The sequence below is a fragment of the Manis pentadactyla genome, chromosome X, assembly GCF_030020395.1.
Source record: "Manis pentadactyla isolate mManPen7 chromosome X, mManPen7.hap1, whole genome shotgun sequence".
NCBI classification, from domain to species: Eukaryota; Metazoa; Chordata; class Mammalia; order Pholidota; family Manidae; genus Manis; species Manis pentadactyla.
In genome coordinates this window covers 57,720,357-57,792,445 of record NC_080038.1, presented here as the reverse complement: position 1 = coordinate 57,792,445, position 72,089 = coordinate 57,720,357, and the positions used below count along the sequence as shown (strand labels likewise).

The window sequence follows — 72,089 nt, the reverse complement described above, 5'->3', positions numbered from 1 at the left end:
TACTCATTTTTGCTGTTGTTTTCCTTGCCCGGGGAGATATGTTCAAGAAGAGGTCACTCATATTTATGTCTAAGAGGTTTTTGCCTATGTTTTCTTCCAAGAGTTTAATGGTTTCATGGCTTACATTCAGGTCTTTGATCCATTTTGAGTTTACTTTTGTATATGGAGTTAGACAATGGTCCAGTTTCATTCTCCTACATGTAGCTGTCCAATTTTGCCAGCACCACCTGTTGAAGAGACTGTCATTTCGCCATTGTATGTCCATGGCTCCTTTATCAAATATTAATTGACCATATATGTCTGGGTTAATGTCTGGATTCTCTAGTCTGTTCCATTGGTCTGTGGCTCTGCTCTTGTGCCAGTACCAAATTGTCTTGATTACTATGGCTTTATAGTAGAGCTTGAAGTTGGGGAGTGAGATCCCCCCTACTTTATTCTTCTTTCTCAGGATTGCTTTGGCTATTCGGGGTCTTTTGTGTTTCCAAATGAATTTTTGAATTATTTGTTCCAGTTCATTGAAGAATATTGCTGGTAGTTTCATAGGGATTGCATCAAATCTGTATATTGCTTTGGGCAGGATGGCCATTTTGACGATATTAATTCTTCCTAGCCACGAGCATGGGATGAGTTTCCATCTGTTAGTGTCCCCTTTAATTTCTCTTAAGAGTGACTTGTAGTTTTCAGAGTATAAGTCTTTCACTTCTTTGTTTAGGTTTATTCCTAGGTATTTTATTTTTTTTTGATGCAATTGTGAATGGAGTTGTTTTCCTGATTTCTCTTTCTGTTGATTCATTGTTAGTATACAGGAAAGCCACAGATTTCTGTGTGTTGATTTTGTATCCTGCAACTTTGCTGTATTCTGATATCAGTTCTAGGAATTTTGGGGTGGAGTCTTTAGGGTTTTTTATGTACAGTATCATGTCATCTGCAAATAGTGACAGTTTAACTTCTTCTTTACCAATCTGGATTCCTTGTATTTCTTTGTTTTGTCTGATCGCCGTGGCTAGGACCTCCAGTACTATGTTAAATAACAGTGGAGAGAGTGGGCAACCCTGTCTAGTTCCCGATCTCAGAGGAAATGCTTTCAGCTTCTCGCTGTTCAATATAATGTTGGCTGTGGGTTTATCATAGATGGCCTTTATTATGTTGAGGTACTTGCCCTCTATTCCCATTTTGCTGAGAGTTTTTAACATGAATGGATGTTGAACTTTGTCAAATGCTTTTTCAGCATCTATGGAGATGATCATGTGGTTTTTGTCTTTCTTTTTGTTGATGTGGTGGATGATGTTGATGGACTTTCGAATGTTGTACCATCCTTGCATCCCTGGGATGAATCCCACTTGGTCATGGTGTATGATCCTTTTGATGTATTTTTGAATTCGGTTTGCTAATATTTTGTTGAGTATTTTTGCATCTACGTTCATCAGGGATATTGGTCTGTAGTTTTCTTTTTTGGTGGGGTCTTTGCCTGGTTTTGGTATTAGGGTGATGTTAGCTTCATAGAATGAGTTTGGGAGTATCCCCTCCTCCTCTATTTTTTGGAAAACTCTAAGGAGAATGGGTATTATGTCTTCCCTGTATGTCTGATAAAATTCCGAGGTAAATCCATCTGGCCCGGGGGTTTTGTTCTTTGGTAGTTTTTTGATTATCGCTTCAATTTCGTTGCTGGTAATTGGTCTGTTTAGATTTTCTGTTTCTTCCTGGGTCAATCTTGGAAGGTTATATTTTTCTAGGAAGTTGTCCATTTCTCCTAGGTTTCCCAGCTTGTTAGCATATAGGTTTTCATAGTATTCTCCAATAATTCTTTGCATTTCCGTGGGGTCCGTCGTGATTTTTCCTTTCTCGTTTCTGATACTGTTGATTTGTGTTGACTCTCTTTTCTTCTTAATAAGTCTGGCTAGAGGCTTATCTATTTTGTTTATTTTCTCAAAGAACCAGCTCTTGGTTTCATTGATTTTTGCTATTGTTTTATTCTTCTCAATTTTATTTATTTCTTCTCTGATCTTTATTATGTCCCTCCTTCTGCTGACTTTAGGCCTCATCTGTTCTTCTTTTTCCAATTTCGATAATTGTGACATTAGACCATTCATTTGGGATTGCTCTTCCTTTTTTAAATATGCTTGGATTGCTATATACTTTCCTCTTAAGACTGCTTTTGCTGCGTCCCACAGAACTTGGGGCTTAGTGTTGTTCTTGTCATTTGTTTCCATATATTGCTGGATCTCCATTTTGATTTGGTCATTGATCCATTGATTATTTAGGAGCGTGTTGTTAAGCCTCCATGTGTTTGTGAGCCTCTTTGCTTTCTTTGTACAGTTTATTTCTAGTTTTATGCCTTTATGGTCTGAAAAGTTGGTTGGTAGGATTTCAATCTTTTGGAATTTTCTGAGGCTCTTTTTGTGGCCTAGTATGTGGTCTATTCTGGAGAATGTTCCATGTGCACTTGAGAAAAATGTATATCCCGCTGCTTTTGGATGTAGAGTTCTATAGATATCTATTAGGTCCATCTGCTCTACTGTGTTGTTCAGTGCTTCCGTGTCCTTACTTATTTTCTGCCCAGTGGATCTATCCTTTGGGGTGAGTGGTGTGTTGAAGTCTCCTAGAATGAATGCATTGCAGTCTATATCCCCCTTTAGTTCTGTTAGTATTTGTTTCACATATGCTGGTGCTCCTGTGTTGGGTGCATATATATTTAGAATGGTTATATCCTCTTGTTTGACTGAGCCCTTTATTATGTAGTGTCCTTCTTTATCTCTTGTTACTTTCTTTGTTTTGAAGTCTATTTTGTCTGATATTAGTACTGCAACCCCTGCTTTCTTCTCACTGTTGTTTGCTTGAAGTATGTTTTTCCATCCCTTGACTTTTAGTCTGTACATGTCTTTGGGTTTGAGGTGAGTTTCTTGTAAGCAGCGTATAGATGGGTCTTGCTTTTTTATCCATTCTGTTACTCTGTGTCTTTTGATTGGTGCATTCAACCCATTAACATTTAGGGTGACTATTGAAAGATATGTACTTATTGCCATTGCAGGCTTTAAATTCGTGGTTACCAAAGGTTCAAGGTTAGCCTCTTTAGTATCTTACTGCCTAACTTAGCTCGCTTATTGAGCTGTTATATACACTGTCTGGAGATTCTTTTCTTCTCTCCCTTCTTGTTCCTCCTCCTCGATTCTTCATATGTTGGGTGTTTTGTGCTGTGCTCTTTCTAGGAGTGCTCCCATCTAGAGCAGTCCCTGTAAGATGTTCTGTAGAGGTGGTTTGTGGAAAGCAAATTCCCTCAGCTTTTGTTTGTCTGGGAATTGTTTAATCCCACCGTCATATTTGAATGATAGTCGTGCTGGATACAGTATCCTTGGTTCAAGGCCCTTCTGTTTCATGGTATTAAATATATCATGCCATTCTCTTCTGGCCTGTAGGGTTTCTGTTGAGAAATCTGACGTTAGCCTGATGGGTTTCCCTTTATAGGTGACCTTTTTCTCTCTAGCTGCCTTTAACACTCTTTCCTTGTCCTTGATCTTTGCCATTTTAATTATTATGTGTCTTGGTGTTGCCCTTCTTGGATCCTTTCTGTTGGGGGTTTTGTGTATTTCCGTGGTCTGTTCGATTACTTCCTCCCCCAGTGTGGGGAAGTTTTCAGCAATTATTTCTTCTAAGATACTTTCCATCTCTTTTCCTCTCTCTTCTTCTTCTGGGACCCCTATAATACGGATATTTTTCCTTTTGGATTGGTCACACAGTTCTCTTAATATTGTTTCATTCCTGGAGATCCTTTTGTCTCTCTCTATGTCAGCTTCTATGCGTTCCTGTTCTCTGATTTCAATTCCATCAATGGCCTCTTGCATTCTATCCATTCTGCTTATAAACCCTTCCAGAGTTTGTTTCATTTCTGCGATCTCCTTTCTGGCATCTGTGATCTCCTTCCGGACTTCATCCCATCTCTCTTGCATATTTCTCTGCATCTCTGTCAGCATGTTTATGATTCTTATTTTGAATTCTTTTTCAGGAAGACTGGTTAGGTCTGTCTCCTTCTCTGGTGTTGTCTCTGTGATCTTTGTCTGCCTGTAGCTTTGCCTTTTCATGGTGATAGGAATAGTCTGCAGAACTGGGACGAGTGACGGCTGGAAGGACTTCCTTTCTTGTTGGTTTGTGGCCCTCCTCTCCTGGGAGAACAGCGACGTCTAGTGGCTTGTGCTGCGCAGCTGCGCGCAGACAGGGTTTCTGCTTCCTGCCCGGCTGGTATGGAGTTAATCTCAGCTATTGCTGTGGGCGTGGCCTGGCTCGGGCAGCTACTCCAAAATGGTGGAGTCGCGTTGGAGCAGGAGCTGCTGGGAGGCTATTTATCTCTGTAAGGGGCCTCCCTGCTCCCTGCAGCCCAGGGGTTAGGGTGCCCAGAGATCCCGGATTCCCTACCTCTGGATTAAGTGACCCGCCCTGCCCCTTTAAGACTTCCAAAAAGCACCCGCCAAAACAAAACAACGCCCACCAAAAAAAAAAAAAAAAGAAAAAAAAGATTTTTTTTAATTAAAAAAAAAAAAAAAGTTTTTAATTAAAAAACAAAGGTGGTCGTTCGTTTTTCTTTATTCTCCGGTGCCAGCCTCAGGCCTCTGCTCACCGGTCTTTCTGCCCTTTTTCCCTAGTATTGGGGGCACTATCCCTTTAAGACTTCCAAAAAGCGCTCGCCAAAACAAAAGAGCAAAAAAGCAAAAAAAAAAAAAAAAAAATGGTCGCGCGCTTTTCTTATGTCCTCTGTCGCCCAGCCTCCAGTGCCTGCTCACTGTTCTTGCTGCCCTGTTTTCCTAGTATCCAAGGCCCTGCACTCTGGCCCGGATGGCTGGGGTTGGGTGCTCGGCAGTCCTGGGCTCCGTCTCCCTCCCGCTCTGCCTGCTCTTCTCCTGCCGGGAGCTGGGGGGAGGGGCGCTCGGCTCCCGCGGGGCTGGGGCTTGTATCTTACCCCCTTCGGGAGGCGCTGGGTTCTCTCAGGTGCGGATGTGGTCTGGATATTGTCCTGTGTCCTCTGGTCTTTATTCTAGGAAGGGTTGTCTTTGTTATATTTTCATAGATATATGTGGTTTTGGGAGGAGATTTCCGCTGCTCTACTCACGCCGCCATCTTCCTAACCTATTTTTTAAATCAACACATATTCTCTTTTAAAATGTGCTTTCTTTAATTATGAATTATCTGTGAGCATCTTTTTGTATCTGTACATGTACATTTACCCCATTTTTAATAGCTTCATAGCATTCTTTATTGTATTGATGAACTCTAATTTATTTAAACAATTCTAAATTATAGTTCTTATTGACTATTCACTTCCATATTGACGGACATTCAAGTTGCTTCTAGTTTTTCCCTATTATAATCAATGGGAAAATAAGCATCCTAATTTGTATTTCATTGTACACTTGTCTAAATATTTCTGTAGAATAACATCTACAGAATGAGATGTGAGGTTTAGTATATTCCCATGTGTTTACCAGAAAAATGCATTCCTTCTTGTGTAAGTTGTCTCCTAACAATTGCTCATTTTTTCATTTGTTTATTTAAATTATTTTTATTATTTATGTGAAGATGCCCTAATATACAATGGATATTTTATAATATTTTCAAATGCTTTAGTTGCTTCTGATCATTAAAATTATGCATTTTAATTGTAGAAAAATTGAAAAAATTTTTTTAATTTGTAGGCCTAAAAAATTTTATTTTAGGCCCACAAATTAAAAACAAGTATTAATATTTGATGCTTACTGTGTATATATATATATATGTATATATATATATATATAATTATAAAAATAAATTATTAAATAAAATAAACGGTCATTGGGAAAAATTGAAAAATACAGAAAACTTAAGAGAAATAAAATACTATATGAATGCCCATCATATTTTTAACCAACTTGGGATTGTGGCTTATGTACAATTTCATATTCTGCTTTATTGCTTAACATTGTATTGTAAACTTTCTCTAGGCCATTAAAAATTCTTCCAAAACTCTAATGAAATTTTAATAGCTTTACTGATAATTTGCAGACCACAATGTTCACTTATGTAAAGTGTACAACTCAATGCTTTTTAGTAAATTCACAGAATAATGCAGCCACCACCACAATCAACTTTAGAATATTTCATAACCTCCCAAAGAAACCCTGAACCCATTAACAGTCATTCCTTATTCCCTCCATCACCCAGCCACAGGCAACAACTAATCTGTTTTCTAACTCTATAAATCTGCCTATTTTTTAATGAAACTTTGATGCTGGATTATTTGTTTCTACTTACTAGTATGGAAACAGATACTTTCTTGAAATCTTCCAGATGGTATGTGCTGAAGAAATGTAAGCTTATGTAACCAGAAATTTTATTATATGGTGTGCAATTGCACAGCTTTGGGCATACCCTAAGTCAAATCCTGTCCTGAGGCAAAACAGATGTGCACATCTAGCAGCTGAAGTCTAGCATAATCGCCAAGGCTAAAGATGCTGAAGAGGAAGTCACCTACCCACTCAAAAATTATTCTGCTTTGTCCGGAACCCTGGGCTTTAAGTAACCCCATCATTCATCCCATTTTTTCCTACAGAAGACATATCACATATTCAAAGCCCATTTCAAATGCCGCCACTTCCTCTTCAAAGCTTTCCCCTACCTTTGGGGATTTAAACCTTCATTCCTCTATGGTCTTATAGTACTTTAAACTAGTTATAGCACCTTTCACATTCAATTTGGTTAAATTTAACAGGCACTAAGTACCTGGCACATATCAGGCCCTTAGCTGGACCCAGAATTGCAGAGATGAAACTCGTAGTGCAAGACTCTGTATTAGATAGTGGTCATCAGAACGTGGACTCTAGCTACAGACTGCACAGGTTCAATTCACAGCTCAGCTTCAAATTAGCCATGGACCTTCAGGAAGTTATCTACATTCCTGGATCCTTACCCTTGTGATCTGTAAAATGTGAATAAAATTAATACCTTCCTTATAGCCTTGTTATAAGGGTTAAATAAAGAAAATCCTTGTAAAGAACCTAACACATGCCTGACACAGTCTCTAGTCGAACCTTTTGGTGAAATGAAATGGAATTAAATTGAAAGTCCATTCAAGAAGGATCTAAATGAAAGATTGGCAGGCACAGCTTACCAGGGACCTTCCCAGGTGTTGGGATGTCATTGTCACTTGCTCAGCTCTCCAAGTCAGTGAGTAGACTAGGTGATAGTAGGAAACTCATAAAGTTTGGACAAGGTGTATATATCACATCTACCCACTCAGTTACAACTGTCTCACTTCCCTTTATTCTGTCACCTTAAGCTCAAGAAATTTTTATTTTTATTTTTCAGTCAAAAAGTGATCTAGTGGCATAAACTTGTTTCATTTTTTTGTTCATTTCCCATTTTTTGTGTGCATGAATGTAACCAATGGATCCAGTCTTGATTTTCAAGTACATTCCTGGTTGTTCCAGTAGACTGATCAATTATATTCGTTTTGTAATTTGGAAGAACTGAGGCACAATAAGGACAAAAGCGTTTCACTCTGCCAAATCTAAAAGGAGCCTCTCCCAAATATATTTCTGAGGGTGATTGAGCAGAACCTTCATAAATAGCATAAGTGGCAGTGTGATGTAGCTGAAAGTAGTGTGAGTTCTAGTCTGCTTCTGACACTGACATTCACTGTGCAACCTTGAACAAATTCCTTTTTCTCCCTAAGCTTCAGGTTTTTTCCCATCTGTACAATTGAGGCAAAATAGCACCCATGATTATTTCAAAGGATTCTCTAAGCTGTGACTTTCTGTAATTCTAAGTATGGGTCTGGAATTATAGGTAAAGGAGGGAGTCAAATGTCCTATAGGAACTCTTGGTTCTCCATTTTTGACTTGCTGCTTTTTTCTTTATTTTCCCCTCTTTAGGGATATGACCGGCTCCCATAGCTTCACCTTCAGTTATCTCTGAATGATTGTCAAAGATCTCCCACTAGCCATAACCTATTTCCTGAGCTCCAGTCCATCCATATTCTCTCTAGGAGGACATCTCTGTGCAGGAGTCCCATCACTTCTATTTCCATGTGTCTGGTCCCAAATTATCCTCTGCCAAAGATGGCCTCTCCCTTCAGCCTTTCTTGAGTTCTATTTGTGGCCTTATTGTTGCCCAGCACATCCACATCTACCACATGAGCTATATCTGTGCTTTCCATTTAGCCATGATTCACTCTGACACATAGCCAAGTCCTAGCCACTCTTCTTTCCCCAATCTCTACATATCCCTCTAGTCCAATTTTACTGTCACCATTTTACATGTGCTGATTAGTTTCAAAAACATCCAGACTGATCATACTGCTTCTACCCTTACCCCTATACAGTCTACCACAGGGAAGCCAGGTAAATCTTTTTAAAACATAAATCAGATCATGCTATCCCCATGTTCATATCCCTCCAGTCATTCCTTATATCAGAGTAAAAGCTAAAATCCCTTAAATGACCTACAAGATTCTACATGATATACTTCCCATTCCCATCATATCCTCTACCAATTCTCCCCTTCATTCACTCTGCTCCAATTATATCTACTTGAACATGCCAGGTATGCTCCCTCCTCAAAGTCTTTCCACTTGCAGCCCTCCATTCTTAGAATGATCTTTCCCTAGATATCTGCAAGTCTGCTCCCTCATTTAATTAGTCACTTCAAATGACATTTCTTCAGAGAGTACATACCACTTATTACTCTCTGTGTTATTTTCATGTCAGTTCCATAACAAATTATCACAGATTAAGTGGCTTAAAACAAAATAAGTTTATTATCTCACAATTCTAGAAGTCAGATGCCTGCCACTGGTCTTATTGAACTAATATGATGATATCAGCAGGACTGCATTCCCTTCTGAAGGCTCTGTTTCCTTGCCATTACCAGCTTCTAGAGGCTACCCATGTTCCTTGGCTCAGAGCTCTCTTCCTCCATCTTCAAAGCCAACTAGGTTGCACCTCTCCGTGTCTTTTTTTCTGTAGTTACATTTTCCTCTAACTATGACTCTTCTGCCACCTTCTTCCTCTTCTAGGGACCCCTGTGATTAAACTGACACTGCCTGGATAATATAAAATAATTTCTCTGTCAAGGTCAGTTGATTAGTAACCTAAATTCCATCTACAAATTTGATTCTCCATTGCCATGTAAACTAACTCATTCCCAGGTTCTGGAAATTAGCATGTGGAACTTTTTGGGGTTCAGGATTCTACCTACCACACTCCCTGTCCCATAGTGCTGCCTTATTTTAACTTTATGTACTCATCACCACCTGACATATTATACACAATACATGTATTTTCCAGTTAATCATACGTATAATCAAAGCAATCAAATAGTTCTATGATGCTTAACTTCTATGATGATTTCCCCTCCCTCAGACATAATGATTTTCAGTGTTTTTAAATGACACTTTTGGGTTTTGACTCCATAACTCCAATAACATGCTTATATTGCTACTCCTTCTTCTATCTTCCATAGAAGATAGTTATCTAGCTTTTATTTGCTCCCCTACTTCCACTCACTCTAATCCTGCACATACACACTCATGCATATTTCTTGTTTTCCAACTCTCCCAATAAATTCATAGATTACTTTTGGTGTTGAGAGCAAGATTCAGTGTTTATGTTGGTATTCTTCATAGATGAACCATATCATGTGTAATTTTACTTTGTCTTTCCATACCGTTTGCTTGGCTGTTTGTTTAATATCTATTGTCACTATACAGCAAGATTCATGTCTGTTTAGTTCACTACTATATCCCCAGTATCCAGAAGAGTGTCAGAAACATTGAAGGCACATAATATTCATTTGTTCAGTACCTATTATGTGCCCAGTCTCATGCTTGGGCTCTTGTACCAGATCCTTGTAAATCCAGACATAACAGGGCCTTTAACAATAAGCTAGGCCTGTGATTTTCAAACTATTTAAATCATATATCTCTTTCAGGTAATTGACATGTTAGAATCTGGATAGATCTAGCAGATAATACCATAGTTGTTCTGATTAACATGGGTTTACAATGTTGAAGTGAGTAGCATATGGGTAAATGCTTAAAAACCATCTCTCTGAAGGGAAAAATAGGCCATGGCATATGGCATTTGCTGACTTTTGTGGTGAGAATATTCCCACCATGACTGATTTTGAGTTATCAACATGATATCACTGAACAAGGATTTGGGAATAAATGTACACAATCAGCTCTTGGGACTTAAGTTGGCTCTCTAGCAGCCCACTGGAGAAATAGCCCCCTAGACCTCCATCTCCTCATTGTCTCCTGATTCCCCCTACAATCACACCCCTACAGGACCCTCAGGGATCCCCAGGACATAGTTTAAAAATACATGGCTTATTCAGCCATAAGAAGAAAACAAATCCTACCATTTGCAACAACATGGGTGGATCTAGAGGGTATTATGCTCAGTGAAATAAGCCAAGTGGAGAAAGACAAATACCAAATGATTTCACTCATCTGTGGAGTATAAGAACAAAGGAAAAACTGAAGGAACAAAACAGCAGCAGAATCACAGAACCCAAGAATGAACTAACAGTTACCAAAGGGAAATAGACTGGGGAGAATGGGAGGGTAGGGAGGGATAAGGGCAGGGAGGAAGAAAGGGGGTATTATGATTATCATGTATAATGTGGGGGGTGGGGGAAAGGGGAGGGCTGTGCAACACAGAGAAGACAAGTAGTGATTCTACAACATCTTACTATGCTGATGGACAGTGACTGTAATGGGGTTTGGGGTGGGGGGACTTGTGGTAGGGGAGAGACTAGTAAACATAATGTTCTTCATGTAATTGTAGATTAATGATAACAAAATAAAAAAATACATGGCTGACTATCACATCTTTAAGGTACAGATAGGAGGCCTGAGAGCCAGAGAATGGAATAGACCAAATACTTCTAATGTCCATTCCAAAGCTCTTTCCACTGTGTTATGCTGCCAATGGTTTTATTAGCCTCCCATTCCTCTGCCTCCAATTTTCCTACCCTAGTCCACTGGTATTCTACCAACATATTTGGCCCTAAAATACTTTTCAACAGCAACAGCAGGCCTCAGTTCTACTGTAAAACCTTCTGTGGATCCCATAAAAGCCTATAATGTCAAATTTAAGCATCTTTGCTTGATTTTCAAAACCCTTCACATACTGGCAAAGCTTTTTCTCTCCATGCCTTTCTACATATACACAAAGCTGAAATCTAATGATTTTCTCCCTCTTTACCAGAATTCTTGCCCTTGCTGTTTCTGGGCTTTTGCTCTCTCTCCCTACATCATACCTGGAATTCCTTCCCTATCGTATCCTCTTTGCCTAGGCAATATTAATCAAATCTCAGGTCCCAGCCCACACTCCAGCTGCTCTGGGAATCTTTTAAACCAATGAAGTACATGGTGTTTGTTACACTCTCTGCACTTCCATTGTACAAATGAGTTTCTGTCATTCCCCTGTCCCTTAGTATGTGACGCCTGTTATTGTTAGTTTGCTTTTAAACACATCTGCCTATGTTTTCATGTGTCTTTGGGCTATTGTTTATGTGTGTGAATCTGTGTGTTTGTAAGAGTGTTTATATGCTTATATGCAGCTATTGTCTGCTCATGTTCTGCTTGAGTGTATGGATCTGTGTTTCAATGTTTATGTGTCCTTGTACATGTCTGTGTATATTTTTGTGTCTGTGTGAATCATTTGTGTATCTACGTGCTGTTTCTCTGCATGTATATTGTGTGTGATGTGTGCCAATGTGCTAATATTTTATGCCTCTGGCCATTTTTTACACATTTGTATATTTCCATGTGTGTTTTTGAGTGTCCATATGTATCTGTGCATCTACATTTCTATGTAGTATTTGTGGGTTTGTGGGTTTGTATATATGCATGTTCTCAAGCAGGACCTTGTGGATTTCATCTTTGTACCACTGTTTCCCTCCAGCTCAGCCAAGCCTATATGCACACATGCATATAACGGTCTCAACAAATGTTTGCTCACTGATAAATTATTCTAATCTGCCCTTTCAACCTTTTTCTAAGAAAGTGGACTACAAAGGTGGAAGTAGGCACAGAGTCACAGTGACCTCTGGATATTGGGCTTCAAAGGATGTGGGCTGTTTTCTCTGCTGTTCATTCACAATCTCTGTGCTCTTACCACAGGCATAATACCATACTAGGAACCATTAGGTTTGAAGATAAGGAAAAAGTGATCTCCTTCGATTAAAGCAACTATGCATCCCCCTCTCGTCTCCTCTTAAATCACCTCATCTTTATTGGATGAGCTCAAGTACAGCCCTATAGAATGGAGGAGACATTCACGGTCTTTGGAAACAGACCAAACTTAGTTGGAAATCTCCTTTGACGCTTACCAGCTATGTGACCATGGGCCAGTCCCTTGGTGTTTCTAAAATTCAATTTCTTTAGCCAGAAAAAGAGATTCATAATGTATTCACTGCAAGATGAGGCCTAGGTATAATGTGCCCAGTCCAGAGCAAGAGTTCTATAAATGGTAGTTTTCATATCACTTCTTCTAGGAAGTCTTTCCACACTAGTTACTAGATGTTTTCCAAACCATAAGGTTTAAAGCGCATTTAATAATCTACCTTGTATCAGTGTGTACATGTATGTGTGCCCATTGGTATGTCTATACACATGTATCCTGTCTCCATCTGTATAAAATCTCACTAAGCCATAGATAATGTCTAGCATTTATTCTCTATTCCTGACAACACCCAGAAGTCTGGAAATAAGTGGTCACTAAAGGTATGAAGGAAGCAGAATAGTGCAGTGCCTAACAGTATCATTTTTGGAGGCACACAGATATGGGTTTGGATCTTGTCCAGGAACCTTCTATACAGGTAAGAGATTTCACTATTCTGAAACTCAGTCTCATTTATAAAATGGTGATTTATTCAATTCACTCATTTAAAAAAGTGTTTGAGTGTCTATTATATGTCAGACACTTTTCTAGGCACTAGGGATATAGCAATGAACATGAAATACAAAAATCCCTGCCTTTATAGGGCTTACATTCTAGAGTGGGAGACAGACAACAAACAAGTAAACCAGTAACTATACAATATGCCAAGTAGTGGTGAGTTCCACAAAGAAAAAGAGAAGCAGTGTAAAAGAGTAAAGATTGACAGAAGAGGCACAAGAGTAAGAGTCCACTTGCAGGGTTGTAAGTACCAAATGAAATAATCCTTGTGTAGTGTCTAGTAGAGTGTCTGGGGAAGTAAAAGATTAAGAAATAGTAGTTATCAATGCTATAGTTGGTATTGTATGTATAGAGGGGTCTTATTTTTTATTAATCTGAAAAGACATCAAGTCTAATGATGCTCATGTAACAGTTGGGGAAGCTGATATTCAGAGATACTTAACTTGCCCACAGTCTCAAAACAACGTAGTTGCAGAGCCCAGAACCTTTTCTGGGATTTCTGACTTCCCCTTTAATGCCCTTCTTGTTCAACAGGGCTACTGAGCCCACTGCAGAAATAAAAGTCTTCCCCAGAGAAATGCTGTGCATGTTTCCAGGAATTACCTTATCTTCAGATCTAGGAGGTCCTAACAAGAGGCAAGAGGCAGTTCAAAAAATTCAGTCACTAGGACAGACAGAAAATGACACCAGTCCTATAAGGCATGGGCTTCTAGCTCTTTATCAGGAAAGACTGTATAAGGGAAGGTGTGTGTGTGTAGGTGTTTGTAAACATATGGTAGTAGTGATGGCAGGATGTTTGTTGAAAATACAAAAGGAGGATTCCTCAAAGCACAGAATTCCCTGAGTGAGGAACCAATAGGAAAGAATGACTAGAAGTTCCAGTGAGTGGACAAAATGAACTAGCTAGAAACAAAGGACAACGAGGCAAGGGGAATTGAATCTTGGAATCAGAGGGGCTTGATAGAACTCCATGTGATAACAGCAGGGCCTGAAATACTGGAGTCTCCTCAGCCCTTGCACACCCCCAAATCATCTGTATGTAACTTCTCCTTGGAAAGAATGTCATTGGAGGAGATAATTTCTCTCTTTGGAGTCCTACACCCTCTCTCTGCAAAGCTCACCCCTCCTCCAACCAAGGCCTCTCTTGTCTCTCCAATCAAAAAGAAAGCTAAGTTTAGACGTTGCTTGCAGTGTTCAGTTTGAATTTGTTGGATGCATTTCTCCTTTTGGAGCTGTTTATATTTTCAAGGCTTAGTAGACTGTGAGCAGTGTCAAAACTACAAATAAGACTGCTGGTAGAATTACAGTCACCCTGAGGCTTGCAAAGAGAAGCAATTAAGCTTTCTAGGAGGCTTAATGTTATTCCCTTTTAAGTCATGGTTATGTACCAATTGAAAGTTGTTGAAAAGTTTAACCTGGTAGAGTACACCACTATCAGGTCAATAAGCAAATATACTGAATACTAGACTTTGCCTTAAAAGAAATAAATGATAAAGCCTTTATGAACACTAATAGGAATTCTTACCATGAAGGAGGTGGAGCTATTGGAGAAAGTGATTCAAAGAGCATTCCCAATATGAGATAAAGGGACATATTCCCCATAGCAGCCTTATCCATGGGCTTGCCAATTTAAGCTTTGTTGTATAGAAAGCTGTTTCATACATTTAATCTCTTGTACTGTGAACTCCACAGGCACCCACCCTCCGACACTGTTCATGTGCAGAGGATGAGCAGGCAGGGGTTAACAGTATGATTGCTGGATATTGCATAGGCCAGTGAAGTTGATCTCTTCTCCCTAGCCCCACCAGACAGGAAAACACCCCCATGAGGGAGAGAGCAGACTCATCCCAAAGGTAGCTCCCAAACCTCTGAGTCTTATGGAGGAAACCCAAAACAAACAGCCTAAGAGATCAAAGACCAGAGAGCCCTACTGGCTCAAGGGAAAGTCAAGTCAATACCCTAGCAAGGGGAAGAATTGCTTCACTCACCCTCAAACCACCAACTCCAAGAAGGGGAGGGAAGAGGGTGCTCACGTGATTTGTGCTGAAATAGGGAAGGAAGAGGAATGTGAGATGGCACTGGCAGTCTGAGAAAGATATAGGGAAGAAAGGGAAGGAAGCAGGCACAGACACTGGCAGCCATCAGGAGTTCAAGCCTCTTTGACAACAGAAGGCTGGAAGAAAGGACAGAAGTGGCTCTGGCTGTGATGGGGCTCTTACTTGGCCTGCTGCTCCTGGGCCACCTAACAGTGGTCACCTATGGTAAGGCAGCAAATGGGGGCCTAGTTGCCACTTCTGGCACAAGCAAAAGGCTGGGGGATTGGGACTGAATTCCTACTGAGGAAAACTGATTACTGCTGAGTAGATGAGTGTTCTCAGCCAATGCTGCAGTCCCTCTCAGTTTTGGGCAGAAGGAAGGGAGGAAGTAGAAGGCTGCTGAAGAAACGAGGGGTAAATTTGGGTAGACATTGAAAAGGATTCTCTCTCAGAAAACATCCACATGCTTTTCTAGTACTTGTCATATCTCAGGGACATTAAAAAGCTGCCTAATGTCACCCAAATCCCTCTTTTATTTTCTGTCTTTCACCTAAAATTCTACCATTATACCTTAACTCTTCTGCTTCCAAGCTTTGATATCCATTAAAATATGCATCCCTCAAAGAAGGAATGTTGTCTAAGAGCTAGACAGGACTTTAGAAGTAATCTAGACCCACCCTTCACTGTTATGAACAAGTGCTCAGAGTATCTGTTCACATACTTCCAGTGACTGAGAGATCATTACCTCCCCAGACCATCTAATCTATCTAGGAGCAACTTCAACTGCTGGAATGTTCTTCCTTGTGTTAAATTAAATCCACTTCCCTATGGCTTCCTTCCAAAGGCCCCAGCTCTATTTCTTAGAGACACACAGAACATATCTGCTCCCTATATGCTCTAACAACCGTTTAGAGTTCTGAGGATAGGCACCCTTGACTCCTATTCTCAAAACTAAACAGCCCCAACTCCTTCGATTGGTCTTCACAGGAACTGGTGGGGAGGGGTTTGGTTTTTTTTGTTGTTTTACCACCTTCTGGGGTAACTCACTTCCCTATGGTCATGGCACAGATTTCCTGGGCTATTCCTGAAGGTATAATGCTAGACACATATCCCAAAAGAGGTCAGAGTATCCCATAATACCATTATTTCCTTGGGTCTTCCTCCATCCTCACTTATACCCCTGAGAACTGAAACAGATTTTTAGGAAACTAAGCCTGAATAATAGCTAATTAAAATTAAAAATAGGGCAAGGGAGTTCTTGCTGCACCTCTGTTTGTTCCATATACTTAGAAATTGGATGGGAGTTCATGGTGTCTCTTGTGTAGTCAGAAAGAACCGAGCTTTCCATAGATAACTCAGATTAGGCTACCCTATCCTGGAACTCTGTGACCCATACACTGCTAGAACCTCAAAGCTAGTAGAGATACTAAATTAAGTCATCTCAGAGGGAAAAGAATTTGCTCAAAGCCACAGAGCATTAATGGCAGTTAATGCTCCTTAAAAATAGTGTTCTTTCTACAGCTACAATATTTTCATTATCTAGCATGTTTTAGAGTATACTTCTCTATCTTCTCCAAATATGATGTTTGAGCTGGGACTTGTTGAGGCAGGACTGGGGCTCAAGGGAACATTTTGCAAACATTAAATTTAAATCATGTATATGTATGCATGTGTACTCTCACACGTTCCTTCCCAGCCTGTGAGGTCCTCTAGACGTGAAAGCAGGTCTTCCATTTGTGTGGAGGGTCTTACAATATAGACCTGAAGGTAGGGATATACTGAATGGCCAATAGCACCGTCCCTCTCCCTGGATCTGTGTCTCCAGCCCAGAAGTACAGTGAAGAGATCAGCCTGGTTAGCCTCAAAAGGCCCTGACAGCTGGACAGCTCTGTAGGACTGTAGCTTCACTTCTAAAAACCCTCTAGGGGCCAGAATCAGCTGTTAGGTCTAAAACACATGTTGTAATAATCATAATAAAAATAAACCCTAGTATTTGCATTTTATAAACATAAACATTTTATAAACATCTTTATCTAAGCTAAACCTTTATGCAGGAAGTAGTTCAAGAGAGGGAGAAAGGCCAGACATAGGGGTGTGGAGTAGTGGAAAGATCTTACCCTCTCTGTGATGGTGGGAGGAGGAAGATTAAAAAACAGGCCCAGAATGGGTCCTATAAAGGGCCCTATACCCAGAAAACTAGGCTTTTCTTTTAGGGCAATTATTTAGGCCTGAGACTTTTGCTTTTCTAAGTCTAATCCTAGGACTAGAGTGGCACATAGTACTGTGTTCTTTTCCAAATCAAACCCTTTTCCACAAAGCCCCTTGAGTTAATGCACAGCTCTGGTTTTTTTCCCTAAGGGGAGACAGTATTTGAAGGAAATTCAGTCCTTCCCTGATAGGGAAGAGCAAGGCTCTGAAGTACTGGGAAAGGCTTCTCCGGAAGCAGCTGGCAAATGGAAGAATTCTTTTTCAGGCAGTCAGGGGCTATTATCTAACCTTAGGATAACATCTCTTAAACCATATCAAGTATGCCTAGGTAAGATGTTGATAGTTTCATTGGCAACTGATGGTTTAATAAGGCAAGAAGGCAGTATAGCATCTAAAAGCCTTCATTCCAGGCCTCCAGGCCCAGCTCGAACTCTGCTATGTAACTTTGGATAAGCATCTTTTTCTCTCTGGGCCTCAGCTTGCCCATGTGTACTATGAGGAAATGTGACTAAGTAGTTTCTAAAAACCCTTCTAGCTATGCGATTCTAGAAGTCTCCAAATTCTATCCTGCCTGATACCTCAAGTCCTCTTGTACCAAGTACCTCACCATTTGGTGGTGTTCATGGATACATGATGGGCAGAGTATCCCCACAAGAGGTGGGACTTTCCTATAATGGAGTTCCCCTACCCAATCTTCCAGGGAAGTCAGGTGTATTGTTTACTTTGGTCAACATTTCACAGTGGCTGCCAAGCCAGACCTGTTGCTGGAAGTACAGGCTACTGTGTCCTCCTTGACTCTCCTACAACCTAGGAATGGCCTATTACCTACCCATAATTTGATAAGTTCTGTCAGACTGGAAAGGGTAGCTCCTTACTTTCTCTTGTACTACCTTCTCCTTCAGTTCATTATTAAATGACAATGATCCAGTCTAATGACTCTGTCCACCCTGGAAAGGACATACTGAAAACTTCTATAGAATAAGAAGCATCAAGACAAATATGAGAAGTTTCTCTTAAGACATGGGATAGGACTGGCATTTATCAAGCACCTACTGAATATCAGCCATTTATGCTAGGTGCTTTAACACCTTATGAACTCATTTGTACTTCACAATAACCTTCCATGGAAGGTTTACTACTGCCTCAGTTTTGCTGATAATGACTGTAGCTCTGAGAATTTAGCAATTTACCCAAGGTCCACAGATATGGTAAGGCAAAACTTGAAGTTGGATTGATGTTATTCTTCTTACTACCTCATGCAGTCTTTCACTACTCTCCTGATCCTACTAGATGTCCTACTCAATGTTCCTCTAGGCTATCTGAGCACCACAGGGATCGTTGGAAGGTATAAGTCAAGGCTATTGAGGTTACCTTCACTTTGGAAATCAGAGTAGATGAGGAATAGTACAATGCCCTCTTTCTTGCGATTCCCTGTGCCTACCATATGCTCTGTATTCATGCTACTAATAAAACATTTCTCCTACTTCCAAAAGTGACTCTTGAGATTGAGAAATTGGGTCTGGCTGTCCAGGCAGGCCAGAGTAGGCTGTGAGAATTCCCAGAAAGTTCCCAGGAAGGGTAATGCAATCCAGGCCTTGCAGCTCCCCCAAGGTCAGAGTGAAGAGACACATACACATTGATAAAGGCTTTTGTTGCCTCACAGCAGAATGCTTCTTTCTAGTCCAGGACGAGGGTGTGAGAATGCTTTTTAGGGAAATAGAAAGAGATTTGGGAGAGCTGGAGAGAGATTAGCAGGAAAGATTACATTAAACTGAAAGGCTCAGGTGATTTTCAGGGGGTTTAAGGCTGGTATGTTTGTGCTTTCAAGTGTATGGGCCATCCACATGAAGGGATGAAGTATCAGTAGCTTAGAGAACCCCACCACTTGATAAAAGTTCACAACCAGCTGGGATATGTAATTACTGAACTTTTGTTTCCATTAGAGTCTGTTAGCACTGAACCATCTAGAATGGGAAGGGAATGTAAAGGGTAATGCTGTCCAATACCTAAATAAATCTCAGAACTTGCCCTAGACAGGTTACTGTATCAATAGACAGCTGATTAAAGTTCAATTTTAGGGCAAACCAAAATCTATCCTTATTGTGCTCCCATTCAAGGGTCTGAGTTCTGCTTCCTGCCCCATCTGAAACTCCCCAGAGAGTATGTGGTGACTCTAGCAACATGGATTCATATTTATTATTTTCTACTCAAGGCTTTTATCTTAACCACAATATTATGGTGATGTCCTAAGAGACCCTGGTGAGGGCATAGGGCAAAGGCTTGAATTTAGTCTCCCCATTAATAGAAGCCCTGATAGCTGTCAATACATTCTGAGAGCTAGAAAGCATGCCCCTACCCTATCTTCCATCTTCTTGACTGAAGCCTGGGAATCCTGGGCTACATGAAATGCTTGTATTCAGTAATAGCTCATACTTTGAGCCCTCCCACACACTTCTAGGAGAAACATCATAAAGACATCATCTAAAATACAGTCCATCACTCCTGGTCCCAGTTAAATAAAACACAAAATCCTTAAAATGTGAGATTATGGAGGCAATTTCTAATGGAATGGCTCTGTCAACACTTACATCTTTTCTCCCTGGTTTTCCTTCCCCACAACACCAAAGTAGCAATCTTGGTCCCATCATCTGTACCATAGCCAACCCTAGGATTTAATTCAGACCCTTTTCCTCTCCAGACTTTTTCCTCTCCATTCCTCCTCAGGATGGAATTTTCCAATGTACTTTTGCTGAGAATTAAGAAAAACCAAATAAATAAATAAATAAACAAACAAACAAAGGAGAGAAATCAGAAAAAAAAAACAGGCTTACAAAGTGTGGTTGTCCAACTTAACAACTAATGATATTGCTAAACAGGAATGCATCTCGCACAAGATTTCACCCTTAATATTGCCCTTTGCCTGCCTCCTTTCTCCCTTACAGAGTAAAACTTAGGGCTGGGGACATTGAGCCCTTCTAAGTGAAAAATGGGGAATAAGCAGGGCAGATGTCCCTTTCTGAGCCCTGTAGAACCCACATTTCTCCAGGTACATAATTACAATCGAATAGCCCAAAGCCAACTGCTCAACATTTGCTACAACACCTCTTTTGGAAAGTGTTGAAAGAAGTATTTTTATTGACTTACAGAATTTGTATTGATTTACAAACTCACAGTTTACAAAATCATTAGAAATCACCATATCTGCACTCTGCATTGTAGATGAAGAAAATAGGTCCTCCATTGTGAAAGGAAAACTTACCCTGTGTCGCCTCACAGCAAGACAGTGAAAGGAAAAGAACTCTCGAAAGCTAAACAATGTTAAGGGCTCTCCTTCTGAGAATTGGTTGTGATTGATGAGAAGGCTGACAGAGAACAAAAGGGCACAGGGAATCTAAAAGCATGATGGAAAGAAAACTGAGGGGTGTTTTTCAGAAGCCTTTTGAGACCTGCCACTACCACCCTAGCTCCCAGTTGGGTGTGCCATCTATGTCTGCTTCCTTCCTCTGTTCCCTCTCTTCAGGCCATCCCATCCTGGAAGCACCTGAAAGTGTGACAGGGCCTTGGAAAGGGAATGTGAATATTCCCTGCACCTATGGTCCTCTGCAAGGCTACACCCAAGTCTTGGTAAAGTGGCTGGTACAACGTGGCTCAGAACCAGTCACCACTATCTTCCTACGTGACTCCTCTGGAGACCATATACAGCAAGCAAAGTACCGGGGCCGCCTACATGTGAACCACAAAGCTCCAGGAGATGTGTCCCTCCAACTGAATACCCTGGAGATGGATGACCGCAGCCTCTACATGTGTGAAGTCATGTGGCAGACCCCTGATGGCAACCAAGTAGTGAGAGAGAAGATCATTGAGCTCCTTGTCCAGAAACGTAAGTCACTGTGGGGATACACATCAGTGATAGGCAAAGACCTGATAGAAGACTGTAATCCTAGATCACCCAAGAAACACAGAGAAGTTTGTTCAACTGTAAATAATTTCTATTTAGTTATATTTGCTAATCAGAGGAAGTGGACAGGTAGATGATCCTCAAGGTCATCACTTTCAAGGAAGAATTTAAGAAGTATTAGAAAGGTTCCTGGCCTTCAAATTTCTACCCCTTCACATGTCCCAGAAATTTCAATATTCATAGCCTGCTTGCCCTTCTTGGACTGTGTCTTAAAACTCATAGAAAATGAGTATATCTGATCAGGATATTGGAGAGTAGATAGATGCTGACAGAGAAGCTCTGGGGAAAAGGATGCAGAGGTCCAAGATAAGCTTTGCAATTTTACAATGATTTAGCCCCAGTAATCTGAAACTGCATATATTCCCAAAACTATTTAAGCCTTTGAAATTATATTATTTTTGAAAGTCAGTTGATTTTTAACTCCCAGTAAGCCAGAACTCCAGATAATACAAAACAGTACCCAATCTTCCAAAGGATGCTACTTTTATTTATATTGCCCTATTCTTCTCTTCCCTCACAAGTCCGAAGTCCCTTTAGTTTCCTCTGAAGATATATACATACCCCTATATGCAGCAGGGATGACTAGGCCTTGTGTTCCCATATCCTTATAACTTCTCAGAGCTTCTTCTCTTGTCTTCCCTTTGCAGTCTCTGTTTCCAAACCCACAGTGACGACTGGCAGTGGCTATGGTTTCACAGTGCCTCAGGGAATGAGGATTAGCCTTCAATGCCAAGCTCAGGGTTCTCCTCCCATCAGTTACATCTGGTACAAGGAACAGACTAACAATCAAGAACCGATAAAAGTAGCAGCCTTGAGTACCTTACTCTTCAAGCATGCAGTGGTAGCTGACTCAGGCTTCTATTTCTGTACTGCCAAGGGCCGGGTAGGCTCTGAGCAGCACAGCAACACTGTGAAGTTTTTGGTTAAAGGTGAGCAACTTCTCTCCTGGTGAGCATCTCAACAGACCACCTTGCACCAGATATACCTTGGTATAGTGCCCTTATTCCAGAGAAGAGAGGTTGGTGGAGGTTGGAAGTGGGGGTGGTACAATCACAAAGAAATATTCTGTAGTGGGGATAATAGGGCTAGAGGCAATACCTGTCCTGTTATAGATTAAGTAGATAAAGATGGTAAAGGGAAAAGTGGCATTTACTACATACCTCATATTTGCCAGATATAGTGCACAACAGCTTGACACACATTTTCTCATTGAATCACAACTATCTCATGAAATAGTTATCATTACCGCCATTTAGCAGAAGAAGAAACTGAGTGTCAAAAAGGGGAATCTACTTGCCCAGGGACTCAGTTAGGAAGTTCAAGTCAAGATTTGCACTCAGATTTTGTGCCTTCTCCTCAAGTCTAATTGTCTCTTGTGGTTGAATCTATATTAGCTTCTGGACACCTTTTGGAATCCTTTTTATTTATTTTTTCTGTTTGTTTTTTGTTTTGTGGGGTGGGGTTCCATTATTGTTGTTTTGTTGTTTGATTATGTTTGCTCTTTCTTTATGAAATAAAGCCCAGATCTCTACATAGTTTCTTTAAAATTTTCCCCCTTCTTCATAAAACCAAATGCATTTCTGGTTGAGGTCTTAATGAAAATCAACCCTGGTTAATCAAAGTCTGGCTAATTCTTACAGCATTATCCTGGGAGCACTACAGACCATGTACATACAACATGCAGGCTTGGGTTTGAATGAGCAGCACAGCAGTGATATGTCCAAATGAGTCTTATTGCCTTCCAAAAGATCTCCTTGGGAGGTAAGATGCATATCCCAACAAGCCTGCCATTGCCCAAAACATGTTGGGAACTAACTGGTTTTAGGGAATTATCCTCAGAGACACCCCAAAAAAACTGTATTCTAAAGACAGCTCTGTATAAGGAAAGTGGCTCTCACCACTTGGGTTTGGAAACCAATGTTGGTTTGAGACTTCTATGTTTGCTGGGAAAGTTAAGTGGTAGTGCGGTAGTGTATGCTGTAGATTTTTATTTTAATTTTTAGGTGAACAAGGCAGACTCCCTCTGAGAGAATTATACTGACACTGACCCAGTTCTCTGAAAGTTTACAATTTTGTCAAGCAGAGAGGGCAAGCCATGGGCAGATAATCCAAGAATATATACCTTATAAAAAGAACAGTTGAACATTCTCACCTTTCATGAGTTAGTTCCTAGCCTATATGGGCAAGACCTCACTCACAACCAATCAACCTATCTATTCCTTACCACAGCTCATGCTGACAGGCAACAAAGCTATTACATAGTGCTTACCATTGCCCCCCTACTGATAGATAAAGAAACTGAAGCTCAGAGAAGGTACTCAGCATTCCACCTTTCCCTGCTCTCTGAGCCAAGTTACTCTCTTGACTTCCTTCACTCTGTTCCTTCTCCACCTCAACCTGGTCCCATGAGTCTGGTCCCCTATTTCATCTCTCACCTACATAGCTCTCAGCCCTTCATCCCCTTACCTTACCTTCTGTACTGTTCTTCAGTTCTGGGATGGTGTCTTTGTTCACACTCTTGGACTTCTGAGCTCTGCTCATCAAAAATAAAACAAGAAAACAGATGCATTGATTCCACTTTATCTCATGCTCTGAGACATGCACTGCCTGTTCCCATGCTGTATGCTAATCAATTTGCTCATCTTTGTCCCACTCCATAAACAGCTGTTCAGAACATTTTCCATCTTACTTCAGGCTCACAGCCCTGTTCCCAGAAGATGAAGTCACTTCCTTCTTTTCAGAGAAGATCCAGGCCCCCCTCAGATGTGAATTCTATCAACTACCCTCTCTGCCTTGACATTTCCTTACTCATTCCCCCTTGGCTCAGAGTAAGATGTGCCTTTCTTCTCTCCACAGTGAACCCTCCACCTGAGCTCTTAACTTCAGCTACTCCAACTCTCTGCTTTATCCATTCTCTACCTAAACCTAATATGTATGTAAGTATGTGTGCATGCATGAAAACTTATATGTACAAATGTATATATGTGAGCCTAGTATACATATATATATATATCACTAACATGTAATTTTTTAAATCTTTTTCTCCTTCTGCCCCCCATCTCTCTCCTATAGCCTCTACCAACCTTCTGAATAAGGTAATTTCCAAGCTGTCCCTCCCAATTCACCACAGCATAACTTTGTAAACTGTACTCATCACTGACCTCTAAATCACCAAAACTCAGCACCTCTCCATTCATATGCATCCTCCTCAGCATCTCTGTAGCAGTTGATCCTGTTGAATATTCTTCCTCCTCAAAGCTTTTTCAACCACTTGAAAAAGTCTTGGTTCTCCTAAGACCTATCTGACTGATCCTTCTCAGATCCCTTTGCTGGCTTTTCATTCACCCTTGACTGGGAGTGTTTGCAATGACTTAGTTCTCATTCCTTTATTCCTGTATCTCTATAGCATTTCATCAGAGGATTTTATTCACTTTTGTGACTTCAAATATTATCTCCGGACTTTTGACTACAAAATCAATCATTTTACCTCTAATTTCTCTCTTAGGAGCTAGACCCCAATGTCTAGTTATCCTGGACACCTCCATTTCTGAACTTGCTTGTCTAAAACTAAACTTACCTCATACTCACAAAACCTGTTTCTCAAACTTGTTAGAAGATTCAATATCTTTTACTCCTTTTTCTCCTTCACCTTTCCAATAATCATCACTATCACCAAGTACTGAGAATTCAAGTACTGAATCAGCTGTCTTATTAAGCTCCTCCTTTCTTTTCCCATACCCTCATAGTTTCATCTTTTTTCTGAACAATGTCAAAACCTTTTAAGTGATCTCCCAATGTCCATTCATCCTCACCAAAACAACAACTTACTTAGCATTTATTGAGTTTCTATTTTATGTCACCAGGTATAAAATTGATGACTGGTCCAGCAAACTACCTGGCACAATGGAGGTACTTAATGAATATTTGTCAATGAACAGACAAAATATGCCACTCCCTCACCTTTAAAAACCCCACCACACTGTTGTTATAATTATTTTCCCAAAATTTAGATTGGTTAAGTGTTTACTTCCTTCTTCAGAAACTTTCTCTTACTCACCATGAACCCTTCTACCAAAGAACAAAGCCTAAACTTTCTTGATCTATATCCAGCCTTCTTCTCCAACCTTATCTTCTAACATCTCTCTTCACACCTGAAATATAAAATGCTGTTCCCTCTGCCTGCAATGTTCTTCCTCCCTTTTAGCCTAAAGAAATTCCATCAACCTTTTGGTGAAATATTTTATTATTGTGATATACCTCATGTACTAAAAAATGCAGCATATTAAAATATACAATGCAGAGGTTCAGACGGTTATGCAACCATTACCATTATCTAATTTCAGAATATCTTAATCACCCCAAAAGGCAACCCCATAACCATTAAGTCATCACTCCCTTTGCCCATTCCTCTAGCCCCTAGAATTCACTAATCTGTTTTCTGTCTTTGTGTATTTACCTATTCTGTGTATTTCACATAAATTGAACCATGTAATATCTGCCTTTTTACATCTGGCTTCTTACACTTAGCATGTTTTCAGTTCATCCATGCTGTAACATGTACCAGTAGTTTATTATATTTATTACCAGATTATATTCCATTGGATGGATTTAACACATGTTATTACCATTCATCAGCTGATGGGCATTTGGGTTATTTCTACTTTTTGGCCTCTATGAATAACACTGCTATAAGCAATCATATAAACATTTTCACGTGGACATTTTTGTTAAATTCTTTTAACTATATGACTAAGAATGTAATTGCTGAGTCACACAGTCACTCTTTGTTTAACTTTTTGAGTAACTGCCAAACTCTTTCCTAAAGTGGCTACACTATTTTAAACTCCCACCAGCAATGTATGAGGGTGGCAGTTTCTTCACATTCTCACCAACTTGTTATTTTTTATTTTTTATTATAGCAAACTTAGTAGGTATGAAGTGGTAACTAATTATGGTTACAATTTGCATGTCCTTAACGACTAATGATGTTAGTATCTTTTCATTTGCATATCAGCCATTTGTTGCCTTCTTTGGAGAACTGCTTATTCAAATACTTTGCACATATTTTTTACTGAAGCATAGTTGACATGCAATATCATATTAGTTTCAGGTGTAAAACAAACACTGATTTAATATTTTTACACATTGTGAAGTGATCACTATCATAAATCTAGCTACCATCTGTCACCACACAAAGTTGTTACATATTATTAACTATATTCTCTATGCTGTTCATTGTATCCCTGTGTCTTACTTATTTTATAAGTGGAAATTTGCACTTTTTAGAATTTGGTGGTTTGCCTTTTAATTGTTGATTTGTAAGAATTCTTTATATATTCTGAATACTAGGCCATGTTCAGATATACTATTTGAAAATATTTTCTCCCATTCTGTTGGTTTGCCTTTCACTTTCTTGATAGTACCCTTTGATACACAATTTTTTAAAATTTTTGATGAAGTCCAACATATCTATTTTTTCCCTTTGATACTTGAACCTTTGCTGTCATATCTATGAATCCATTACCAAGCTCAAGATCATGAACATGTACCCCTATGTTTTCTTTTAAGGGTTTTATAGTTTTAGCTCTTATGTTGAGGTCTTTGATCCATTTTGAGTTAATTTTTGTATGTGGGCCCAATTTCATTCCCTTGCTATCCAGTTGTCCCAGAATCATTAGTTGAAGAAACTATGCTTTCCCCGCTGAATGGTCTTGGCAGCTTTGTCAAATATCAAATGACCAAATATATACAAATGTTTTGCTGGATTTTGAATTGTACTACACTGATCTATATGTGTATATTTATATCAGTAACACAGTGTTTTGATTTCTGTAGCTTTGTAATTAGTTTTTAAATTGGTAAGTATGAGTCCTCCAATTTTGTTTTTCTTTTTCAAGATTGTTTTGGCTATTCAGGATCCTTTGCAATTCCATATGGATCCATACTGATCTATTTAGGATTAAATTTTCCATTTCTGCAAATAGGTCATTGAGATTTTGGTAGTGATTGAATTGTATCTGTATATACTTTGGACACTATTGCCATCTGAATGATACTAAGTCTTTCAATCCATGGACATCCAATGTCTTTCTGGTTATTTAAGTCTTCTTTCAACAATATCTTGTAGTTTTCAGTGTACAAGTCTTGCACTTCTTAAGTTAAATTTGTTTTTAATATTTTATTACTTTGATGCTGGTATAATAGAATTGTTTCCTTAATTTCATTTTTGGATTCCTCATTGCTTGTGTACAGAAATATAACTGTTATTTATATATTAATCTTATATCCAACAACCTTGTTAAAGTCATTTATTAGCTCCAATCATTGTTTTGTAGGTTCTTTAGGATATTCTATATAAGACTATGTCACCTGAAGATAGAAATAATTTTCCTTCTTCTTTTCAAATCTGGATGCCTTTTTATTTATTTTTCTGGCATAATTTCCCTGACCAGTACCTACTGTACAGTGGCAAATAGGCATGGTGAGAATAGCCATAATTGTCTTGTTTATGTTCTTACCAGAAAAGCATTCAGTATTTCACTATAAAATATGATGTTATCTGTGAGTTTTTTGTAGATGCACTTTATCAGGTTGAGAAAGCTCACCTCTCTTTCTAGTTGTCAAGTGTTTTTGTAATGAAAGGGTGTTGGACTGTGTCAGGAGAATTTTCTGTTGATTAAGATGACCATGTGTTTTTTTCTCCTTTATTCTATTAGTAGAGTTACATGGACTTATTTTCATATGTTGAGCTAATCTTGAATTCCTGGGATAAACCCCACTTGGTCATAGTGAATAATCCTCTTAATTTGCTGCTAGATTTTGTATGCTAACTATTTTGTTAATAATATATATTTATATATATTTATATTTATAAATAATCTATATTTATAAGGGTTATTTGTTCTTAGTTTTACTGTCTTTTGATTTTTTTTCTGATTTTGTACAAGGGTAATATGGTCTCATAAGTTGAGCGGTGCACCTTACTTATTTTTGAAAGAATTAGTGAAGAATTGGCATTAATTTTGTCTAAACCTTTGGTAGAAGCCACCAGTGAAGCCATCTGGACCTATCCTTTACTTTTATGGGAAGTTGATTGATTAGCAGTCCAATCAATTTGCCTGTTAAAGTTCTACCTATTCAGGTTTTCTATTTTTTTCTATAGTCAGTTCCAGCAGTTTGTGAATTTCTGGAATTTGTCTTTTGTATCTTAGCTAATTCATATCTTATAGTTGATCATGGTATTACCTTATAATTCTTTTTATTTCTACAAGTTTAGTAGGAATGTTCCTTCTTTCCCTATAGACTTTAGTAACTTTATTCCTTCATATTTTTAGGTTGCTTTAGCTAAAGACCTGTCAATTATGTTGATCTTTTCTGATAACCAAATTTCGTGGGTTTTTTCTCTATTGATTTCTATTTCTATTTCATTTATCTGTACTAAATCTTTATTTTCTTCTTTCTGCTTTCTTTTCTGTTTAGTTTGCTCCTCTCTTTCTAGATTTCTTTCTATGGTGAAAATTAGGTTACTGACTTGAGATCTTTCTTATTTTTAATGTAGATATTTATAGCAATTATTTCCCTCTGAGCATTGCTTTCACTGCCTCCAATAAGTTTTGGTATGCTTTGTTTTCATTTTCATTCATTTCAGAGAATTTTCTGATTTCCTAATGATTTCTTATTTAACCCATTGGCTATTTAGGAGTGTGTTGTTTCATTTCCACATATTTGTGAATTTGCCTAATTTCATTCTGTTTTTTATTTCTAATTTTATTACATTGTGGTTCTAGAACATACTTTCCATTATTTCAATTGTTTCAAACTTACTGAGACTTATTTTCTGGCCTAACATATGGTTTGTTCTGGATAATGTTCCATATGTACTTGAGAAAGATGTTTGTGCTGCTCTTGTTGTGTGGAGTGTTATGTACATGTCTGCTAGGTCCATTTGGTTAACAGTGTTGTTGGAATTTTCAATTTCCCTGCTGATCTTTTATCTAGTTGTTTTATCCATAATTGAAACTGGAGTATTGGAGCTTCAAACAATCATTGTTGAACTGTCTATTTCTCCCTAAGATTCTCTCACCTTTTGCTTCATGTATTTCAGGGCTCTGTTGTTAAGAACATATGTGTTTATAATTGTAGTATATTCTGGATAGATTGACACTTTAAAAATAATAAAATGTCCTTCTTTGTCTAATAATAATTTTTGTCTTTAAGTCTATTTTATTGGATATTAGTATAGATACTCTGGATTCATTTTGATTACTATTTGCATGATGTATCTTTTTTAGTCCTTTAACTTTCAAACCATTTGTGTCTTTGAATCCTAAATACATGTAGCATATAGGTAGATTATGTTTTGTTATCCATTCTCCCAATCTCTCTTTAAATTTGAGAATTCAATTCAATCTATCTACATTTAATATAATTGCTGATAAGGTAGAATTTATATCTGCCAAATTGCTATTGGTTTTCAATATAGCTTGTCCTTCTTATCCCTCTGTTGCTTCATTCCTGCTTTCTGAGGTGTTAAATAGGTATTATCTACTGTAACAAGTAATTATTTGGTTGTTTCTTCTACTATATATTTTAAGTTATTTTCTTGGTGGTTGTCCTATGGTAACTAAGATTACCATTAATTCCTTGTATATTATAGTCTAGTTTGGATTCACACCAACTTAATTTTAATAGTATTTAAAAACTTTGTTTCTAAATAGCTCTGTTCCTCCTTCTTTATGCTATTATTGTAGCAAATTACATCTTTATACAATATAATCACATCAACATAGATTTATAATTATTGCTTAATGTAGTTGTCTTTTAAATCAGGAAAAAAGGAGTTACAAACAAAAATACATTTATACTCTCTTTATATTTACTTATTTAGTTATCTTTACTGGTGCTTTATTTTTTCATGATGATCTAAGTTACTATCAAGCTACTATCCTTTCATTTCAGCACAACAAATACCCCTCCCTTAGGATTTCTAGCAGGGCAGATCTGCTGGTGATAAGCTCTCCTAGTTATTGTTTACCTTGGAATGTTTTAATACCTCCTTGATTTTTGAAGGGCAGTTTTGAAAAATTTGGAATTCTTGATTGATAGAAATTTTCTTTCAGTACTTTGAATATGTGTCCCAATGCCTTATGGCCTCCATTTTTTCCAATGAGAAATCAGTCATTAATTTTATTGAGAATTCCTTGTGCATGATAAATTGCTTCTCTCTTGCTGCTTTCAATATTCCCTCTTTGGCTTTGGCTTTTGATTATGTGTCTAGGTATGGATTGTTTTAGAAAATCTTTCTTACATGGAGTTCAATGAGCTTTTTTATTTGAAGTTAAAAGTTTTTCATCAAATTGGGATATTTTGACATTACTTCTTTAATTGCCCTGTCTGCCTTTTCCCATTATATGTATGGTGGTACACTTGTAGTGTCTCTGAAGTGTTGTTGATTTTTCTTCATTCAATTCCTTTTCTGTTTCTCTAACTGGTTAATTTCAATTGTCATATCTTCACATTTACTAATTCTTCTGCCTGCTTAAATCTTCTCTAGTGAATTTTATCCCCTCTAGTGATTTATTTTTCTTTTCTGTTATTACTTTTAAACCCCAGTATTTATGTTCTACAGTTTGTCTATTGATATTCTCCTTTCGGTTTGAATTGTTCTCACCCTTTTAGTTTTGTAAAAGTGGTTTCCTTTTCTAAAAATATATCTTTAATAACTGATTTAAAATGTTTGTCTAGTAAGTCCAAACATCTATGCTTCCTCAGGAACAGTTTCCATTAATTGCTTTTTACCTGTTAATGAGGTATACTCTGGTTTCTTTGCATATCTCGTGTTTTTTTGAAAACTGGACTTTTTAAATAATATGATGTGGCAACTCTGGGAATCTGATTATCCCTCTCTCTCCAGGGCTTGTTGGCACTGCTTGTTGTATTAGTTGCTATTTGTTTAGTGACTTTTCTTAACTAATTCTGTATAGTCTTGTATTTTCTTTGCCATGGATAGCCACTGAAGTCTCTACTCAGTTAACCTATTAGCCAGATAATGATTGGATAGAGCTTTTCTTAAAATATCCAGAACCAATAAATCTCCCAGTTTTTACTAAAGGGCTCGTTACCTGTTGAAATATGTATTCAACAAACACCCAATTTATAACTGTGCCACAGTATTTACTTCCTGTTGACACAGAACCTTAAAGCTAGCCAGAGGTAAGAACTTATAACCTTTTCATGTTTTCCCTGATCAGACACACAGTCCTATGCATGTCTGTGGCCTTTAAGATTCTTTGGCGTGTGTCAGAGCTTTTCAAATTTTCAATGGACACTTTATTCCTCAATTTTTCCTTTCAAGTTTTTCTCATTAGTCGCTTGTTTCCCTCACTTGCCATCCATTCCTTTAGGCAGCTGTGTGACAGATGTCCCTCCCCATGGGGAGAGTTTTAGCACTGGGTGACCAATAAAAATGGCATTTTGAGGCAGGGAACCACCACACAGGTCAAATAATCACATTTGGGGGGAATTAAATTGTTCTGTTCAATCCAGCATAGGGAATGGGGTTTATTTTTAAGGATACTACTGGCCATGGAAGAGGTGATCAGGTTAGAGTAAGTTAAAATGCCATAAAAAATTGTTTTTCTTAAGATCACAGGGATTTTCTTCTTCTATAAATGCTCCTGGGATTGATGTAAACTTTTGGCTAATTTTCCAAATTCTGAAGAAAAAGCCAATTATGGAAAATGTTGCCAGTTAATTCATTGTTTTTGTGAAGAGGTGACTATTCAGAGGTCATTACTATTTCCACTGACATCACACACTGTCACCTTCTTTGTGATATTTCCTCAGTCCCTCTCAAAAGAATGAATAGCTAAATTTCAGAACTTATTCCTCAGAAGTTAGTAGAAACAAAATATCTTTTCTTATCGAAGTTGAAAAATGTTCTGCACTCTAGTTTTACATTCCTTGGGGATCTACAGTCTCAGAGTTAAGAATCATGCCTTAGAATGACGTGAAGGATGAGCAAGTAATACACAACTTTCCAGCATCATGAGAAACATGTTGAGACAGGCTCAGGCATGGGCTTGACTGGCATTTACTTATCTCTCAATTTCCCAAGGGCTCTCCATTGTACCCTTAAGGGTGCCAGGGACCTTGACTGTGCTCCCTCTTCTTTGCAGACTCCACAAAGCCACTCAAGACCAATACTGAAGCACCTACAACCATGCAGTTCTCCTTGGAAGGTGAGCTTTACTTAGATTCTGTAGGAGAAGTAGAAATTTTTTTTTTATTATAAACATTTATTAAATTTATTGAAATTTCACATACTGTATACATATACTTAAAACTATAAAATGCTAGGAAATTATCAGTCAGTTCCCCATTGCACAGCATTAAACCATTTTTTTTATTTTAATTTTTTTTGAGAAGGCATCTCTCATATTTATTGATCAAATGGTAGTTAACAACAACAAAATTCTGTATAGGGGACTCAATGCACAATCATTAATCAACCCCAAGCCTAATTCTCAACAGTCTCCAATCTTCTGAAGCATAATGAACAAGTTCGTACATGGTGAACAGTGCAAGGGCAGTCATCACAGAAACCTTCGGTCTTGATCACGCACCACGAACCACAATCAGGTCAAATATGAATATTCGTTTGATTTTTATACTTGATTTATACGTGAATCCCACATTTCTCCCTTATTATTATTGTTATTATTATTATTATTATTATTATTAATAAAATGCTGAAGTGGTAGGTAGATGCAAGATAAAGGTAAAAAACATAGTTTAGTGCTGTAAGAGGGCAAATGTAGATGATCAGGTGTGTGCCTGTAGACTAAGTATTAATCCAAGCTAGACAAGGGCAACAAAACATCCACGGATGCAGAAGATTTCTCTCAAAACAGGGGTGTGGGGTTCTAAGCCTCACCTCTGTTGATCACTAATTTCTCACTTGATGGCCCCCTGCAACTGTGCCTGTCTTAGGTTGTACCTCCCTTGAGGAATCTTGCCTGTCTCTGGCTAACCAGTCATCTTCCGGGGCCATACAGGGAAATGTAAAGTTGGTAAGTGAGAGAGAAGCAATATTGTTTGAAAAGGTTAGCTTTTTACTTCTTTGCAGATTTATGCCCTGTGGGTTTTATGCCCAGCATTTGTCTTGAGGTATCTTTACCACTTGGAAGAATTATGATACTCGGTAATTTCATTATGAGGCACAAATTCTACTTAAGGGTTGTAATTAGGAAGGAAGAAGAAAAGCTATAGAGGTAGCATACGGAAGAATACATGAGAGGATCGATTATTTCTTTGTAGAGTAACTTCAGCATGTATAGGTTTTAAACTACTAATTAAATTGTGCACACACATTAACATAATAGGAATACAGCTACATAACCAAAGCAAACCTACAATTACCAGCCATCTCCAGTGAAACCAAGAAAACCAGTTAAGCACCCTAGGCATTTGTGAAAACTTATCAATGATATGATGGATATTGTTGAACTGAATTTGAATAGTTTGAGAAAAATCAGACAAATTAAAACAACACATTAGTGGGAATTGTTCACATCCCATATGTTCTTTTAACAGTAGATAGTCTGTAGTTGCAAGATTTTGGACCGTTGCAACTTGCACTTCTCTCAATTCTTGGTTGAGTTCCAACAGTATAGATCCAGTCAAATTTGTTGTTTCACTCTATGCACAGGCCAGCTTAGATATCTCCTTCATTCCAATGGCAAGTCCAGGAACTGGTGGGATGAATGCAGATACAACTGCAACAGCGCCAGGATCTTTGTTGAAGTTTTTTGATGTTCATCTTCTGGAATGACTCTTCCAAAGAATGTTGATGTTGGAACTTCTTCTTCATATCGTACCTTAATTCGTTTTCTGGGTAGCCAAATTAGGCTTTGATCCTCTGTATAAACACAAACAAACCCTTTGCCCACACGTTGATATACCCTTTATATCATTGTGAAGAACTTATTGGAGATCACCACACAGGAACTTTTTTTTTAAGTGAAAGGAATATTATCAGAAAAATGTACTTCCATAGCTGATCATCTGACACCCTTTAAATGATCTAAATGAAGGATATTTAAAGCATGCTTTAATCGTTGATTTACAGTTAGTTTTATCCTTTCAGGGAGTAATCCCCCTTTGTTTTCCTTTTTTTTTTGTTATCATTAATCTACACTTATTTGAAGAATATTATGTTTACTAGGCTTTCCTCTATACCAGGTCCCCCCCCACAAACCCTTTTACAGTCACTGTCCATCTGCATAGCAAAATGTTGTAGAATCACTACTTGTCTTCTCTGTGCTGCGCAGCCCTCCCCTTTCTCCCCCCCCATTATGCATGCTAATCATAATACTCCCTTCCTTCTTCCCCCGCCTTATCCCCCCCTAACCACCCATCCTCCCCAGTCCCTTTTCCTTTGGTACCTGTTAGTCCATTCTTGGGTTTTGTGATTCTGCTGCTGTTTTGTTCCTTCAGATTTTCCTTTGTTCTTATTCTCCACAGATGAGTGAAATCATTTGGTATTTCTCTTTCTCCGCTTGGCTTATTTCACTGAGCATAATACCCTCTAGCTCCATCCATGCTGTTGCAAACGGTAGGATCTGTTTTCTTCTTATGGCTGAGTAATATTCCATTGTGTATACGTACCACACCTTCTTTATCCATTCATCTACTGATGGACACTTAGGTTGCTTCAAATTCTTGGCCTTTGTAAATAGTGCTGCGATAAACATAGCAGTGCATCTGTCTTTCTCAAACTTGAGTGCTGCGTTCCTAGGGTAAATTCCTAGGAGTGGTATTCCTGGGTCAAATGGTAAGTGTATTTTGAGCATTTTGAGGAACCTCCATATTGCTTTCCAGAAAGGTTGAACTAATTTACATGCCCACCAGCAGTGTAGGAGGGTTCCCCTTTCTTCACAACCTCGCCAACATTTGTTGTTGTTTGTCTTTTGGATGGTAGCCATCCTTACTGGTGTGAGGTGATACCTCATTGTGGTTTTAATTTGCATTTCTCTGATAATTAGCGATGTGGAGCATCTTTTTATGTGTCTGTTGGCCATCTGTATTTATTTTCTGGAGAGCTGTCTGTTCAGTTTCTCTGGCCATTTTTTAATTGAATTATTTGTTTTTTGTTTGTTGAGGTGTGTGAGCGCTTTATATATTTTGGACGTCAAGCCTTTAATGGATCTGTCATTTACAAATATATTCTCCCATACTGCAGGGTACCTTTTTGTTCTATTAATGGTGTCTTTTGCTGTACAGAAGCTTCTCAGCTTAATATAGTCCCACTTGTTCATTTTTGCTGTTGTTTCCCTTGCCCGGGGATATATGTTCAAGAAGATGTCACACATGTTTATGTCTAAGAGGAATTTGCCTATGTTTTTTTCTAAGAGTTTTATGGTTTCATGACTTACATTCAGGTCTTTGATCCATTTTGAATTTACTTTTGTGTATGGGGTTAGACAATGGTCCAGTTTCATTCTCCTACATGTAGCTGTCCAGTTTTGCCATCACCATCTGTTGAAGAGATGGTCATTTCACCATTGTATGTCCATGGCTCCTTTATCAAATATTAATTGACCATAAATGTTTGGGTTAATGTCTGGAGTCTCTAATCTCTTCCACTGGTCTGTGGCTCTGTTCTTGTACCACTAAGAAGTTGTCTTTATTACTATGGCTTTGTAGTAGAGCTTCAAGTTGGGGAGTGAGATCCCCCCTACTTTATTCTTCTTTCTCAGGATTGCTTTGGCTATTTGGGGTCTTTGTGTTTCCATATGAATTTTTGAATTATTTGTTAAAGTTCATGGAGGAATGTTGGTGGTAATTTGATAGGGATTGCATCAAATCTGTATATTGCTTTGGGCAGGATGGCCATTTTGACGATAATAATTCTTCCTAGCCATGAGCATGGTTTGAGTTTCCATTTGTTAGTGTCCCCTTTAATTTCTCTTTAGAGTGACTTGTAGTTTTCAGAGTATAGGTCTTTCACTTCTTTCGTTAGGTTTATTCCTAGGTATTTTATTCTGCTGATGCAATTGTGAGTGGAATTGCTTTCCTGATTTCTCTTTCTATTGGTTCATTGTTAGTATATAGGAAAGCCACAGATTTCTGTGTGTTAATTTTGTATCCTGCAACTTTACTGTATTCCGATATCAGTTCTAGTAGTTTTGGAGTGGAGTCTTTAGGGTTTTTTATGTACAATATCATGTCATCTGCAAATAGTCACAGTTTAACTTCTTCTTTACCAATCTGGATTCCTTGTATGTCTTTGCTTTGTCTGATTGCCATGGCTAGGACCTCCAGTACTATGTTAAATAATAGTGGGGAGAGTGGGCTTCCCTGTCTTGTTCCTGATCTCAGAGGAAAAGCTCTCAGCTTCTCGCTGTTCAGTATGATGTAGCTGTAGGTTTATCATGTATGGCCTTTATTATGTTGAGGTACTTGCCCTCTATACCCATTTTTCTGAGAGTTTTTAGCATGAATGAATGTCGAATTTTGTCAAATGCTTTTTCAGCATCTATGGAAATGATCATGTGGTTTTTGTCTTTCTTTTTTGATGTGGTGGATGATGTTGATGGATTTTCAAATGTTGTACCATCCTTGCATCCCTTGGATGAATCCCACTTGGTCATGGTGTGTGATCCACTTGATGTATTTTTGAATTCGGTTTGCTAATATTAAATTGAGTATTTTTGCATCTGCATTCGTCAGGAATATTGGTCTGTAATTTTCTTTTTTGGTGAGGTCTTTGCCTGGTTTTGGTATTAGGGTGATGATGGCTTCATAGAATGAGTTTGGGAGTATTCCCTCCTCTTCTATTTTTTGGAAAACTTTAAGGAGAATGGGTATTATGTCTTCTCTGTGTTTCTGATAAAATTCTGAGGTAAATCCGTCCAGCCCGGGGGTTTTGTTCTTGGGTAGTTTTTTGATTACCGTTTCCACTTGTTTACTCGTAATTGGTTTGTTTAACTTTTGTGTTTCTTCCGTGGTCAGTCTTGGAAGGTTGTATTTTTCTAGGAAGTTGTCCATTTCTTCTAGGTTTTCCAGCTTGTTGGCATGTAGGTTTTCATAGTAGTCTTTAGTAATTCTTGGTATTTCTGTGGAGTCTGTTGTGATTTTTCCGTTCTCATTTCTGATTCTGTTGATTTGTGTTGATTCTCTTTTTCTCTATATAAGTTTGGTTAGAGGCTTATCTATTTTGTTTATTTTCTCAAAGAACCAGCTCTTGATTTCATTGATTTTTTCTATTGTTTTATTCTTCTCAATTTTGTTTATTTCTTCTCTGATCTTTATTATGTCCCTCCTTCTGCTAACTTTAGGCCTCATTTGTTCTTCTTTTTCCAGTTTCGATAATTGTGATGTTAGACTATTCATTTGGGATTCTTCTTCCTTCTTCAAGTGTGCCTGGATCGCTATATCCTTTCCTCTTAAGACTGTTTTCGCTGCGTCCCACAGAAGTTGGGGCTTTGTGTTTTTGTTGTCATTTGTTTCTATATATTCCTTGATCTCTATTTTAATTTGTTCGTTGATCCATTGATTATTTAGGAGCATGTTGTTAAGCCTCCATGTGTTTGTGAGCCTTTTTGTTTTCTAACTAGAATTTATTTCTAGTTTTATACCTTTGTGGTCTGAAAAATTGATCGGTAGAATTTCAATATTTTGAATTTATTGAGGCTCTTTTTGTGGGCTAGTATGTGGTCTATTCTGGAGAATGTTCCATGTGCACTTGAGAAGAATGTGTATCCTGTTGCTTTTGGATGTAGAGTTCTATAGATGTCTATTAAGTCCATCTGTTCTACTGTGTTGTTCAGTGCCTCCGTGTCCTTACTTATTTTCTGCCCAGTGGATCTATCCTTTGGGGTGAGTGGTGTGTTGAAGTCTCCTAAAATGAATGCATTGCAGTCTGTTTCCTCCTTTAGTTCTGTTAGTATTTGTTTCACATATGCTGGTGCTCCTGTGTTGGGTGCATATATATTTAGAATGGTAATATCCTCTTGTTGAACTGAGCCCTTTATCATTATGTAGTGCCCTTCTTTATCTCTTGTTACTTTCTTTGTTTTGAAGTCTATTTTGTCTGGTATTAGTACTGCAACCCCTACTTTCTTCTCTCTGTTGTTTGCCTGAAATATGTTTTTCCATCCCTTGACTTTTAGTCCGTGCATGTCTTTGGGTTTGAGGTGAGTTTCTTGTAAGCAGCATATAGATGGGTCTTGCTTTTTTATCCATTCTATTACTGTGTGTCTTTTGATTGGTGCTTTCAGTCCATTTACATTTAGGGTGACTATTGAGAGATATGTACTTATTGCCATTGCAGGCTTTAAATTAATGGTTACCAAAGGTTCAAGGTTAGCCTCTTTAGTATCTTACTGCGTAACTTAGCTCGCTTATTGAGCTGTTATATACACTGTCTGGAGATTCTTTTCTTCTCTACCTTCTTATTCCTCCTCCTGCATTCTTCATATGTTGGTTGTTTTGTTCTGTGCTCTTTTTAGGAGTGCTCCCATCTAGAACAGTCCCTGTAAGATGCCCTGTAGAGGTTTTTTGTGCGCGGCAAATTCCCTCAACTTTTGCTAGTCTGGGAATTGTTTAATCCCTCCATCATATTTAAATGATAATCGTGCTCGATACAGTATCCTTGGTTCAAGGCCCTTGTGTTTCTTTGCATTAAATATATCATGCCCTTGTCTTCTGGCCTGTAAGGTTTCTGTCGAGAAGTCTGATGATAGCCTGATGGGTTTTCCTTTATAGGTGACCTTTTTCTCTCTAGCTTCCTTTAAAACTCTTTCCTTGTCCTTGATCTTTGCCATTTTAATTATTATGTGTCTTGGTGTTGTCCTCCTTGCTTCCTTTCTGTTGGAAGTTCTGTGTATTTCCGTGGTCTGTTTGATTATTTCCTCCCCCAGTTTGGGGTAGTTTTCAGCAATTATTTCTTCAAAGACACTTCTATCCCTTTTTCTCCCTCTTCTTCTTCTGGTACCCCTATAATATGGATATTGTTCCTTTTGGATTGGTCACACAGTTCTCTTAATACTGTTTCATTCCTGGAGATCCTTTGATCTCTCTCTATATCAGCTTCTATGCGTTCCTGTTCTCTGGTTTCTATGCCATCAAGGGCCTCTTGCATCTTATCCACTCTGCTTATAAATCCTTCCAGAGTTTGTTTCACTTCTATAATCTCCTTCTTGGCATCTGTGTTCTCCCTCCGGACTTCATCCCTTAGCTCTTGCATATTTCTCTGCATCTACATCAGCATGTTTATGATTTTTATTTTGAATTCTTTTTCAGGAAGACCAGTTAGATCTGTCTCTTTCTCTGGTGGTGTCTCTGTGATCTTGGTTTGCCTGTAATTTTGCCTTTTCATGGTGATATAAATAGTTTGCAGAGCTGGGACGAGTGATGACTGGAAGAACTTCCCTTCTTGTTGGTTTGTGGCCTTCCTCTCCTGGGAGAACAGCGACCTCTAGTGGCTTGTGCTGGGCAGCTGCATGCAGACATGGCTTCTGATTCCTGCCCGGCTGCTATGGAGTTTATCTCCACTGCTGCTGTGGGCTTGGTCTGCCTCGGGCTGCTACTCCAAAAATGGTGGAGCCGCATTGGCAGGGGAGCTGCCGGGAGGCTGTTTATCTCCATAAGAGACCTCCATGCACCCTGATGCCCAGGGGGGTAGAGTGCCCAGAGATCCCTAGATTCCCTGCCTCTGGACTAAGTGTCCCACCCTGTCCCTTTAAGACTTCCGAAAAGCACTCGCCAAAACAAACAAACAAAAAAAGCCACTCACTTTTCTTTGTTCTCCGGCACCAGCCTCAGGGACCTGCTCACCGGTCTTGCTGCCCTGTTTCCCTAGTGTCCAGGACCCCACGCACGCCCTGTGTCTGTGCTCCAGTTCGGATGGCTGGGGCTGGGTATTCAGCAGTCCTGGGCTCCCTCTCCCTCCCAGCTCCGATTCCTCTCCTCCTGCAGGGAGCTGGGGGGAAGGGCGCTCAGGTCCCGCCGGGCCAGGGCTTGTATCTTACCCCCTTCGTGAGGTGCTGGGTTCTCGCAGGTGTGGATGTGATCTGGATGTTGTCCTATGTCCTCTGGTCTCTATTCCACGAAGAGTTGTCTTTGTTATATTTTCGTAAATACATGTGGTTTTGGGAGGAGATTTCCACTGCTCTACTCTTGCTGCCATCTTGGCTCTGCCTCCAAGCAGTAGAGATTTTAAATGGTGTCATGGAAGCCAAGGTAGGAGGCCCAATGCCATCATATGGCAGAAGAGTATAATGGGTCATAAGCAGCCACTGTGTTCTTCAGAGATAACATGGCAATAAAGGAATATAAATCAAAGAAAGACAAAAAGGATTTAAGGGTCATGAAGTAGAATCGTGAATATACGTACTCTTCTTTGTGAAATCTTCTGAGGCAAAAAAAAGAGAGAGAATACTTCCATGGGGAAAGTGGGAAAAGAGAAAACTGACTTCTCTTCTGTTTTTAATCTAACTTGCTATGGGACTTTGGGTATGTTGCTTTCCCTATGTGAACCTTTTCCCACCACCAACAGTAAGAAACTAAGATATGTCACCTCACAGTACTAGTGGTCAATGACATAGCCAAGAGTTATGGAAAGCTCAGCACAGAAACACAGAGAAGAACCCCAAACATTGCAGCCACCATCCACTCCACAGCTCTTGGCTGGAAGAGAGGTCTCTGATCCTAATATCCTGTTGTCATAGTAATATCCACAGTGAAACCATCCTGGGGCTGGACTACTGAAGTGGATAGCTATGCTGGGAAGACCAGTGCTGGACCAGGTAAGGTCAATATTAGGACTTCAATCTTTCCTTCTTGACTATGAACTTTACAAATGAAATTCCCCAGTATATACACTGTTCTATGGCATTCAATTCTGAAAACTATTACCTATTAAGTGCCAACCAATGAAAAAGGCCCTGATGATGGTTGGAATGGGTAGGATGGAAAGAGATAGATACAGATCAAAGGATGAGTAAAGCCATAGAGGGGTTAGTTTAGATGTATTCTTAGCTGGTTATTTGTTGCTATAGTAATATACTTCTATAATGGGATGGGAACATGAGTTCAGCCAGCTTTCCTAGGGAGATGGACACTGGACCATGGTAATGCCAGGGTCTCATTACTTGAGCTCTTCACCAGAGCTCACCAAGCAACTTGCAGATGATTTTTGATTCTGCTGAAGTTTCAAGGATCCCTAAGTCACAGTCTCATAGATCCAAACCCCAAATAGAAGCTCTTTTCTGTTTTACTAGAGATGATAATCAGCTGGTATGGACTGATCTGACTGCATTGATTGTTAAAGTAAGGAAATACTTTTAAAGTCATTGATAATTAGATGCTTCCCTTAACTACTTATTTTCTTCATTATCATCTGGGCTTCCCTTTCTTCAAAACTATCCAGAATGTCCCACAGTCCTGCAAGAAAAGTATTGATACTTAGTATACCATGGGACCTATAAGACTTCAGGTCTATAGTAGGCATCTGTTTTGATTGTTTGGTGCCAAATAGTTTGATAACTATCACTTCTGGCCTCATTCTATGCCTGTGTATCATTGATGGTGGACTTCTTAATGCCCCCCTCCACTTCTCCCTTCCTGGCTGCATAGATTTTTGGCTTTCTCTGGGAATAGCCCAAACCTGTTTTATGTGCCACCTTTACATTGCCACCTTTGGCTTGAAGGCTTTCATAATTTCATTCATCTCCCTGGGCAAGCATACAATGGGAAAAAGGAGGTTATCAGATACCTCTTGGAGAGTTGGTTTGGGAAAATGAAAAGATAACCCTGGAAGGAATGGAAATTCTCAGACATTAGGTCTATGCCCTATATCCCCCATCAAGTTTTTCACTACTTGACTCCTTCCAAAGTAAAATCTTCCCTTGATCTGTATCAGTTTATATCTTGGATTCTCTCTTTTTTTTTTTATCTCTCTGTGCCTCAGCTTCTTTGTATTCCTCTCCTCTAGTTTCTGTTTCATTTATCATCTCTCCACCGTATCCAACCCGCTTTTAATACCCTCCATTGTGCTCTTCAATGATTGGATCTCTGACCTGAATTCATTCCTGAGTTCTTGGATGTCTTTCCGTACCTCCATTAGCATGTTGATGATTTTTATTTTGAACTCCTTTTCAGGAAGAGTCACGTGGTCCATATCATTTAAAACTTTCTCGGGATGTGTATTAATAATTTTACTCTGGACCAGGTTTCTTTGGCATTTCATATTTGTATATGGCACCCTTTAGTGTCCACAAGCTCTATTCTGGAGCTGCTCAGCCCCTGAAGCAATGACCGGGGTTGCAGGGGAGAGGTATTGGTGCCTGGGGGGAGGAAAGAGCTGTTCCCCGCTTCCCGGCTGCTGTGTCTGTCTCCACTGCCTGAACAAGTGGGTCGAGCACACAGGTATAAGCTTTTATCCCAGAGCAGCCAGATATGGATCCCAGCTTTCCACAAGCGGCTGGAATCCCAGTCTCCCCAGGAACTCCACCTGTCCCAGCTTTCCAACCCCGTAATCAGAAGAGTATGATGAAAGCACCGTGAAATGTAGGTTTGTGCTCCCAGCGCACATCTCGGGAGCTAGGTATTCAGCAGTCCCAAGCCTTCCACTCCCTCCCTGCTCAGTTTCTCTTCCTCCAGCCAGTGATCTGGGGTGGGGGAAGGGCTCTGGTCTCACTGAGGCACAGCTCTGGTACATTACCCCATTAGGTGAGGTCTGCTCCTTTCTCCAGGTGTATGCAGTCTGGCGCCATCCTCTTTCCTGTTGCTCTCTCAGGATTAGTTGCACCAACTATATTTTCTAATTGTATCCAGTTTTAGGAGGAAGCCTCTGTCTCTCCTCTCATGCCACCATCTTTAATCCTTTTTTATATATCTTGGATTCTCTCATCTGCAACCAGAGCTCTGAGGACCACAAATACCAAATTATTTTGTAATTTGACAGAATATTTTGGGGATCTTGTAAAAACAAAGCCAGGTACAACAGCAAATCCTAAGAACAATGAAATTATTTTTCCTACCCCTCCCTATTCCTTGATCTCAACCCCTAGATTCAAAATATTGTTAACTACAGGTGCGTTAACAAAATTTAATCTTTGCATTGAATGTAAAGGGAAGTGAAGGCCTAGTCAAGAATTTGACTTTTCTGTTTATTTTTCTATGACTGCTATAAAAATTACCCCAAATGCATACCTTAAATATCAAAAAAGTATTATCCTACACTTCTGGATATCAGAAGTCTGACACACTGGGCTAAAATCAAGATATCCGCAGGGCTGTGTTCTTTCTGGAGGCTTTAGAAGAGAAACAGTTTCTGTGCCTTTTCCAGCTTCTAGAGGCTAGCCACATTCTTTGGCTCTTGGCCCCCTTCCACCATTTTCAAAACTAGCAGTGTTTCATATTCAAATCTCTCTCTGATCTCCTCTTCTATTTCCCTCTTCTATTTCCCTCTTTTATTTGTAAAAGACCCTTGTGATTACATTGAGTCCACTCAGGTAATTCAAGATAATCTCCCCATCTCAATGTCAGCTAATTAGCAACTTTAAATCTATCTGCAACCTTAATTCCTCCTTATAGTGTAAACTAACATACCCACAGGTTCTTGGGGTTTAGATGTCAACATCTTTGGAGGATTATTATTTGGCCTGTCACAGTCACAAAGCAAGTAAATAATAGATCCATGACTGGAATCCCAGTCCAGTAGTTTTCTTCAGGTTGTAGAAATGATTGGGATAAGTAATCCAGAAAACAGTAGAAATATGTTTTGAGGAAAAAAAAACCTGGGTACTTAGCCATGAAGTGTAAAGGAAAGACTCTTTGTGGCAAGAAGTAACTGACCAGAATCTCAATAAGGTAGAATTTTTGTGAAGCTGGGATATCAGGATACTCTAAGAGAAGGTGAATACCCTTTGGGAAAGCATGGAGAACTGGTTCCAGTTCCCAGGCCAATCAGCCATCAACTTGTGGTTCTGGAAGATCTTGTTTATGTGCACAGTCACTCGCTTTTCTCAAGTATTTCTCATGGGCCTGGGGTTTTGTTGGTCTCTATGGCTAGCTAAGAAAGTTATGAGAAGTTGGAAAATGGAAAAGAAAGAGTTGTGAGTTGGCCTGAGCTGATCCTTGAAGTCTCTGTTTCTGGACTCATTTTCAAACAGGTACTACTTGGTATTGTTTTGTCTTCTAGGAAAGGGTCTGCCTATCTTTGCCATCATTCTCATTATCTCCCTGTGCTTTATGGTGGTCTTCATTAAGGCTTATATCTTGCTGTGTCGGAAGACATCCCAACAAGGTGAGTGATGAGTGAGTGGCTCATGTTCATTCATTCATTCTGACAGTGTAGTTGGGCATAAACTCTGCATCAGGCACTGTGTTAGACAATTTAAAAGCTCCCAGCCTAGTTTAGGATTGAAGATGGGGTGCATGGAGACAGATTTGCAAACCAACAATGACAATACAATTTATGGAAGTTAATTCACAAATTTTTGGTACCCAGCCTAGCACAGCCATCCTTATAAGAGATTATCTAATGAGGATTCAAGAAAAGCAGAAGTCACAAAGTTGCTTACAAGAGTTGATCTAAAGTTGTTTACCATGTATTTAGGGTATTCAGGGTAGAAGCATGGAGTTTATCAATAACAATACTTAGCAATAAAGGCTATAGACTCAAATCCAAGAGAAGACAATCAATGCTAAAGTGATCCAGGAGAGGAGAGTCCATTAGGGCTGGAGTAATTAGCAGGGACTTTCAAAAGGAGGTGGAACTTAACCAGGGCTTGGTTGATAAAAACAATTTGGAAGGAAGCAGTATTCCAGGAAGGGGGAACTAGGTGAGAAAAGGTATAAAGGTTTGAAAGATGACTGTGAGTAGGGTCGTCAATAAAAAAAAAATCATGTAGTTGAGCAATGGGGGAAATATGGGAAAAGAAGGTTCATTCCTGATTATAGAGGGTCTTGCATGACAGGTTATGGGACTGGGACTTTCTCTTCTAGGTTTTGCAAAGACACTAAATGTCACAAAACATTTTTAAGCAGAGGAGTTTTAAGATGAAGGTGTTGTGGCTATATAACAATTGTGAGCCAACAGAGGAGGAAAAGGAGAAATTGGAAATTGATTTCTAAGTAAAATCTAGATAAACCTCAATGTCTGCTGCACTAGACATTTTACCCAATGTTAGTGTATCTTTCTCTGTAGCAGCTCCTATTCCCAAACAGCCTGGTTTCCACCTTTGGTCTCTCCAACCAAAGAAGAAAGGGAGCCTTAATGTCTCTTTCTTTTGGTGTCAAGTATAAGCTCTGGTCTTGGCCAGTTAGCATGACTATGATCCATGAGATTAAACTGTGGAGATGTCTAAAGTCCCAAGATGTCTCAAATCCCAAGAGTACTAAAAGGAAAACACTCATCACAGTCTCAAGTTTATGGTATAAACTATAACCATATAAAATTGTTTTTCTAAGCCCTTTCAGGGCTTCTCATGGCCCCGAGGATAGATAGGTCAAAATGTAGCATTCCATTCAAAGTCCTCTGCAATGTGGCTAAAGCCTATCTTCTCAACCCCCACCACTCCTTTAAACCTGTTTTCTTTTAAAAGGAGTTAAACAGGCAAATAAGCCATACACCTCATACCTCAATGCTTTTTTTTTCCTTCCCAGAATTCCTGTTTTCTACCTCTCTATAAGGTAGATAGCCTCAGGGCATCAATGCAATTTAATACATAGTTACTGAATGCCTAATGTGTGCCAGGCACTAGGCATATAAAAACAAAAAAGACACAACCACTGCAGTATGGAAGCTACCAGGCCAATAGGGGAGTCAAGATATGGAAATGTAGGGGTCTATCACAGGGCAGAAGACCTGAGGCATGCGACGTTTGCTTTGTTGTGTGTTTTCTTTTTTATTGGAATATAGCTGATTCCATTGAAACAATATTACATTGGTTTCAGATGTACAACATAGTAATTTGATAATTATATGCTATTTTAATGCATGCATTCCCAGTTACATCACTGAAAGATTGTAAGCCCCTAGAGGACAGAATCAAGAGACATCCATCTTTGTACCAGGCTCTAGAGACTTTAAGACTGCATGGAATGTAGATACTTCTCCGCAGACACCAGGGTACAATGGTGACTTATTCCAGAACCTCTCCTGGGTGCATGATGGGGATAAATGCATTTGGGATGGCTTAGGCCATTGCTCCTGACATCAGACTAATTCAGCCCCTTCTTCCTGGGCTCCGGCCTGGCTGCCAACTTTCCCACAAGGAGTCCTTAGGGATTTTTGGCAAGATTGTTGGGTGGGAAGTAGGTCCAGTTCCAGTGTCCCTCCCTCAGCCACACAAAGTAATTGTTCCAGACTAATGTTCTGAGTCAGAGCCAAAGGGAATAGTGACCAAGTGAGCTTCCTCTTCTTTTCCCTGAAAAATCTGCATCCCTGTGTTTCAACTCATCTTCCTAATACCTCCCAGGTTTTGAAAAGCTGAGAGATATTGAGATCCTTCTCACAGTCTCCCCTTCCCTCACCTTTTGACTGGTATCCAGGGTCCATGCTTGGAAACTTCTGACCTGATTCCTCCTTCTTTTCTAGAGCATGCCTATGAAGTGGCCAGGTAAGACATCTTCTCCTCTTCCATATTCTGACCCTCCATTCTGTTGGTCATTGGCATGGAGGAAAAGAGGTTTCGTAAAAACCTAATCCTAAACCCAGAGACCTTCAAGGTCAGGGCACAGCTTTCCTTCCTCTCTGAAACACCACTTGAGATTCTGTCCTGGATAAAAGCACCCAGGATAATTCAAATCCACCAGCCGTCTGTTCCCAGAATCCCTAGGTGACAAGAGCCTGAGGGTCAGCTGACATGAATTGGGGCAGAAGGATGGGGAACTGGGGTCCCAGCCTCAAGTTCTTCCTCATAGATGGTGGGATCTTGGGTAACAGGGTGCATGCCAGGGAGGCCAGCAACTCTGGTGAAACCATGAGGGTGGCCATCTACACAAGTGGCTGCTCCAGTGAAGAGCCAGCTTCCCAGACTCTGGGCAAACTACTCTGATGAGAATTGCCTGGGCCAGGATTACCAGATCATCACCCAGATCAACGGTGACTACGATTGCCTGCTGCACACAGTTCCCCAAGGTCATGAGCATCTGTCTGCTGAGGGCAAGAGTGTCTGTTAAAAATGCCCTACTAGGACAGAGTCTGCTGACATAATTGCTATTCAGTCCTTGCCTTCTGCATGGCCCCCTTTCCTGCTCTCTCTCTTCTTGGATAGCCCAACATGTCTTCTTTGCCAACACTGGGATTCCTAGAAGTGACTGGCTTTGTCTAGAAGTTGCCATATGCACCTCAAGCAAGCATGCTGCTAGGTCAGGCTCTAGGCCCTTCTAGCATCCTCACCTGGGGCTTCTGATGCTTTTCTTCAAACACCAGAGAGAAGTGCCCATAGCCCTAGAACCTGGTCATCATGCTTCCAGACACAACTCAACTTTGGCCTCTTGCCACAAAGACCAGAGGGAAGATCATCTCTGCCAGCTCAAGTGACCAGTTGTGTCCAGGACCACTTCCCTTACTCCAGGGTTAGGTAGCTTTTAATTTAGATCCCATGTTTAAACAAGCCAGGATTAAATTCTGCTTATGCACTGAGTCTAGTGCTCTGATATTTTTTGGGCTCTCAATAAATATTTAATCATGATAGCAACCTTGGTAAAATTAAGGACCTGTAAACAGTGGTTAATGTGAGACTGGTTTGAAATAGTTGGGGCCCTGGGAGTATGGATAGTACCTCTTTTTTTTTTTTTTTTGGTCTTTCTCCTTCCCAACCATGCAACCCTTACCTTGCTTCAGAGGTGGACCCAGTTGGAGCACAATGAATCTTTGGTAAAACAGTATTCAACTGCCTTATATTCCCTTCCTAACCATCCTTCTAGTTCCACCTAGATGACTCTGCCCAGACCAGTTGGAAACCTAAAAAAGAAGGAGCTCTTCTTCTGTCTCAGGGGACTATGGATGCAGAGATAAAGGGATCCTCTTCTTTCCAAAGTGTGGTTGACTACCCTCAAGGATTCCCAGCTCCTGGAATTCTAAAATCTTTGGTGTAGTTGTATTATTTATAGGTCATCTTTATCTCCTGACCCCTTCCTACATTTCCTCCTGTGGGGTTGGGGTCAGAGCAAGGAAGTCTTTTACCTCAAGCAGGAATGGAGAATAAGAGTGTGTGTGTGTGTGTGTGTGTCTGTGTGTTTGTGTGTCTGTGCATACACCTTATGCATATACCTTTATATCAGTCTCCTCTATTAGGACCTGTTCTGGGCCAGACCAACACTGTTTCCTTTCCCTCATGTAATTCATGTCATATCAACTTCACTCTTCATGGAAGCTAACAGGTTGCCACTCTAGTTCCAATGCAGCCCCAAGGTCAGCCCAGGTTTCACCAAGAACTGCTCCCCCTTTGAATGATTACAGAAGTCAGAACAGTACACAATAGTTCACAAGGAGGAGTCATCCACTTTACCACCTCTAACCTACCAAGCCCATGGTCAAAACCTCAGCATTTTCCTAATCCCCAGATGCCAGCTTCATATAGCTGGTGACAAAAGCAACCTCTTCTTCCCCATCATGCTTACAAATCTATGAAACAAATCTATCCCCCACCCAATGGAAACCTCAGCTTCCTTCATTAAACAGCTCTGTGTCCAGACCCTACAGCCTTTGAAAATTGCCATTATACTATTAACCTTAAAGAAAGGAATTACTTAGGTTTGGGAGAGAATTCCTAGGTTCATTTCCATTGGCCAAAAGAGCTCCAAATCCAGAAAACCCTGTCCATAGAAGCTGTGGACCCCCATGGATATATCAGAGTCTCTTGTCTTACCTTAAAGATTACTAATTCTAACTATCCCATATTAAAAATGAGGAAATGAAGCCAAGAGAGGAACAATGACTTGTCTAAAGTAACACACATCAACTCTGTGGTAGAACAGAAGCCAGAAATCAGATCTGTGTACTCCTAAGAGCATATATTCATTTCAGCAGGAAACTTCTAGAGATCATCTTTCCCCAAAAACTTACAGTTTAACAAGACAAATTAATATAAGAGTCCTAGGTATAGGGCTAGAATAGGCTAAACAAAAATCGGATGATGATAACATAAGATATGTCTTAGGCAGGTGACTGGTCAGGAGAAAGTAGAGAAGTAAAAAGAGATCTCTGAAAGACAGGAAAGATAGGAAGTTCCTCTAAGGCAGTTTCCCAAATTTTGTTGCATTGAACATTAGACCCAGTAGATGACCCACAGAAAAAAAGGAAATCCACAATCATATAGACTAGGAAAATGTTTCTTCTAAGCCCACATTTTGTCCACTTTCTCCAGTCCTTGACTTTATTTCACAGGAAGAAAACCCTCCATTTGGCAATTACTTCACATACCTTGTAACATTGTGGTGACCATGATATAATTTTTTCTCACAAAATTACTGAGTGGAATTTTCCCCAAAGGCCAAAATCTAATGGACTAGTGAAAAGTCAATCAATCAGTAAACATTTATTGAGTAATTTCTATAACCACAGTATTGAGATAAGGGCTAGAGTGGGAATGGAATGGGGAAACAATAATCAAGGAAACAGTCTTGTTGTCTAGAAGCTTGCAATCTAGTGGGGGATTCAAAAATATCCCCTGGAAAAGTTCACCAACAATTCAAGAAGTGCCATTGAGCCACGATAAAAGGGAAAATACAAGGACCCAAGCAAGGAGAGCTTTGAGAATGAAAAAAGGAAAGAGTACATGTTGACTTTTAAAAATCCCTGGGGAGACTTTAGCTGAGTCAGGAAGAATGAGAAAGAATGGGGCAAGTGGAGAGAAATGGAGAAGATGGTTCCCAGAAGAAGAAAAGGCATGAAGAAAAGGAGAGAGACAGGTAAGTTCAGTGTGTTTGAAAGCCAAGGCTGAATGTCAGAGAAGGTGTTTCTAAGCCCCACCATGATACTTGTATGAGAACTCTAGTGTCCTTGCTGGGACACTCTAAAAGGGGAACATGAAGAAAGAAAATAATGAATCAAGGAGCACTTCCATCACTGTTCCCTGTATACCTTCTCAAGACTGCTGTGCCCCCTCAGGTTCCCATACTGTATATAGATACAGCCCAAGGCTGTAGTTCCCAGATCTGCCTCATTTTTCCCCTGGCACCCTCAGATACAGTGCTTCAGATCCTTCCAAGTGACTGAAAATAACTTGTAAGAGCTTTGCTGAGCATTCTTGTGTCCAGCTGGCAGTCTATTGTTGTATCTCAGCTGTCCTGGCCTACGATGTTAAGCATGTGCCACACTTGGGGTATTTGACAAACTGACACTCTACCACATGGAGTGTCCAACTCAGCTTGTCAAATACACGGAGCATGGCACTGCAGAAGCCTGGGCCAGGAGCTTCAGTGGGAGATGAGCTCTTCCTGAGAGATGTAATCCTAGAAGGGAAAAGAGAAAAACAAGTCACATCCTGAGCCCCAGGGAAACAGCAGAGGCTGTAGGGACTAGATAAAGACCAGAATAAGGAAGTGAGAAAAATAGGCATAAAGTCTCCTAATCAGAAGATAGATCTTGAGTGTATGTAGGGAAGGCTCAGTTGAGACCACAGATGAGGCTCCAGTGTCAGCTAGGGAGGTCCTCAAGTATAAGTCTCATAGCCATGGCATTTGTAGATTTCCTGAGCTTCAGTAGCCTCCTCTATGCAACATAGAGAGAACAATTTGGTTACTGCCCTACCTTCCTGACCTTGGGAAAGGACCAGGCTCCAGAGTCGGTGTCCATGCAGCTACTTCTCAACACTCTCCAACTATATTCTAACAGTGCTCTAGTTATGAACCTGTGCTTTAAGATTAAACATGGGTTTGAATCCTGGCTCTGGAAACCTTGGATAATTTCTCCTCTGAGCTTGTTTTCCATATCTACAAAATGTGTATAAATAAAGTACTTACCCAATAAGTTATTGTGAGAAATATATAACAAATGTTCAAAAAAATGGTGACTGTACTACCAGCAAGAAAGCAAGAACCATTGGCAATTGATTTGACAGGGTCAGGACACATGAAACAGGAATTTCTTATGTCATCAGCCTTGCCTAATATGGTCCCTTTGTCCCATCAGGACTCTAAAATGGCAACTATAAAAGGACCATCATCTAGTTTGACCTACTCATGTTATAAATGTTATAAATGAGGAAACAAAGGCTCATACTAGAGAAGATAGTTGCTAAAGGTCATACAAACTGTTCGGTTTAGGGCTGTTCCCTATATCACCCCATTGTGCCCCCCAGCTTTCCTCATTGATCCTTTTAACTCCCTGCTCTGTTATCTCTCTGAGAAAAGGGAGACACATCAACAAGAATGGCAAAAGATAGGCATTGGGATCCCTCAAACTATAGCCATCAGGAAAATAAGGAAGCTTCCAGGAGCATGGTCAGGCCTGGAACTTCTGGGAGAATTCCCTTGGCAACACTCAGATTCCATTCCAAAAAAATTCTAGGTAGTCTATGTCAAAATTCTCCCCTTCCTAGATGTAGTAGTTGGTCTGTGAGAAAGTAGCTGGCCTATATTAAATACTGCCATGAAAAGTGAGAAACATTCCAAGGTTATCAGGAATGGGAAACTCCCCTCTGAGGCCCCCTGTCCCAGCTAAGACAAGGCAAAGGGGGTTGTCTTTCTATAAAAGGTCAGATTTTTTAAATTTAAATCTTAAGTCTTTTAGTTAAATGTATGTTGGTGAGGGGGTAACATGTACCTCCAATTTGAGATCTGGGAGTAACTTCAAACTTAAGGCTGTAAACTGACTTTTCCATCTATCCTTTTGTTTCCCTCTCTACTTATCCAAGCCATCCCCAGGCACCCAGAAGTGTGGCTCTTTTAGCCAAAGCAACAATCATAGTCACCAGATATAGTATAGTGGAAAGAATCAGACAAACTTAGATCCTAATGTTGACTTGGGCAACAACTAGCCAATCGTGGAGTTGGGCAAATCTTTCTCGGAGCTTCTGATGTCTTCTCTGGAAATAGGGAAAAGAAGACTTACCTTGAAGAGTAGTTAGGAAACTGGTAAGCTTTCCAAAGCCTCCTCTGTAGGATCCTGAAGATACCTTGGGTCAGTCCCTGGAGCAGTGGATGGAGGCCAGTCAAGGAAGCTAATCAATAGAGTTTGAATTCAGGGTGGCATGGGAGAGAGAGCTGGGCTGGTACCGTCCTTTTTTCTTTCTTCACCTTAATTGGTTAACAGCTCCAGTGAGAAGACCTGGGTAAACTGGAGGTTCCCACAACCTCCTGAACACCTTTTCTGACTTCATCAAAAAGAAGAGAGGTGTGGGGTTGCTAAAGAGTCCTTCTTAGTACAATGGTAGTTGAAGAGCCATATAGACCATGCAACCACAGGTCTAATGGAAAGAGTCAGTAGCTGAGTTGAAACTAGATTTGTTTAATTTCCACTTTTGATATTCTAGTCTATCCCTATCCAATAGAGTATATGCAAGAAAATAAGGTTCAGTTGAGAAAGGCTGGTCAAACCCATAGGAAGAAAAGATGGATATATACATGGAGTGATAATAAGAGACTCTGAAAGCTCTTTTCCTGGTCTTTTATACCACATAAAATATCATTTGTCCCCTGATCTACTCTGGGAAAGCTAGCACACCTTCACAAGCAGCAGAACCTATACTCTGCAACTGACCCAATTAGGCCACCTCTTACTGGGAGAAGTCTGGATTTTTTTGCAGGCATGTATCAAGACCCTGTTCAGCCCCACACAGAGATATTTACTCAGCATCACTCTCAAGTTCTTTCTTAAAAGAGGGCTGAACAACCATGAAAATAAGGGATATAAAAACTAAGAGTCTTTAGGCACTATTCATTTATTCCTTCCCCTCCTCTTTTTTGCAGAAGAGACCAAAAAATATGTCTTAGAACAGAGAAAGGGTTTGCTCAAACATGCATAATGGGTAAATGGCAAAACCAGGACTGCTACTAAAATTTCCTAACTTCTGGCTACAAAGAACATTCCACTTCTATGTGGCTTCTCTTAAGCAACCTGTTTAGAAGTTCCAAGATAGAAGACTAATGGGAACCTTCTTTTCACCCACCCATGACCCAGGATCCCTAAGGAGGGTCCAAGGAAAATGGCATGAGCAGGTCTAAGCCACCCCTAATAGCCATAGACACTGCCGCAGCTTGGGAATCCATGCAGAGATGACAAGTGGATACTATACCTGTTGCTAGAGTGGTTCCTTGGTCTTCGAGGAGGCACAGGTTCCCAACCTGCAGAGACCAGAGGGAAGTGGGCTTTATGCCTTGAGCAGGAAGGTCGTGAGTTTTGAAGGTCCCTGGGTGTCTTCAAGAGGAAACAGAAATGAGGAAGATAAGGCTGAGGTTAGCCAACGGAAATCTGGGTGCAAAATGACAAAACAGTGTTGTTGTGAAAGGGTCTGCTACTGCAACAACAGTACCCACTGCCATGCCCCTAACCACTCCCAGATGACCTCCAACAGATACTGGCTCCTCAAGTTGCAAAGAGTTGGAGGAGAAAGCCCCTGGCTGCCCTAGGCTCTGACTATGGATCAGGGAGGTTCCCCCAGAGTTAACGAGGGAATCCTGGATTGTCAGAGCTGAGACATTATCAAATGAAAATCCCAGTATCAAAATTGATAAATGGACATTCTGAAGGAAGAAAGTACATGCCTGATAACAAAAAGCAAATTAGCAGCATAGCTGGAAGTTAAATTTATTTCTATCAATTCCAAATAATATGTTTTCTCACTCTGTCAGAATCCCTAAAATACTCATTTTAGGGTATTTTACCTAATACTCTCCCTTGGCCTGGTGTTTCCCCTGGAACAGCTATATAATTTGCAGGGCTCAATACAAAAGGAAAATGAGAAGCCTCATTAAAAACATTAAGAATTTCAGGATGGTGATAGCAGAACATTAAGCCAAGAATGGGGCCCTGTGAAACTCTACAGGTCACCATGCCAATGAAGCTGGACTTGTTGGCAAAGCTCTGACCAGAGATCACATTCTGGTATCCAAGGGGCTTACAGAAGGAAATTCACATCTACTGATGTATTTATTATGTGTTTTACATGTGTTACCTCATTTAACTAACAACACTTTGGTATGGTATTATCATTATGTGTATTTATAGGTGAGGGAACTGGACACAAAGAAGTAAAGTGACTTGCCTAAGAACACAAAACTAAGAACTAATGAAGAAGACAGGATTTGCCCTAATATCTTTCTGACTCCAAATGTTAGGCTTCTTCTACTCTCTCACATTGGTCACAAGAAAAGAAGAAAGTAGTTGACCTAGAGAATGATAAGACGGTGCCAGACCCCTAAGTTCAACTGTGACCTTCAGGCTTCATGAGAGACCTGAAAGTTATCAGAAGAAAGTGAGCGGCTTCCTAACTGCTTGTGTTTGCAACCTTTGGGCAGTCCCCGTTCATAGCCAGAAAGATTTTGGATTCCCATTATGCAATGCTCTACATCATGAATCCTGATAACAGCCATGGGAGAGGTAATTTTTGCAATGCTTTCAGGGTACAATTGGGATCACCTTGAGTGATTGCAGTACCCAACTCCCAGCCCTTAATCTACATAGCAGAAGTAGGATCCTGGGCAGTACTCAAGCCCTGGTGAATAATCTTTCCATACTACATGTAGTCTTATAAATTCAGGTTTAAGAGAAGAAACCATATTCTGAAAGCCAGGAGTCCAGTGACATAGTCCCAGGTCTGTTGGTTCAGTTCCTTCCTTTAGCCTTGGTTTCCCACTTAACCAACAGAGATTGGATCAGATGATCTTGGTGGCCTCTTCAACTCAAACATTTCCTGAATCCTTCATAACACCCTCTATCTCTGCCCCTCCATCACTGTGGGCTTCCCTGTGGTTGCAGGGCCTAGAGACTCTAGGGTCAGTCTGAGATAGGGATTCACTTGCACTCACACTATTCTGCAGAAAACTTCCTTCTATGATAATAATTTATTGACTTGGTCCTGAGACCAGTTTCCCCAGATGTGGCTTCTAGAAAGATTCATTTCCTTTTTCTTTTTGCTTTATGACCAAAGCATGGGGGGGGAGACAGGCTTTTCTTCCAGGCACTTCACTAGGGTGGGACCTGCCCTTCTCACACCATGGAGATTAAGTACAGCTAATCACTCCTTTTTATCTCAGTTATCAGTTAAGATATCTACTGGGCTTCTGGAGACAATGTCTTCACATAAAGTAGAATTAATGGTGGCCACACTGAGCCCCACAATAGGTCCATTAAGGAGAGTATTAGGAGCCAGGAACAGACAAATCATGCCATCTATGCAGAAGACTTGAATTGGAGCAAAGAGCTTTGGGCTCCTTGGGGCTCCTCTTTACCTCACAAATACAAAGCATGTTGAGAAGTGACAACTTTGCAGCAACAGCACAAAGGGCACTTTTACTTTAGATCTGTTGTCTAACCAAAAGACATAAAGTCCTCGCATTTTGGGTACTCTTTGATTGGGCTATGTCTATGTAGGGGGATGAGGGAGAAGAGAGTTGGATGTGGGGAGCAGGCAGGCAGTGCTGGGGTCCCACACTGCAACACATTCATTTATTCAGGGTACAATTGGGATCAGTGTACCCTGTGTACTCAGTGTTATAATGTGTACTCAGTGATATAATGGAAAGAGCAATGAATTTTGAGTCAGTCTCTGTGTCTTAGACTCTAGGTTATAGCCTCTGAGTTGTAGACCCAGCTCTGTAACTTATTAACTACATACCTTTGAAAAACTCATGCACAGCTTGTCTGAGCCTCCATCACCACATCATATTAAGGGAGACTAGGGCTGGAAGGGAAAAGGACACAGGCATGTACCCAAAGAATTATGTCTTTCTACAGCATGAGATAAGTGATCTGACAAATGTACAAAGCTAGTAGAGGAGTGGGTAAAGGCATGATTCTTCCAGGACAGGGGGTCAGGAAGTAGTGATGATTCAAATGGTTCTTAGAAAAATAGGATTTTAGCTAGATCTGAAAAGATGGGTAGAGAAAATAATCATGCTCACTATCTCTGGAAAGCCTTCTCTTACCACCCCTCTTTCAGTGAAATTAGTTGCTCCCTGCATTTCCTGCCTCTGATCTCAAGAAATTGTCCATACCATACTTATGTGTCTATTTTTCCCAGGAGACTAGAAACTGCCCAAAATAGGAACTGTGTTTGATCCTTTCTTTTCTCCACAGGGCTGTGAATGAAATAGTTGCCACAGAACTGTGAGTTGGGCAAATGAATGTGTCAGTGCATAAACAAATGAAGGAGACCTCATAGCCCAAGGTCCCCACATTATTTAGCTTATCTCACCTCCATGAAGGTCCTCTTCAACCTCAAGTTAATTTCCCTTTTCATCTGCAGTCCCATCTTCCACTGGAAGCCTGTCAAAAAGAAGTGCAAGGAACAACTGCAAAGTTGAAGCCACTTCTTGTGCAAGAGACTGGTGTCCACACACTCCATCTCAACCCTGGTGATTGCTGTGCATATGATTGCACTGGAGCTTCCTCTGAAAGGAAACCCAAAGGCTAATGCAATGTACAGGGCACCCCAAGCCAGGATTGAAGAACTTCATGTACCCCTCGGTCTGGGAACAAAGGGTTCATTGTGAGGTTTCCCACAAACCCAGTGATGATGACAAAAAAGGTGGCAGCAATTAACTTACCAACTACAGTTCAACTTTATTCAACAACAGTGTGTTGAGCATTTACTAGATGCAAAACTCTGTGCTTGGCACCAAGGGAAAAAATAAATATACAACAAAGCAATAATATATATTTAATAGAAATATAACATGAACCACAAATTTTCTAATTTCCACATTAAAATTTGAAAGACAAACAGGTGAAAGTAACTTTGATAATATATTTTATTTAACCCAATGCACCCTAAATATTATCTTAACCTACAAGCGATGTAAAAAAATATCAGTGAAATAGTTCACATTTTTTGAAGTATTGTATGTGTTTAATACTTATAGTACATAGCAATTTGGACTAGCCATGTTTCCAGTGTTCAGTTGCCACATGTAGCTAGTAGCTACAACATTGGACAGCACACATATAAGATACGGTTCCTGCCCTCAAGGAGTTCACAGCCTAGTCCAAGAGCCAGATTGATAGAAAGCATGTAGAAGAAACAAGCAATATAGTGGAGGTGCCTGGAAAAGAGCACTGCACTGAAAGTCAAGAGACTTGGGCTACAGTCTTTTCTTTGTCACTGATTTTCTGTGTGACCCTGAGTAAATCTCTCTCCATCTATGGGTCTTCATACTTCCATCTCTTCAATAAGACTAGACAAAATTACTTCACTCAATGCATATATGTTGAAGGTTTTCTAAGTAACAGGTATGGTGTGAGGCACTCCACATACAGAGATGAACAAGAGAAATAAGATGCCTGTCTCCTTGTCACTTGCAGTGTGGTGGAAAAAGAGTTGTTAAACAAATAATTAACAAGTACATGTGATAAAAAGGAGCTGGGAGAATACATACAAGAGAACTTAATCCACAAGGATTGGATAGGTCAAGGAAACCTCTTAGAAAAAGTAACTTTTGAAATGAGACTGAAGAATGAGGAGTGAGACAAGTGAATAATTGGTGAAAAGCCATTCCAGGCAGAAGAAACAACATGTGTAAGGGCTCCAAGATGGTAAAAAATGTGTCATATTCCAGGAGGATAAAGAGGCTGGTGTGACCTGGAATAGAGTGATTGAAAGATAGCAGCTTGAAGCAAGGTAGGAGAGGTAAGTAGGGGCCAAATTAGTGAAAGCCTTGTATGTTATGTTGAGGATTTGAAACTTATCCAGTGAGGCATGAGAAGCCAGAGAAAGTAGAGGTGATACTGTGCCTTTCCATCTCTAAGACAAAGAATTTGAAGCCTAGGCCATGAAAAGAAAGTTAATTCCCTTTCTTTTGGGAATTGGACAAAAGACTTCACAGAAAAGGCAGCATCTGTAAAGATCCCTGAAGAATAATAAGATCAACAGTCAGAGAAGGATATTACAGGCACAGGGAAGATTATGAGTACAAGTGCAGAGATAAGGAAGAACATAGCTTGTGTGAATGGAAGGACCACTGATGTAACAGGGTAAATATAAGCCTAATAATATATTTGAATATCTATAGACATACTAGAATAATAGTGGCCCAAAGTCCTATCCAACACACCAAAAGTACTCGAGGAAAAATCAGGCAAAATCTTGGACCTACCAAGATATTCATTTTGTACTATAATAATAATAAGCATGTATTGTGAACTTACAAAGCACTGTCTCAAGTCATTTACATATATTAGTTTATATAATAGCCCCACAAAAATTATGAGGGAGATACTATAATTATACCCATTTGACCGATGAGGAACTGAGGTTCAGGTAGATCACTTCACTTCCCTAGAGTAAAACAGCTAGTAAACAGAGGCATGCTTTAAATGTAATGCAATAATTTATGAACGGTAAGAATTTCTAAGCCATCTACAGAAATGGAGTATAGCTCTAGCTAATAAATATCAAATTCAAGTTATTTATCTCTGTCTACAAGGGCAATTTTATCCAGAAAACCCTCAATTTCCAAGTTATGTTCATTAGGCAGGCTGAGCTGAAGCTCATATTTGCTTAGCTTAGAAAGAAAAAAGAAATAAGGTAGGAATTCTGGAGAGTTATTTAAAGACTTAGATAAGCAAACTGGTTTCACTCTTCACTTCCTGTACCTTATTCCCAGGCAGAGACCTTCAGAAGCTTCTATCTGTGATGGAAACAAATGAAGTGACCCTACTCAACCATTCTCATCTGTTTCATACAATGATGCACCCAAGGGTAAAAACCTCTAGGCAGCAGTTTTGAATGGATGGGAAGAGAAGGAAGGATGAACCAACTTCCAACAGCCACTGCATATATTTGAAAGGAACAAAATGGAATTTCTTTAGAATATATATGCCTGATTCAGACTCAGGTTGGTGCCCCTGATGTCACTGATTTGGCACAAACAGATCATTTTAACCTTCCCAGCATTTCCATTGACTAAAGGAAGGGCAAAGATGGTGCATTTGGGGGTACACAAAGATAATTTAGGCCAAATACTTGAGCTTACACTACAGCTAAACATCTAAAACTAGGATACTAGAACTTGGTTTAGCACTGATTTAGGAGTCAATTCCTACATACTTCTCTATAGGGTTAGTCACCGACTCTTTTCTTTAATGTTCCTGTCTTATATTTGCATACGTCAGTTTCCACAATTTCATCTTGAGTGTCAACCCTCACAATTTGTATGGCAATAGGAAGTTCACAACCTCAAATGTACAACCTGAATTTTCCAACCCAAAAACAGATATTACAATACAGATGGACAAATATCTCTTACTGTTAAATAGTGTTACAATTAGATTAACTGGGAAATAAAAAATATTAAAGACACTCACAGTGGGCTCTTGACTGGCGACAGGCATTGCAGTCTGTCATGTGAGGCCTTGTGCTACAGTGACAAGAGCATTGAAATTGAAGTTCAAAGACTGGGATTTGAATTCTAATTTTCTACTTTCTAGCTGTGGGGCCTTGGGTAAATTACTAATATTTCTGGCTATTCATTTGCCCACTTAAAAATGGAGCTAGTAAATAGGTACATTATGGTATTTTAGTAAAGCAGTATACCTGAGAGCTACTGTCAAGGCCAGGTAATACAAGGTAAGCAGCTAAAAAGCTATATATTGTCCTAAGAAGGGGCACTGCTCCTGAATTCTCAGTTCTAGGCAGAATGGGAAGTGGGAAATGGAAGGAAACACAAGTTTTGTTGAGGGCTTATTAGGAACCAAGTACTCTCACATTATATCCCTTATTACTCTCAACTACCATGTAGAATAAATATTACCCCCATTTTACAAATGAGGACAGTGAAACTCAAAGAAATTAAGCAATTTTCCTCACATGTTTAGTAAGTGGAAGAGCTGAGATTCAAATATTTATTAGCTGTGCCCTAGGAAAGCATGAGAAGGAATACTCAAGAGCTCAACATTTCCTTTGGCCCTCTAAAACCTTGCAGCCCAGCCACTCCCCTTGCCTTGGAGGGAAAGGGGTTTTTCTACTAGATTACAAGCTCTGTGAAGGTAAGAGCCATGTCTATTATACCTAGTTTTCTATTAATCTGCTGATTTATTTCCCTTAATTGATTTTTGGAGTTATTTATATATTAAAGTGATTTTTCCCGTTGCATATAATACAAAAGTTTCTGGCGGCATTTTACATTTTTATTTCTCTGTTGTCCTTTGTAAAGTTCCTTGAGGGTAGTGATTCTATCTTATTGATAACAATATCCCTAGTGCCTAGGACTGTGTATTCTTGATAGTAGGTGCTCAATAAGTATTTGTTGATGAAAAATAATCATTCCTGTTGAGCAGGTCTGAAAAGGAAGTGACATCTAAATATTGAATGCCATGGCCTTTCCTTAACCCTGGTTCCTGATGAGCTGGGGCCCAAATGTAATCAGGATTAATGATGCATTGAAAAAGCCCTGGACAGAGTATTGGGAGACTGAGTTCCATGCCAGCTATGCCATGGTTCATCCTTGTAGTATGAACCTGGGTAATTCCCTTCTTTTATCTTCTTTTTCTTCTTTTTAAATGTGGTAGACGACATAGTCTTTAAGAGTCCTCTTCTCCCATTCATGATTTTGTCAAAAGGTCTGGGTGACAAATACCAAAGATAATATGACTGAACAGGACCTTGCTCTTTTGGAACTCATACTCTAGTGAGGGAAAGAGGCACTTACCAAAATAAAAATACAAAGTATTATGTATGATAAATAGAGTGCATTATAAGAGAAAATAATAGTAAATCTAATGTGGTATAAGAGTTTACGGAAGTTTTTCTTCAAAACTGTCCAAAACTGAGATCTGAAGGATGATCCAGACTAAGTAAAGCTCTCTAGGCTTTGGATTCTTTAATATCTATATTAAATATTAGTATAAATTATAAATCAGTTCATATTATATATTTTAATTATTATAATAATTGTGTTATGTAATTTTATTTTAAACATTATTATTTTATATTAAACACACACAAATGTATACATATAGATTAATCCTCACCTAACATGTGAATAAAGCTTTCTAAACTGTAAAATGATAATACAAGTATGGGGAATGATTCCTTTTTATGTGACTAGGGATTTCTCTGGAACTGCTTTGGGTCTCTATGGGTGGCTCTCACTCCAGGGATCTTTGAGGCTGGACCTGAACCTGAGCATAAATCTCTGTGGGACTTGTAGTGGGATCTGTTGCTGCTTTCAGCATTGTGAAGCAGATACTGCTTCACTGTATTAAGCAAAGCTATGACTGCTCAGAGTGTCTCAAACCACATATTAGGCCTATTTCTCTGACCCACTGATGCTATCAGACTTCCTGGAAGCTACCTGGATTATCTCAGTGCTTGGCAATGGAGGTGAGAGGAGGGGCACTTTGCAGGCCTCTCTCTCCAGCTTGACTCTCCAGGAGATGGTAAGCTCTTGGACATCATTGCATAGATTCCCAGCATCCATAGGTTTTCACATATTCTCATTATCTATTAAGAATAAACAGGGAGAAGGATGATAGGACTGTGCTGATAGGACTAGGGAAACAGGGGAAGTGTGGGAAGGAAACCAACAGTTAACTAATGGCTACCTTGTCCCAGACACTGTGCTGGATGCTTTATGCACATCCTCTCATATAATCCCCACAACCATTCTAGGAGATTGGAGTTATCTTTCCACAGATAAGAAAAGAGAAGTTCATAGAGCTCAAATGATTTAGTAAGCAGAAAACTTGGATTTTAAACCAACTTTTCTTTCTTCTATACCACAGGCCACTTGTAAGAGTCATTTTTGTACCTTCCACTGCCTACAGGCTGGACCATACCAATTTTTATTCCAAAGCAGAGGGATAATTGCAAGTTTTGGGAGGTTGAAAATACAGAGATTCTTTCACTTCTCTGCCATAGGTAATGCTCCTCTGACAGGAAGCTGATCCTGCTCATCTCATCTGAACCATGCTTGTTATGGTTTAAATCAACTTTCTCTCCCCTTATCCTACTTCTCCTCCACTCTTCTCTGAATTGCAAATTGCAGCCTCCAACCTCTAGTGCCTCTTTTGAACCTCTACTTTAACCCCTAAGCCAAGCAAAGGGTCTTTAGGACTGAGATTAGGGGCACTCCCATATCACCTGCTTCCACAGCTCTACAGTCTCTGCTCTCACAAAACTCATCAATCCAATGGCCTCTTCTCAAATGTCATCTTATTCGGTCTCTCATGTGTTGATCTCTCAGCCTGTAAACAGTCAAGTCACCACCAACTTAAAAAAAAAAAATCTTTCCAATGCCCATTCCATCATTCTTCAGTTCACTCAATACAACCTTCTTAAAAAAAGTAGTTCCTGAAAATTGCTTCACTGTTTAACCTCCTAATCCACCATAACCTTGCTTTTTGTTAGTTCTCTGTCCTTGTTTCTGCACTGACCCTGCTATCTTGTATCACCAAATTACCATGAATTCCTAATCAACAAAGTCAAAAGCCTCTCTTATAGCCCTCATCCTCCTCAAATGTCTCTGTAGCAGATGACTCTACCAGCCATTTCTTCTTTCTTAAAGTTCTGTCATAAACTAGATTAGAAGATATCCTCCCTCTTCAGACTGAATTCTATCATCAGAAGTCATACAGACATAGTTCAGATGAGATGTGTTCAACTTCCTGCCAGAGGGTCATGGCTCATGGACTGTCCTCTTCATTTGTTTCTCTAATGCCTAACGCAGAACTTGATCCAGAGTAGTTTTCAGTGAGAATTGCTAATTTGTTTACCTATACTCCTCTTATTTGCCTCTCTTCCTGACCACTCTCCTTGGTTTTCTTTATGGACTTCTCTTTCTTTTCCTTCTCCTTATTACATGTTATTGTTTCTCAGGACTCTGTATTTTCCTTTGTGTATATGCATGTGTTTCTGCATGCTTGCTCACTCTCTATCTCTCCCCACCTCCAGATAAGTAGATCCAATTCAATATTGAACATATTCCTCTGAATATTGAATATTTGCTTCAAATAAATCTTCTTCTTATACTGGAAGGAATCCATATCTCCGTGGAGGGACTCCAAGATAGAAAGATCAGTCATCATCGACCACCATTATATACTTTTATTAATATCCCAATTATAATACTTACTGGCTTATAACATGATATTTTATTCCCCTGCTTTTCCTATGTTGTGGCCTTGGGTTCCCTCAAGATCAAGGGCCTCTAAATTAATTTCTGTAACTGCAGGTTTCACATAGAGTAACTTACTGTTTAGGAAATTTTAGCTGAATGAATGAAGAGTGATGAGGTCAGCTCCCAGAGTGCCTGTATTATTAAGGGAGAGGATGATATGTTCCTAATGATTAATATGAAAATGAAAAAACATATATAAAAATGTTCATTTTCAGTTGATAATATTTTTCTCCTTTAAGTTTGATATTTATTGCTAGGATGGTCTCTTAGCAACACAGCTCTGATAGTGTTACTCCACTGCTTAAAAAGGATCTGTGGTTCCCCATTGCCTGAAGCTGAAAGTTCAAAATTTGTCAAGCAGCGGTCAGGATCCTTCACAACCTGTGTCTTCATGCGTCTCCACCCATCCTGTATTCCAACTATCACATCATATACTCTAGTACATCTCTGACCTAGCACATGCCTCTTTGTGGACCTGCAAAGTTTCTTGACCCCCTCCACACTTATCCTGCAAGGAGATCTTATGTTCATTCTTCAGGTCCAGCTCAATTATCACCTCTTCCGGGAAACCTCTCCTAGCTCCCCTAGACAAAGTTTCCTGTACTTTGTATGTATCAAAATTATGCCTGACCACATTGCATTTAGGTCATCTGTTTACATGGCTAGAAGGTGAGCTCTGCTAGGCAGGGGTCTTGACTTACTTTTTTGGGAATTCCCAGAGTCTAGAGTAAGTTCCAGCATCCAACAAACTTCCTATAAATGATTGTTAAATCTGATTTAAATGCCTACTGAAAGATCCTTTCCATATACGTTCAGTTCCCAACTCCAGTCCTTTCCCAGTCCAAATTTCTTCAGATGGCAAGGATTTCTCTTTTCTTAGGCTCCATACCTAGCACACGTAGGATTTTAGTGAAAGATCTAGAATCTGGGTCTGACTAGAGGTGAAAATAGGATTGTACAGGAACTAGATTGTCTTACAAACCTCTACTTTTTTCCCCTGGATATATTGGGACAAAATTTGAAAAGAAATATATTTTCAATCAGGGTGACATTTCTGTAACCTTAGGTAAGGAAGAGAAGGCAATGAAAATCAGAGGGAAGGGGAAAATCTGTGGGGTGAGGAACTGGAAGAAGAAAATACATAGTGTAAAGGCAAAAGGCAAAGCTATAAACAGACCTCAGTCCCTTGGGAAGTTACTAGAAAAGTAACTAGGTTCAACTTATTTAATGACTATTTCTCTGAGAGTTCAAAGAAGCTCGGATCCTAAATTGGGGCTAAGAGAGAATATAGAATGCAGACGTAGAATGGTGTAGGAAAAAAGCTTAGATAGGACAAGCTTACCACCTAGTTCTAGATCCCAGCTTTGCCACTGACCCACTTGGGTAAACTTCTTTCCTTCTCTGGGCTTCATTGTCCTCATCTACAAAGTAAAGATATTGGCTCCTTGACATTACGGAGTGAAATTGAATGGCCTTCTAAGCATGTGGTCTTATTTCTTAGAGATCTCTCACCATGGGGCACATAGTTCAGTTTTACATGACCTCCAAACACTATTTTTGAAAAGACCTAGAGTTAACCCCACCTTGTTCCATGAACTGACTCTTGCAAGTCAAACTCATGGGAAGCAGAGTTTTTGTGTGCATGTATTTTTTTAAATTCCAGAAAAAATATAACCCGCAAACAGCTGGAAATGCTTATGCTGGCTGAAAAACAATTTCTTTCTTGCTTGGAAAAATCTATTATGGAAGCCAAATTAACCAGAAAGACAAAAGGGATTAGACAAACTTAATGAGTACTTCCCTTCCCCAAACCTCCTCAACTAAGATGGGGTGAAAGAAAGAGTCAGGGTCACCTCTATCTCTTAGGCATTACCATAAATACAACAACCAGTTTCAGCTCTTGGTGCTGTTGTTTTTTTCCTGTGCTCATGCAGAAACCCGACCCAGCCTTCTGCATTATTTCTGCAGAAGAGTTCATCCTTTTGAGGCTTTTACAATTTCTTTAACACTCAGACCTCTTGAGATTCCACCTTAATTAGATTTTTCATTTCTGTGAAGCCCTGTTCTTTCCCACGTTGATTAGTGAGAGCTCCTGTCCATTTAAGGACTTCTCCAGATGGCTAGTCTATTACATGCTGACTTTACTGGGTGAAATATCAGGGAAAACTTTTGATTTGGGTGGAGAGAGAGAATGAGGAGGGTCTGTCTTTGCTCTACTTTTATGTTCAAAGAGCTCTGTCATTTTCCCTGGTAGGAATAGTAGTGGGCTTGAGGGACTCTGGAAGATTCGAGGGGATTTGCAGCTATATTCTGCTGAGGTTATTGATTTAAGGAACTGGGTAGCCAAAATTCTGGGTTCTTATCAAGGTCAAATACTATTTCATGGGAAAAGCCTTAGGCTTCAGAGAAGTTGCTTCTGTGGTGAGACAGGATTGGTGAGCATACAAGTCAAATAGAGAAGGTAATCCTCTACTTCTTTCCCCTGCTCTCCTCCCTTCTCCCTTTCTTCTTCTACTCATACTTCTCCCAAATTTGCTTTCTTCCATTTCTCTTTTTTTCTCTCTTCATTTCCCTCACTTTCTCCTATTCTCTCCTTCAAGCTGATATAGCTTCAGTGCTCAGCCTGAATCTGGGGTTATAACTGGATATAAATACTATGAACACTTTGAGTTGCAGAGGGAAGGAGAAAAAGAAGAGAAAGAAGAAGGAGGAGGAGGAGGGGGAGGGGGAGGAGGAGGAATAGGAGAAGAAGAAAAGAAGAGGAAGAGGAAGAAGAAGGAGAAAAAAAACAAGAAAAGATAGTTATTGGAAACAAACAAAAATGGATTTGAAACACCAGGTCCATTCCCAGGAAAGCACATAGATTTTGGAATTTATATATAACCCCCTTACAAGGCCTCTGCCCCAACCAGGATGAGCCTTATCCACCCAAAACACTGTGCTGAAGTTTCTGCTCTTCCTGGAAATATCTGGTGCTAAAAAAGCTTTGTTGGCATCCAAATGCACAACCATACTGGCAAAGGGCTCATAAGATGACCTCCTGACTCTGCATCCAAGATGTAGTTCCTCTAACCATAACTTCTTCCTAGGCAGTTCCAAAAGTCTGGTGTGTCTATTTATTTTTTAATTCATATAAGCCTGTTTCAGCCTTGCTCTAGTCAATCAGGCTTAGAATTAAAGAGGGAAGTACTTATCCGTTGGACAGAAGCACTTCATCTCCCAGGGCTTCAGCTTTCTAACTGGAAAATGGCATCATAGATTGGACTAGTTAATCTCTCTAAGCTATAAGAGCTCTTAGGGACCAAATATCATCACCTCCTTGTTATATAGATGAAAATGTTGAGACTGAAGGAAATAAAAAACTCTGTATGGAAAAGGGACTAGCTTGAGCTTGGCACATAGTAGACACTCAGTAAATGCCAGTTTGTTCCTGATCCATTTAAGGAAATCTTAGCAGGAATGGGTCTAAAAGCAAAGGGATTCCTAAGGTTGTACCCAGTGCCATTTCTGCATACTACACTGCCTCCAGATGGCTATCAACCCTAGTCAGCTGGTTTATTTTCACCTCTGATTCTTTCTTACCTCTGGGCCTTTAAACTTCCACTCAATGCACAGCTGACTCCTTCTTATCCTTCAGGTCTTAGCTTAAAATATCCTGTTCATGAAATAGTTTCCCTTCCAGGGTTAGATAAGTAGTTCTCCTTACCCCTCACACAGTCAGAACCCTACTTATTTCCTTCATAGTGCTTCCTACCATTTTGAATAATTTATTTTTTGGCTAATTTGCATGTTTACTGTGGTAACCTCCTTGGTTCTGGACACTGCATTTCGCGATTGGGAATTCTATGAGATAAATGATGTATTAGATAGTGTTTAACAGGTACCTGGTACATGGTAGAAGATACTAAATGATATTCAGTGTGCAAATGACTGGTGCCCCTGAGGCAGAATGAGAGGAGTTGACATTACTAGAGTCAGTGTTATGATTAGTCTGAAATGGAGAAATTGAAGGCATCGTAAAGCCAAAAAACTATAAAGTTGGATGGACATGGGGCTCCAGTAAGAATAAAGCTCAGGCTGTGGGCATGGAGGACCCATTAGGTGAGGGAAGTTGAGCAGTTGAGTAGGGGAATAAGCTGGATCACAACACAATTTTGGGGGCCTTGACATCCTCAAGTGTAAAACAGAGGTCATAATATTTGCCCTGACTACATTACAGGGCAATGTAGTAATAAATGTGAAGGGGGAAAGTAGGATGGAGAGGGAAATCATGAGTGGGTGGCTTATCTGCCACCACCCTTAACCTAGGCTTGGCCTGAGATGGTCTCTGTAACTGCCTCCCCAGGGTCTGGACTGCAGAGTCATTGTGCAAGGGAAGTCCTAGAAGCAACTGTCTGGATTGCTAGGCCATTACCCCCTCAGTTGCTCAAGAATTACAGTTGGCTTTTGCATCAGTCCCTCTGTACTCTTCAGCCCCCAAACTCACCCCCCCGCAACACACACACTGCCTCCCCCAAAGCTTATGTGTGGCAATTTCCAGGTTGGCATTTTCCTACCTCTGTGGCAATATTCTGGTCTCCCAGAGCCTCAGGGACCCTGAGGTAGTGATGAGGGTGGGGGGAACCAGGTTCTCTGGGCTCCTCAACGTGACACCTGGTCTGTCTGGAAATGTGTTTGTCAGACCATTCTATCCTCCCCTCAACTACTTATACATTTTGGAGTTTAGGTTAATTTGACAATTTGTATTGGTCTTCTTAGGACCCAACACTGGAAATTCAGCTTTGATCAGATCAGATCTGTTAACTGGTAAACAGGCTAGAAACATGAGCTGAGCTGTACCTAGCTCTACCTCACATCTAGTTCTATCTCATTATTTTAATCACAGGAATTATCTTGATTATGTTAGAGGGTAGGAAGGGTAAGGCACTTATCCTTGGTAATGTCCTTTTCTCACTTTTTCATTCATTCATTTAATAAACACATGAATACTTAAGCCAGGTCCCTGTCTAGTGGAAAAGATAGTCAAATAAACAGACTGTTGAAATTAGCCCAATGTGCTCATCACTATGATATGTTCAGTATAATATGTAATATAGTATGTATAAGCTATAGTATGGCATATATAACCTGTAATATAGCATGTATAAGCTATAGCGACAAAATGACCAACATTTTGGGTAGGGCAGGAACAGTCTCACAAAGTTGTGAACTGAGATTTGAAGGATAGATAAAAGGATACAGGCAGTTTACAGGCAGGAGTGGGAAGAAGAGCATTGTAGGCATTCTGGAAATGTATCCTAAAATAGCATGTGCAAATATGTATATATATAAAGCAGACAGGTAAGTTTGGGTGACTAAAATTCTGTATGGTTTGAGTGCAAGATTTATGTTGAGAAGTGGCAGAAGATGAAACTGGATAGATATATAGGTCAATATCAATGAAGATATCAGATGCCATGCTGAGTTTATAAATGGCCCCTAAAACAATGGAAAGTAATTGAAAGGAATACTAAAATCCATTTAGAACATCTCCAAAGTATACTTTCTGAACCCATATTTGAACAATGAATTCAACAAATGTTCATGTAGTTATGGGAGCAAGAGAACCAAATTTTGGGACTTGAAGCTATGCTGGGAAATCTGAAATCTATGTCCACCATATATATGATTACCACTGCCTAAAGACAGACCACTTCTGGATCAAATATCTGTATAGACCAGACTCTTATTTTGCATACTTGTTTTTAGACAGTCAAGAGCCCAAATTTTTCTCAAGTGATTGAATATTGGCTAAAAAAGGAGAAAAGAGACAGTTTGGCAGAAAAATTAAGATTCTGCTAGCAAGAGGACAATGAGTGGTTTCTAAGCAATGCTGACATTCTAGGCCTGCCTAGGGTAAAGGAACAGGAACGTGGGGGGAAGAAGTGTACCTAATAGATGGCAATCAATAGCTTCACCTCTCCCACCCAATATCCATCACCTCAAAAATATCTTATTTATGTGTCCTTTTATGTAGCTATTCTCTAAATCTAAAAGATGAACTCATTTCACACCAAGCTCTGAGAACAGAGTGTAGTTTATGGAATGAATTGTGTCCCTGAAAAATTTATATGTTGAAGCCCCCAGTACCTTATGATGTGATTGTATTTGGAGATAGAGCCTTTAGTGAAGTGATTAAGTTAAAATACAGCAATTAGGATAGGCCCTAATCTAATCTGACTGGTGTTCTTATATAAGAAGAAGAAATTTGGACACAAAAAGAGACAGCAGGAATATGTACATGCAGAGGAAAGACCGTGTGAGGATACAGTGAGAAAATGGTTATCTACAAGCCAGGAAAGAGGCCTCAAGAGAAACCAAACCTGTTGATGCCTTAATTTTGGAGTTCTAACCTCCTGAAGTATAAGAAAAATTTATGTTGATTAAGCCACCTAGTCTGTGATATTTTGTTATAACAGCCCTAGAAAATTAATACAGGTAGAAACTAATGTTTTAGTCCACTGCCCACAGATGCCCCTCTCAAGTTATCATGATTCCCTGGTAAAGGGATGTCTTCTTAGTAGTCTGGTACGATCTCTCTACTCCTTCTTAACCACTATGACCAGGTCATTTCATGGACAACAGATCCTAAATGATGAGGCCAAATTCCTGTGTCTTCTACTTCAGGTCTATACGTAGTGCCAAGTGTTTTGTGAGTGGCATATTTTGTGTGCTCTGCAAAGTCCCCAGATATGGTCAGAGATAGGATAGCCCTTGCAGGAGTAGCATAAGTGGTAAGTCCACCAACCTTTAGGCAAAGCCAAATGGAAAGGCAGAAAATTTGCATTTTCTGTATTGAAAGTCAAGAGAACTGTTTTCAGCTCTGCCAATAACTAGTTGGGTAACTCTTAAACAAATCCCTTAGTCTCTCTAAACCTTGGCTTACTCATCAATAAATAGGTGACAATGTATGCCTCATAGGGCTCTTACAGTAGTGAAATTAAATTATATGTAAATATGATTCTTTTAAACTCTGGAGGAATTGAACCTTGGATACTTATTGTGAAAGTGTACCAGATCCCATGAAGGGCACATCCTCCATCCCACCCCAGCTCCCCTACTTGCTGATAAGGGAACCAAGGTAGAGCAGACTTGATTCTGTTTGGAAACTAACCCAAACAGAAACAAAAAGAAATATACAAGCTCAGCCCTTTGCAAAAAGAGTTGAGTTTGAAAAAGAATTTGGACACATACTCTTGACGTGATGGGAATTGGATACATCCCAAGTTTCCATCAAGAGAGTAGGTCATGTGCCAAGTCCAGTCCTTAGGAAGACATAGAAGGAATGGAATTTGGTATACAGAAAACAGTAACCTACTCAGTTATGCTGTAACTTGGCTGAGGTTACCATTGTGTTGTCATTACAGAGAGGTGAGGGGGGCTTGGGTTGTCTCTATAGAGGTTAAAGAAAGAGAAGAAGACAAAAACAAAAAAAAGTGCTGATGGGGTGCTAGCACCAACCAAAGACAGGAGCCACTGAGTTGATTGCTCATCCTGTGCCACAGAGGTAGACATCTCCTAAAAGCTGGAAAGGCCGATTCATTCAGCTATGCTGACTACAGGGGAATATCCTAGAAATATTTCCAAACCATTTTGCCTTAATCTTCTGTTCTTCATACCCACTTTTTCACTCAAGTCTGCTCTCCTGAGTGAACTCCCCTAGGTCAGAGCAACTTAGATGAATAGCAGGTCTGATTAATACAGTTTTGTTTGGGGGGAATGGTAATTGGTGCTCCTGTGTCTGACCAACTCTGGACAAAGTTTCTAGTCCTACCAAGCAGAATTCAGACCCTGGACCCATGGTGACCACTCTCTGAGGCCCACTCTCTACCAGAAGTCATCTCTTGGTAGTAGTACTTGACTAACTGGTAGGGCCTCCTTTGGATCAGAAGTTCCTACCCAGTTTTAAATTCTGCCCAGTTCTCTTCCTTTCTTTTCTCCAAGCTTTCTGAACACATACACACACACACACACACATTCACACATCCAGGGTGGAGGAAACGTGGCTTAGAAGCAGCATGTGTAATACAGATTAGGGATTTAGGTAGACAGTGTGTCAGTATGTGTCAGTTGTGTAACGTTGTAGACAAAAGCTGATGCCCTCTTTGGCTGCATTGACAAACATGCACTGTCCAGAATCAGGGAGATGACATTCTTGCTCCACTTAGTACTGGTCAGATCATGGAATATTTTACCATACATGCACACTCTTGAGAGGAACATTGACAAACCATGACAGACTCAGCACCCACATTTCCCTAACAGCCTAGCCTCTAGCCATATTGGGAAGCTTTCATCAGCCAGAGCCATGAGTCCTGGATAATTTGAGGTATTATATTTTTCTGCCTCTCAAGCTTTAGGGTCTTAAAATCATGAATTAATTCAAGTAAAGGCCATTTTATTTTGTTCTGAAGTATCATAAAGAGCAACCATTTAGGCCATTGCCACCCATCATAGACCAAGCTATCTTCTGCCTTAGGAAGACTTTCTTAGGTCCCAAGCCCAAACGGGTCTCTCAGAGTCAAGCATTGGAAGGGTGGAAATGTGTGGGTATAAAACAGATGAAATGGACCACTTTCCCAAATTTTTTGGCCTTCCCTCACATAACTGTTTAAGGCAGTTGTT

General features: G+C 39.8%; 1 protein-coding gene and 1 long non-coding RNA gene across 3 annotated transcripts; one reads left to right on the top strand and one right to left on the bottom strand.

Moving 5' to 3' along the window:
• Positions 1–14,978: 14,978 nt before the first annotated feature.
• VSIG4 (V-set and immunoglobulin domain containing 4) lies at positions 14,979–47,845 on the top strand. Its single transcript, XM_036892744.2, is given in 9 exon segments — positions 14,979–15,190; positions 20,694–21,053; positions 21,779–22,060; positions 32,309–32,371; positions 40,865–40,942; positions 44,341–44,445; positions 46,741–46,762; positions 47,089–47,187; positions 47,189–47,845. Coding segments are annotated over 9 exon segments (1,200 nt in total). The 5' UTR covers positions 14,979–15,135; the 3' UTR covers positions 47,325–47,845.
• Positions 47,846–49,672: 1,827 nt separating this feature from the next.
• Positions 49,673–56,566, bottom strand: LOC130681841 (uncharacterized). 2 transcript variants are annotated; one of them, XR_008995042.1, is made up of 4 exons: positions 56,507–56,566; positions 53,387–53,508; positions 52,204–52,312; positions 49,673–50,603 (listed from the first exon to the last, which is right to left on the bottom strand). It is a non-coding gene; the product is annotated as an uncharacterized LOC130681841 (long non-coding RNA). The 2 variants fall into 2 exon arrangements; XR_008995043.1 differs by lacking the exon at positions 56,507–56,566 and adding an exon at positions 55,928–55,945.
• Positions 56,567–72,089: the final 15,523 nt, after the last annotated feature.